Raw genomic sequence first — 67,333 nt, 5'->3', positions numbered from 1 at the left:
TAATTGGCGTCGGCGACTGCGTTGATCCTGCTGCTGTTTTCTGCTCTGCTCGTTGGCGTCTGCGACTGCGCATCTCCTGCTGCTTTTTTTCTGCTCTGCTCGTAGGCGTCGGCGACTGCGCTGGTCCTGCTGCTGTTTTCTGCACTGCTCATTGGCGTCGGCGACTGCGTTGATCCTGCTGCTGTTTTCTGCTCTGCTCGTTGGCGTCTGCGACTGCGCATCTCCTGCTGCTTTTTTTCTGCTCTGCTCGTTGGCGTCAGCGACTGCGCTGATCCTGCAGCTGTTTTCTGCTCTTCTCGTCGGCGTCTGCGACTGTGCATGTCCTGCTGCTGTTTTTTGCTCTGCTCGTCGGCGTCGGCGACTGCGCTGATCCTGCTGCTGTTTTCTGCTCTGCTCATCGGCGTCAGCGACTGGGCTGATCCTGCTGCTGTTTTCTGCTCTGCTCGTCTGTGTCAGCGAATGCGCTGATCCTGCTGCTGTTTCCTGCTCTGCTCGTCGCCGTCGGCGACTTCGCTGGTCCTGCTGTTGTTTTCTGCTCTGATCGCCGGCGTCGGCGTCTGCGCTGGTCCTGCTGCTGTTTTCTGCTCTGCTCGTCGGCGACTGCGCTGGTCCTACTGTTGTTTTCGCCTCTGCTCGACGGCGTCTGCTCTGCTCATCGGCGTCTATGACTGCGCTGGTCCTGCTGCTGTTTTATGCTCTGCTCGTTGGTGACTGCGCTGGTCCTGCTGCTGTTTTCTGCAGTGCTCATCGGCGTCGGCGACTGCGCTGATCCTGCTGCTGTTTTCTGCTCTGCTCGTAGGCGTTGGCGACTGCGCTGGTCCTGCTGCTGTTTTCTGCACTGCTCATCGGCGTCGGCGACTGCGCTGATCCTGCTGCTGTTTTCTGCTCTGCTCGTCGGCGTCTGCGACTGCGCTGGTCCTGCTGCTGTTTTCTGCTCTGCTTGTCGGCGACTGCGCTGATCCTGCTGCTGTTTTCTGCTCTGCTCGTAGGTGTCGGCGACTGCGCTGGTCCTGTTGCTGTTTTCTGCACTGCTCATCGGCGTCGGCGACTGCGCTGATCCTGCTGCTGTTTTCTGCTTTGCTCGTAGACGTCGCCGAATGCTCTGATCCTGCTGCTGTTTTCTGCTCTGCTCGTCGGCGACTGCGCTGATCCTGCTGCTGTTTTCTGCTCTGCTCGTAGTCGTTGGCGACTGCGCTGGTCCTGCTGCTGTTTTCTGCACTGCTCATCGGCGTCGGCAACTGCGCTGATCCTGCTGCTGTTTTCTGCTCTGCTCGTCGGCGTCTGCGACTGCGCTCGTCCTGCTTCTGTTTTCTGCTCTGCTCGTAGGTGTTGGCGACTGCGCTGGTCCTGCTGCTGTTTTCTGCACTGCTCATCGGCGTCGACGACTGTGCTGATCCTGCTGCTGTTTTCTGCTCTGCTCGTAGGCGTCGGCGACTGCCCTGGTCCTGCTGCTCTTTTCTGCACTGCTCATCGGCGTCAGCGACTGCGCTGATCCTGCTGCTGTTTTCTGCACTGCTCATCGGCGTCGGCAACTGCGTTGATCCTGCTGCTGTTTTCTGCTCTGCTCGTTGGCGTCTGCGACTGCGCATCTCCTGCTGCTTTTTTCTGCTCTGCTCGTCGGCGTCGGCGACTGCGCTGATCCTGCTGCGTGTTTTCTGCCCTGCTCATCGGCGTCACTGACTGGGCTGATCCTGCTGCTGTTTTCTGCTCTGCTCGTCTGTGTCAGCGAATGCGCGGATCCTGCTGCTGTTTCCTGCTCTGCTCGTCGCCGTCGGCGACTTCGCTGGTCCTGCTGTTGTTTTCTGCTCTGATTGCCGGCGTCGGCGTCTGCGCTGGTCCTGCTGCTGTTATCTGGTCTGCTCGTCGGCGACTGCGCTGGTCCTGTTGTTGTTTTCGCCTCTGCTCGTCGGCGTCTGCTCTGCTCATCGGCGTCTGCGACTGAGCTGGTCCTGCTGCTGTTTTCTGCTCTGCTCGTTGGCGACTGCGCTGGTCCTGCTGCTGTTTTCTGCACTGCTCATCGGCGCCGGCGACTGTGCTGATCCTGCTGCATTTTTCTGCTCTGCTCGTAGGCGTTGGCGACAGCGCTGGTCCTGCTGCTGTTTTCTGCACTGCTCATCGGCGTCGGCGACTGCGCTGATCCTGCTTCTGTTTTCTGCTCTGCTCGTCGGCGTCTGCGACTGCGCTGGTCCTGCTGCTGTTTTCTGCTCTGCTCGTCGGCGACTGCGCTGGTCCTGCTGCTGTTTTTGCACTGCTCATCGGCGTCTGCGACTGCTTTGATCCTTCTGCTGTTTTCTGCTCTGCTCTTTGGCGTCTGCGACTGCGCATCACCTGCTGCTGTTTTCTGCTCTGCTCGTCGGTGTCAGCGACTACGCTGATCCTGCTGCTGTTTTTTGCTCTGCTCGTCGGCGTCTGCGACTGCGCTGATCCTGCTGCTGTTTTCTTCTCTGCTCGTTAGCGTCAGCGACTACGCTGATCCTGCTGCTGTTTTTTGCTCTGCTCTTCAGCGTCGGCAACTGCGCTGATCCTGCTGCTGTTTTCTGCTCTGCTCGTCGGCGTCTGCGACTGCGCTGGTCCTGCTGCTGTTTTCTTCTCTGCTCGTTAGCGTCGGCGACTGCGCTGGTCCTGCTGCTGTTTTCTGCTCTGCTCGTCGGCATCAGCGACTGCGCTGATGCTCTTTTCTGCTCTGCTCGTCGAGGTCAGCAACGGTGCTGATCCTGCTGCTGTTCTCTGTTCTGCTCGTCGGCGTCAGCAACTGCGCTGATCCTGCTGCTGTTTTCTGCTCTGCTCGTTGCCGTCGGCGACTGCGCTTGTCCTGCTGTATTTTTCTGCTCTGATTGTCGACGTCGGCGACTACGCTGATCCTGCTGCTTTTTTCTGCTCTGCTCATCGGCGTCGGCTACTGCGCTGATCCTGCTGCTGTTTTCTGCTCTGCTCGTCGGCGTCTGCGACTGCGCTGATCCTGCTGCTGTTTTCTGCTCTGCTCGTCGGCGTCGGCGACTGAGCTGGTCCTGCTGCTGTTTTCTTCTCTGCTCGTTGGCGTCGGCGACTGCGCTGGTCCTGTTGCTGTTTTCTGCTCTGCTCGTCGACATCAGCGACTGCGCTGATGCTGTTTTCTGCTCTGCTCGTCGAGGTCAGCAACTGCGCTGATCCTGCTGCTGTTTTCAGCTCTGCTCGTCGCCGTCGGCGAATGCGCTCGTCCTGCTGTTGTTTTCTGCTCTGATCGTCGGCGTCCGCGACTGCGCTGGTCCTGCTGCTATTATCTGCTCTGCTCATCGGCGTCGGCTACTGCGCTGATCCTGCTGCTATTATCTGCTCTGCTCATCGGCGTCAGCGACTGGGCTGATCCTGCTGCTGTTTTCTGCGCTGCTCGTCTGCGTCAGCGAATGCGCTGATCCTGCTGCTGTTTTCTGCTCTGCTTGTCGCCGTCAGCGTTGATCTTGCTGCTGTTTCCTGCTCTGCTCGTCACCGTCGGCGACTGCGCTGGTCCTGCTGTTGTTTTCTTCTCTGCTCGTCGGCATCTGCTCTCCCCGTCGGGTCTGCTTTGCTCATCGGCGTCTGCGACTGCGCTGGTCCTGCTGCTGTTTTCTGCACTGCTCGTCGCCGAATGCTCTGATCCTGCTGCTGTTTTCTGCTCTGCTCGTCGGCGACTGCGCTGATCCTGCTGCTGTTTTCTGCTCTGCTCGTAGTCGTTGGCGACTGCGCTGGTCCTGCTGCTGTTTTCTGCACTGCTCATCGGCGTCGGCAACTGCGCTGATCCTGCTGCTGTTTTCTGCTCTGCTCGTCGGCGTCTGCGACTGCGCTCGTCCTGCTTCTGTTTTCTGCTCTGCTCGTAGGTGTTGGCGACTGCGCTGGTCCTGCTGCTGTTTTCTGCACTGCTCATCGGCGTCGACGACTGTGCTGATCCTGCTGCTGTTTTCTGCTCTGCTCGTAGGCGTCGGCGACTGCCCTGGTCCTGCTGCTCTTTTCTGCACTGCTCATCGGCGTCAGCGACTGCGCTGATCCTGCTGCTGTTTTCTGCACTGCTCATCGGCGTCGGCAACTGCGTTGATCCTGCTGCGTGTTTTCTGCCCTGCTCATCGGCGTCAGTGACTGGGCTGATCCTGCTGCTGTTTTCTGCTCTGCTCGTCTGTGTCAGCGAATGCGCGGATCCTGCTGCTGTTTCCTGCTCTGCTCGTCGCCGTCGGCGACTTCGCTGGTCCTGCTGTTGTTTTCTGCTCTGATTGCCGGCGTCGGCGTCTGCGCTGGTCCTGCTGCTGTTATCTGGTCTGCTCGTCGGCGACTGCGCTGGTCCTGTTGTTGTTTTCGCCTCTGCTCGTCGGCGTCTGCTCTGCTCATCGGCGTCTGCGACTGCGCTGGTCCTGCTGCTGTTTTCTGCTCTGCTCGTCGGCGTCTGCGCTGGTCCTGCTGCTGTTATCTGGTCTGCTCGTCGGCGACTGCGCTGGTCCTGTTGTTGTTTTCGCCTCTGCTCGTCGGCGTCTGCTCTGCTCGTCGGCGTCTGCGACTGCGCTGGTCCTGCTTCTGTTTTCTTCTCTGCTCGTCAGCGTCGGCTACTGCGCTGGTCCTGCTGTATTTTTCTGCTCTGCTCGTCGGCGACTGCGCTGATCCTGCTGCTGTTTTCTGCTCTGCTCGTCGGCGTCTGCGACTGCGCTGGTCCTGCTGCTGTTTTCTGCTCTGCTCGTCGGCGACTGCGCTGATCCTGCTGCTGTTTTCTGCTCTGCTCGTAGGTGTCGGCGACTCCGCTGGTCCTGCTGCTGTTTTCTGCACTGCTCATCGGCGTCGGCGACTGCGCTGATCCTGCTGCTGTTTTCTGCTCTGCTTGTTGGCGTCTGCGACTGCGCATCTCCTGCCGACTTTTTCTGCTCTGCTCGTCGGCGTCAGCGACTGCGCTGATCCTGCTGCTGTTTTCTGCTCTGCTCGTCGGCGTCTGCGATTGTGCTGGTCCTGCTGCTGTTTTCTGCACTGGTCATCGGCTTCGGCGACTGCGCTGATCCTGCTGCTGTTTTCTGCTTTGCTCGTAGGCGTCGCCGACTGCGCTGGTCCTGCTGCTGTTTTCTGCTCTGCTCGTCGGCGACTGCGCTGTTCCTGCTGCTGTTTTATGCACTGCTCATCGGCATCTGTGACTGCGTTGATCCTGCTGCTGTTTTCTGCTCTGCTCTTTGGCGTCTGCGACTGCGCATCTCCTGCTGCTGTTTTCTGCTCTGCTCGTCGGTGTCAGCGACTGCGCTGATCCTGCTGCTGTTTTCTGCTCTGCTCTTCGGCGTCGGCAACTGCGCTGATCCTGCTGCTGTTTTCTGCTCTGCTCTTCGGCGTCGGCAACTGCGCTGATCCTGCTGCTGTTTTTTGCTCTGCTCTTCGGCGTCGGCAACTGCGTTGATCCTGCTGCTGTTTTCTGCTCTGCTCGTCGGCGTCTGCGACTGCGCTGATCCTGCTGCTGTTTTCTGCTCTGCTCGTCGGCGTCGGCGACTGCGCTGGTCCTGCTGCTGTTTTCTTCTCTGCTCGTTAGCGTCGGCGACTGCGCTGATCCTGCTGCTGTTTTCTGCTCTGCTCGTCGGCATCAGCGACTGCGCTGATGCTGTTTTCTGCTCTGCTCGTCGAGGTCAGCAACTGCGCTGATCATGCTGCTGTTCTCTGTTCTGCTCGTCGGCGTCAGCAACTGCGCTGATCCTGCTGCTGTTTTCTGCTCTGCTCGTCGCCGTCAGCGACTGCGCTCATCCTGCTGTTGTTTTCTGCTCTGATCGTCGGCGTCGGCGACTACGCTGATCCTGCTGCTTTTTTCTGCTCTGCTCATCGGCGTCGGCTACTGCGCTGATCCTGCTGCTGTTTTCTGCTCTGCTCGTCGGCGTCTGCGACTGCGCTGATCCTGCTGCTGTTTTCTGCTCTGCTCGTTGGCGTTGGCGACTGCGCTGGTCCTGCTGCTCTTTTCTGCTCTATTCGTCGGCATCAGCGACTGCGCTGATGCTGTTTTCTGCTCTGCTCGTCGAGGTCAGCAACTGCGCTGATCCTGCTGCTGTTTTCTGTTCTGCTCGTCGGCGTCAGCAACTGCGCTGACCCTCCTGCTGTTTTCTGCTCTGCTCGTCGCCGTCGACAAATGCGCTCGTCCTGCGCTCGTCCTGCTGTTGTTTGTTGCTCTGATCGTCGGCGTCCACGACTGCGCTGGTCCTGCTGCTTTTTTCTGCTCTGCTCATCGGCGTCGGCTACTGCGCTGATCCTGCTGCTATTTTCTGCTCTGCTCATCGGCGTCAGCGACTGGGCTGATCCTGCTGCTGTTTTCTGCGCTGCTCGTCTGCGTCAGCGAATGCGCTGATCCTGCTGCTGTTTTCTGCTCTGCTCGTCGCCGTCAGCGTTGATCCTGCTGCTGTTTCCTGCTCTGCTCGTCACCGTCGGCGACTGCGCTGGTCCAGCTGTTGTTTTCTTCTCTGCTCGTCGGCGTCTGCTCTGCCCGTCGGGTCTGCTCTGCTGGTCGGCGTCTGCGACTGCGCTGGTCCTGCTGCTGTTTTCTGCTCTGCTCATCGGTGACTGCTCTGGTCCTGCTGCTGTTTTCTGCACTGCTCATCGGCTTTGGCGACTGCGCTGATCCTGCTGCTGTTTTCTGCTCTGCTCGTAGGCGTCGGCGACTGCGCTGGTCCTGCAGCTGTTTTCTGCTCTGCTCGTCGGCGACTGCGCTGATCCTGCTGCTGTTTTCTGCTCTTCTCGTCGGCGTCTGCGACTGCGCTGGACCTGCTGCTGTTTTCTGCTCTGCTCGTCGGCGACTGCGCTGATCCTGCTGCTGTTTTCTGCTCTGCTCGTAGGTGTCGGCGACTGCGCTGGTCCTGCTGCTGTTTTCTGCACTGCTCATCGGCATCGGCGTATGCGCTGATCCTGCTGCTGTTTTCTGCTCTGCTCGTTGGCGTCTGCGACTGCGCATCTCCTGCCGTTTTTTTTCTGCTTTGTTCGTTGGCGTCAGCGACTGCGCTGATCCTGCTGCTGTTTTCTGCTCTGCTCGTCGGCGTCTGCGACTGCGCATCTCCTGCTGCTGCTTTTTGCTCTTTTCGTCGGCGTCGCCGACTGCGCTGATCCTGCTGCTGTTTTCTGCTCTGCTCATCGGCGTCAGCGACTGGGCTGATCCTGCTGCTGTTTTCTGCTCTGCTCGTCTGCGTCAGCGAATGCGCTGATCCTGCTGCTGTTTCCTGCTCTGCTCGCCGCCGTCGGCGACTTCGCTGGTCCTGCTGTTGTTTTCTGCTCTGATCGCCGGCGTCAGCGACTGCGCTGGTCCTGCTGCTGTTTTCTTCTCTGCTCGTCGGCATCTGCTCTGCTCGTCGGCGTCTGCGCTGGTCCTGCTGCTGTTTTCTGCTCTGCTCGTCGGCAACTGCGCTGGTCCTGCTGTTGTTTTTGCCTCTGCTCGTCGGCGTCCTCTCTGCTCATCGGCGTCTGCGACTGCGCTGGTCCTGCTGCTGTTTTCTGCTCTGCTCATTGGCGTCTGCGACTGCGCATCTCCTGCTGCTTTTTTCTGCTCTGATCGTCGGCGTCAGCGACTGCGCTGACCCTGCTGCTGTTTTCTGCTCTTATCGTCTGCGACTGCGCATCTCCTGCTGCTGTTTTCTGCTCTGCTCGTCTGAGTCTGTGACTGCGCATCTCCTGCTGCTGTTTTTTGCTCTGCTCGTCGGCGATTGCGCTTGTCCTGCTGCTGTTTTCTGCTCTGCTCATCGGCGTCGGCTACTGCGCTGATCCTGCTGCTGTTTTCTGCTCTGCTCGTCTGCGTCAGCGAATGCGCTGATCCTGCTTCTGTTTCCTGCTCTGCTCATCCCCGTCGTCGACTGCGCTGGTCCTGCTGCTGTTTTCTTCTCTGCTCGTCGGCGTCTGCTCTGCTCGTCGGCGTCTGCGACTGCGCTGGTCCTGCTGCTGTTTTCTGCTCTGCTCGTCGGCGACTGCATTGGTCCTGCTGGTGTTTTCTGCACTGCTCATCGGCGTCGGCAACTGCGCTGGCCCTGCTGTTGTTTTAGCCTCTGCTCGTCGGCGTCTGCGACTGCGCTGGTCCTGCTGCTGTTTTATGCACTGCTCATCGGCGTCGGCGACTGCGCTGATCCTGCTGCTCTTTTCTGCTCTGTTCGTCGGCGACTGCGCTGGTCCTGCTGCTGTTTTCTGCACTGCTCATCAGCGTCGGCGACTGCGTTGATCCTGCTGCTGTTTTCTGCTCTGCTCGTTGGCGTCTGCGACTGCGCATCTCCTGCTGCTTTTTTCTGCTCTGCTCGTCGGCGTCAGCGACTGCGCTGATCCTGCAGTTGTTTTCTGCTCTGCTCGTCGGCGTCTGCGACAGCGCATGTCCTGCTGCTATTTTTTGCTCTGCTCGTCGGCGTCGGCGACTGCGCTGATCCTGCTGCTGTTTCCTGCTCTGCTCGTCGGCGTCTGCGACTGCGCTGGTCCTGCTGCTGTTTTATGCACTGCTCATCGGCGTCGGCGACTGCGCTGATCCTGCTGCTGTTTTCTGCTCTGCTCGTCGGCGACTGCGCTGGTCCTGCTGCTGTTTTCTGCACTGCTCATCAGCGTCGGCGACTGCGTTGATCCTGCTGCTGTTTTCTGCTCTGCTCGTTGGCGTCTGCGACTGCGCATCTCCTGCTGCTTTTTTCTGCTCTGCTCGTCGGCGTCAGCGACTGCGAGGATCCTGCAGTTGTTTTCTGCTCTGCTCGTCGGCGTCTGCGACTGCGCATGTCCTGCTGCTATTTTTTGCTCTGCTCGTCGGCGTCGGCGACTGCGCTGATCCTGCTGCTGTTTCCTGCTCTGCTCATCAGCGTCTGCGACTGCGCTGGTCCTGCTGCTGTTTTCTGTTCTGCTCGTCGGCGACTGCGCTCATCCTGCTGCTGTTTTCTGCTCTGCTCGTCGGCTACTGCGCTGATCCTGCTGCTGTTTTCTGCTCTGCTCGTAGGTGTCGGCGACTGCGCTGTTCCTGCTGCTGTTTTCTGCACTGCTCATCGGCGTCTGCGACTGCGCTGATCCTGCTGCTGTTTTCTGCTCTGCTCATTGGCGTCTGCGACTGCGCATCTCCTGCCGCTTTTTTCTGCTCTGCTCGTCGGCGTCAGCGACTGCGCTGATCCTGCTGCTGTTTTCTGCTCTGCTCGTCGGCGTCTGCGACTGCACATCTCCTGCTGCTGCTTTTTGCTCTGCTCGTCGGCGTCGGCGACTGCGCTGATCCTGCTGCTGTTTTCTGCTCTGCTCATCGGCGTCAGCGACTGGGCTGATCCTGCTGCTGTTTTCTGATCCGCTCGTCTGCGTCAGCGAATGCGCTGATCCTGCTGCTGTTTCCTGCTCTGCTCGTCGCCGTCGGCGACTTCGCTGGTCCTGCTTTTGTTTTCTGCTCTGATCGTCGGCGTCGGCGACTGCGCTGGTCCTGCTGCTGTTTTCTTCTCTGCTCGTCGGCGTCTGCTCTGCTCGTCGGCGTCTGCGCTGGTCCTGTTGCTGTTTTCTGCTCTGCTCGTCGGCGACTGCGCTGGTCCTGCTGTTGTTTTTGCCTCTGCTCGTCGGCGTCCTCTCTGCTCATCAGCGTCTGCGACTGCGCTGGTCCTGCTGCTGTTTTCTGCTCTGCTCATTGGCGTCTGCGACTGCGCATCTCCTGCTGCTTTTTCTGCTCTGATCGTCGGCGTCAGCGACTGCGCTGACCCTGCTGCTGTTTTCTGCTCTGATTGTCTGTGACTGCGCATCTCCTGCTGCTGTTTTCTGCACTGCTCATCGGCATCGGCGACCGCGCTGATCCTGCTGCTGTTTTCTGCTCTGCTCGTAGTCGTTGGCGACTGCGCTGGTCCTGCTGCTGTTTTCTGCACTGCTCATCGGCGTCGGCGACTGCGCTGATCCTGCTGCTGTTTTCTGCTCTGCTTGTCGGCGTCTGCGACTGCGCTGGTCCTGCTGCTTTTTTCTGTTCTGCTCGTCGGCGACTGCGCTCATCCTGCTGCTGTTTTCTGCTCTGCTCGTAGGTGTCTGTGACTTCGCTGGTCCTGCTGCTATTTTCTGCACTGCTCATCGGCGTTGGCGACTGCGCTGATCCTGCTGCTGTTTTCTGCTTTGCTCGTAGGCGTCGCCAACTGCGCTGATCCTGCTGCTGTTTTCTGCTCTGCTCGTCGGCGACTGCGCTGATCCTGCTGCTGTTTTCTGCTCTGCTCGTAGGCGTTGGCGACTGCGCTGGTCCTGCTGCTGTTTTCTGCACTGCTCATCGGCGTCGGCGACTGCGCTGATCCTGCTGCTGTTTTCTGCTCTGCTCATCGGCGTCTGCGACTGCGCTGGTCCTGCTGCTGTTTTCTTCTCTGCTCGTCGGCGACTGTGCTGATCCTGCTGCTGTTTTCTGCTCTGCTCGTAGGTGTCGGCGACTGCGCTGGTCCTGCTGCTGTTTTCTGCACTGCTCATCGGTGTCTGCGAATGCGCTGATCCTGCTGCTGTTTTTTGCTCTGCTCATTGGCGTCTGCGACTGCGCATCTCCTGCCGCTTTTTTCTGCTCTGCTCGTCGGCGTCAGCGACTGCGCTGATCCTGCTGCTGTTTTCTGCTCTGCTCGTCGGCGTCTGCGACTGCGCATCTCCTGCTGCTGCTTTTTGCTCTGCTCGTCGGCGTCGGCGACTGCGCTGATTCTGCTGCTGTTTTCTGCTCTGCTCATTGGCGTCAGCGACTGGGCTGATCCTGCTGCTGTTTTCTGCTCTGCTCGTCTGCGTCAGCGAATGCGCTGATCCTGCTGCTGTTTCCTGCTCTGCTCGTCGCCGTCGGCAACTTCGCTGGTCCTTCTGTTGTTTTCTGCTCTGATCGGCGGCGTCGGCGACTGCGCTGGTCCTGCTGTTGTTTTTGCCTCTGCTCGTCGGCGTCCTCTCTGCTCATCGGCGTCTGCGACTGCGCTGGTCCTGCTGCTGTTTTCTGCTCTGCTCATTGGCGTCTGCGACTGCGCATCTCCTGCTGCTTTTTTCTGCTCTGATCGTCGGCGTCAGCGACTGCGCTGACCCTGCTGCTGTTTTCTGCTCTGATCGTCTGCGACTGCGCATCTCCTGCTGCTGTTTTCTGCTCTGCTCGTCTGCGTCTGTGACTGCGCATCTCCTGCTGCTGTTTTTTGCTCTGCTCGTCGGCGATTGCACTTGTCCTGCTGCTGTTTTCTGCTCTGCTCATCAGCGTCGGCTACTGCGCTGATCCTGCTGCTGTTTTCTGCTCTGCTCGTCTGCGTCAGCGAATGCGCTGATCCTGCTTCTGTTTCCTGCTCTGCTCGTCCCCATCGTCGACTGCGCTGGTCCTGCTGTTGTTTTCTGCTCTCATCGTCGGCGACTGCGCTGGTCCTGCTGCTGTTTTCTTCTCTGCTCGTCGGCGTCTGCTCTGCTCGTCGGCGTCTGCAACTGCGCTGGTCCTGCTGCTGTTTTCTGCTCTGCTCGTCGGCGACTGCGTTGGTCCTACTGGTGTTTTCTGCACTGCTCATCGGCGTCGGCGACTGCAATGGCCCTGCTGTTGTTTTCGCCTCTGCTCGTCGGCGTCTGCGACTGCCCTGGTCTTGCTGCTGTTTTCTGCAATGCTCATCGGCGTCGGCGACTGTGCTGATCCTGCTGCTTTTTTCTGCTCTGCTCGTAGGCGTCGGCGACTGCGCTGGTCCTGCTGCTGTTTTCTGCACTGCTCATCGGCGTCGGCGACTGCGCTGATCCTGCTGCTGTTTTCTGCTTTGCTCGTCGGCAACTGCGTTGATCCTGCTGCTGTTTTCTGCTCTGCTCGTTGGCGTCTGCGACTGCGCATCTCCTGCTGCTTTTTTCTGCTCTGCTCGTCGGCGTTAGCAACTGCGCTGATCCTGCAGCTGTTTTCTGCTCTGCTCGTCGGCGTCTGCATCTGCACATCTCCTGCTGCTGTTTTTTGCTCAGCTCGTCGGCGTCGGCGACTGCGCTGATCCTGCTGTTGTTTTCGCCTCTGCTCGTCGGCGTCTGCTTTGCGTCGTCGGCGTCTGCGACTGCGCTGGTCCTGCTAGTGTTTTCTGCTCTGCTCGTCGGCGTCGGTGACTGCGTTGATCCTGCTGCTGTTTTCTGCTCTGATCGTCGGCGTCTGCGACTGCGCTGGTCCTGCTAGTGTTTTCTGCTCTGCTCGTCGGCGTCGGTGACTGCGTTGATCCTGCTGCTGTTTTCTGCTCTGCTCGTAGGCATCGGCGACTGCGCTGGTCCTGCTGCTGTTTTCTGCACTGCTCATCGGCGTCGGCAACTGCGCTGATCCTTCTGATGTTTTCTGCTCTGCTTGTAGGCGTCGCCGACTGCGCTGGTCCTGCTGTTGTTTTCGCCTCTGCTCGTATGCGTCTGCTCTGCTCATAGGCGTCTGCGACTGCGCTGGTCCTGCTGTTGTTTTTCGCCTCTGCTCGTCGGCGTCTGTGACTGCGCTGGTCCTACTTCTGTTTTCTGCACTGCTCATCGGCGTCGGCGACTGCGCTGATCCTGCTGCTGTTTTCTGCTTTGCTCGTTGGCGTCGCCGACTGCGCTGGTCATGCTGCTGTTTTCTGCTCTGCTCGTCGGCGACTGCGCTGGTCCTGCTGCTGTTTTCTGCTCTGCTCGTCGGCGTCTGCGACTGCGCTGATACTGCTGCTGTTTTTTGCTCTGCTTGTCGGCGTCGGCGACTGCCCTGATCCTGCTGCTGTTTTCTGCTCTGCTCGTCGGCGTCTGCGACTGCGCTGATCCTGCTGCTGTTTTCTGCTCTGCTCGTCGGCATCGGCGACAGCGCTGGTCCTGCTGCTGTTTTCTTTTCTGCTCGTCGGCGTCGGCGACTGCGCTGGTCCTGCTGCTGTTTTCTGCTCTGCTCGTCGGCATCAGCGACTGCGCTGATGCTGTTTTCTGCTCTGCTCGTCGAGGTCAGCAACTGCGCTGATCCTGCTGCTGTTTTCTGTTCTGCTCGTCGGCGTCAGCAACTGCGCTGATCCTGCTGCTGTGTTCTGCTCTGCTCATCGCCGTTGGCAACTGCGCTCGTCCTGCTGTTGTTTTCTGCTCTGATTGTCGGCGTCGGCGACTGCGCTGGTCCTGCTGCTTCTTTCTGCTCTGCTCATCGGCGTCAGCGACTGGTCTGATCCTGCTGCTGTTTTCGGCTCTGCTCGTCTGCGTCAGCGAATGCGCTGATCCTGCTGCTGTTTTCTGCTCTGCTCGTCGCCGTCATCTCTGATCCTGCTGCTGTTTCCTGCTCTGCTCCTCGCCGGCGGCGACTGCGCTGGTCCTGCTGTTTTCTTCTCTGCTCGTTGGCGTCTGCTCTGCTCGTCGGCGTCTGCAACTACGCTGGTCCTGCTGCTGTTTTCTGCTCTGCTTGTCGGTGACTGCGCTGGTCCTGCTGCTGTTTTCTGCTCTGCTCGTCGGCGCCGGTGACTGCGTTGATCCTGCTGCTGTTTTCTGCTCTGCTCGTTGGCGTCTGCGACTGCTCATCTCCTGCTTCTGTTTTCTTCTCTGCTCGTCGGAGTCAGCGACTTCGCTGATCCTGCTGCTGTTTTCTGCTCTGCTCGTCGGTGTCAGCGACTACGCTGATCCTGCTGCTGTTTTTTGCTCCGCTCGTCGGCCACTGCGCTGGTCCTGCTGCTGTTTTCTGCACTGCTCATCGGCGTCGGCGACTGCGCTGATCTTGCTGCTGATTTCTGCTTTGCTCATCGGCGTCGCCGACTGCGCTGGTCCTGCTGCTGTTTTCTGCTCTGCTCATCGGTGACTGCGCTGGTCCTGCTGCTGTTTTCTGCTCTGCTCGTCGGCGTCTGCGACTGCGCTGATCCTGCTGCTGTTTTTTGCTCTGCTCGTCGGCGTTGGCGACTGCGCTGATCCTGCTGCTGTTTTCTGCTCTGCTCGTCGGCGTCTGCGACTGCGCTGATCCTGCTGCTGTTTTTTGCTCTGCTCGTCGGCGTTGGCGACTGCGCTGATCCTGCTGCTGTTTTCTGCTCTGCTCGTCGGCGTCTGCGACTGCGCTGATCCTGCTGCTGTTTTCTGCTCTGCTCGTTGGCGTCTGCGACTGCGCTGGTCCTGCTGCTGTTTTCTGCTCCGCTCATCGGCGTCGGCTACTGCGCTGATCCTGCTGCTATTTTCTGCTCTGCTCATCGACGTCAGCGACTGGGCTGATCCTGCTGCTGTTTTCCGTTCTGCTGGTCGGCGTCAGCAACTGTGCTGATCCTGCTGCTGTGTTCTGCTCTGCTCGTCGCCGTTGGCGACTGCGCTCGTCCTGCTGTTGTTTTCTGCTCTGATCGTCGGCGTCGGTGACTGCGCTGGTCCTGCTGCTGTTTTCTGCTCTGCTCATCAGCGTCGGCTACTGCACTGATCCTGCTGCTATTTTCTGCTCTGCTCATCGGCGTCAGCGACTGGGCTGCTCCTGCTGCTGTTTTCGGCTCTGCTCGTCTGCGTCAGCGAATGCGCTGATCCTGCTGCTGTTTTCTGCTCTGCTCGTCGCCGTCAGCGACTGCGCTGGTCCTGCTGTTGTTTTCTTCTCTGCTCGTTGGCGTCTGCTCTGCTCGTCGGCGTCTGCTCTGCTCGTCGGCGTCTGCTCTGCTCGTCGGCGCCGGTGACTGCGTTGATCCTGCTGCTGTTTTCTGCTCTGCTCGTTGGCGTCTGCGACTGCTCATCTCCTGCTTCTGTTTTCTTCTCTGCTCGTCGGAGTCAGCGACTTCGCTGATCCTGCTGCTGTTTTCTGCTCTGCTCGTCGGTGTCAGCGACTACGCTGATCCTGCTGCTGTTTTTTGCTCCGCTCGTCGGCCACTGCGCTGGTCCTGCTGCTGTTTTCTGCACTGCTCATCGGCGTCGGCGACTGCGGTGATCCTGCTGCTGTTTTCTGCTCTGCTCGTAGGCGTCGGCGACTGCGCTGGTCCTGCTGCTGTTTTCTGCACTGCTCATCGGTGTCGGCGAATGCGCTGATCCTGCTGCTGTTTTCTGCTCTGCTTGTAGGCGTCGCCGACTGCGCTGGTCCTGCTGTTGTTTTCGCCTCTGCTCGTCTGCGTCTGCTCTGCTCGTCGGCGTCTGTGACTGCGCTGGTCCTGCTGCTGTTTTCTGCACTGCTCATCGGCGTCGGCGACTGCGCTGATCTTGCTGCTGATTTCTGCTTTGCTCATCGGCGTCGCCGACTGCGCTGGTCCTGCTGCTGTTTTCTGCTCTGCTCATCGGTGACTGCGCTGGTCCTGCTGCTGTTTTCTGCTCTGCTCGTCGGCGTCTGCGACTGCGCTGATCCTGCTGCTGTTTTTTGCTCTGCTCGTCGGCGTTGGCGACTGCGCTGATCCTGCTGCTGTTTTCTGCTCTGCTCGTCGGCGTCTGCGACTGCGCTGATCCTGCTGCTGTTTTTTGCTCTGCTCGTCGGCGTTGGCGACTGCGCTGATCCTGCTGCTGTTTTCTGCTCTGCTCGTCGGCGTCTGCGACTGCGCTGATCCTGCTGCTGTTTTCTGCTCTGCTCGTTGGCGTCTGCGACTGCGCTGGTCCTGCTGCTGTTTTCTGCTCCGCTCATCGGCGTCGGCTACTGCGCTGATCCTGCTGCTATTTTCTGCTCTGCTCATCGACGTCAGCGACTGGGCTGATCCTGCTGCTGTTTTCCGTTCTGCTGGTCGGCGTCAGCAACTGTGCTGATCCTGCTGCTGTGTTCTGCTCTGCTCGTCGCCGTTGGCGACTGCGCTCGTCCTGCTGTTGTTTTCTGCTCTGATCGTCGGCGTCGGTGACTGCGCTGGTCCTGCTGCTGTTTTCTGCTCTGCTCATCAGCGTCGGCTACTGCGCTGATCCTGCTGCTATTTTCTGCTCTGCTCATCGGCGTCAGCGACTGGGCTGCTCCTGCTGCTGTTTTCGGCTCTGCTCGTCTGCGTCAGCGAATGCGCTGATCCTGCTGCTGTTTTCTGCTCTGCTCGTCGCCGTCAGCGACTGCGCTGGTCCTGCTGTTGTTTTCTTCTCTGCTCGTTGGCGTCTGCTCTGCTCGTCGGCGTCTGCTCTGCTCGTCGGCGTCTGCTCTGCTCGTCGGCGTCTGCTCTGCTCGTCGGCGTCTGCGACTACGCTGGTCCTGCTGCTGTTTTCTGCTCTGCTTGTCGGTGACTGCGCTGGTCCTGCTGCTGTTTTCTGCTCTGCTCGTCGGCGCCGGTGACTGCGTTGATCCTGCTGCTGTTCTCTGCTCTGCTCGTTGGCGTCTGCGACTGCTCATCTCCTCCTTCTGTTTTCTTCTCTGCTCGTCGGAGTCAGCGACTTCGCTGATCCTACTGCTGTTTTCTGCTCTGCTCGTCGGTGTCAGCGACTACGCTGATCCTGCTGCTGTTTTTTGCTCCGCTCGTCGGCCACTGCGCTGGTCCTGCTGCTGTTTTCTGCACTGCTCATCGGCGTCGGCGACTGCGCTGATCCTGCTGCTGTTTTCTGCTCTGCTCGTAGGCGTCGGCGACTGCGCTGATCCTGCTGCTGTTTTCTGCTCTGCTCGTCGGCGTCTGCGACTGCGGTGATCCTGCTGCTGTTTTCTGCTCTGCTCGTCGGCGTCTGCGACTGCGCTGGTCCTGCTGCTGTTTTCTGCTCTGCTCATCGGCGTCGGCTACTGCGCTGATCCTGCTGCAATTTTCTGCTCTGCTTGTCACCGTCAGCGCTGATCCTGCTGCTGTTTCCTGCTCTGCCCGTCGCCGTCGGCGACTGCGCTGGTCCTGCTGTTGTTTTCTTCTCTGCTCGTCGGCGTCTGCTCTGCTCATCGGCGCCTGCTCTGCTCTTCGGCGTCTGCGGCTACGCTGGTCCTGCTGCTGTTTTCTGCTATGCTCGTCGATGACTGCGCTGGTCTTACTGCTGTTTTCTGCACTGCTCATCGGCTTCGGCGACTGCGCTGATCCTGCAGCTGTATTCTGCACTGCTAATTGGCATCGGCGACTGCGCTGATCCTGCTGCTGTTTTCTGCTCTGCTCGTAGGCGTCGGCGACTGCGCTGCTGCTGCTGCTGTTTTCTGCTCTGCTCATCGGTGACTGCGCTGGTCCTGCTGCTGTTTTCTAGACTGCTCATCGGCGTCGGTGACTGCACTGGTCCTGCTGTTGTTTTCGACTCTGCTCGTCGGCGTCTGCGACTGCGCTTTTCCTGCTGCTGTTTTCTGCTCTGCTCGTCGGCGACTGCGCAGGTCCTGCTGCTGTTTTCTGCACTGCTCATTGGCGTCGGCAACCGCGTTGATCCTGCTGCTGTTTTCTGCTCTGCTCGTTGGCGTCTGCGACTGCGCATCTCCTGCTGCTTTTTTCTGCTCTGCTCGTCGGCGTCAGCGACTGCGCTGATCCTGCTGCTGTTTTCTGCTCTTCTCGTCGGCGTCTGAGACTGCGCATCTCCTGCCGCTGTTTTCTGCTCTGCTCGTCGGCGTCGGCGTTGATCCTGCTGCTGTTTTCTGCTTTGCTCGTAGGCGTCGCCGACTGCGCTGGTCCTGCTGCTGTTTTCTGCTCTGCTCGTCGGCGACTGCGCTGTTCCTGCTGCTGTTTTATGCACTGCTCATCGGCGTCTGCGACTGCGTTGATCCTGCTGCTGTTTTCTGCTCTGCTCTTTGGCGTCTGCGACTGCGCATCTCCTGCTGCTGTTTTCTGCTCTGCTCGTCGGTGTCAGCGACTACGCTGATCCTGCTGCTGTTTTTTGCTCTGCTCTCCGGCGTCGGCAACTGCGTTGATCCTGCTGCTGTTTTCTGCTCTGCTCGTCGGCGTCTGCGACTGCGCTGATCCTGCTGCTGTTTTCTGCTCTGCTCGTTGGCGTCGGCGACTGCGCTGGTCCTGCTGCTGTTTTCTTCTTTGCTCGTTAGCGTCGGCGACTGCGCTGATCCTGCTGCTGTTTTCTGCTCTGCTCGTCGGCATCAGCGACTGCGCTGATGCTGTTTTCTGCTCTGCTCGTCGAGGTCAGCAACTGCGCTGATCCTGCTGCTGTTCTCTGTTCTGCTCGTCGGCGTCAGCAACTGCGCTGATCCTGCTGCTGTTTTCTGCTCTGCTCGTCGCCGTCGGCGACTGCGCTCGTCCTGCTCTTGTTTTCTGCTCTGATCGTCGGCGTCGGCGACTACGCTGATCCTGCTGCTTTTTTCTGCTCTGCTCATCGGCGTCGGCTACTGCGCTGATCCTGCTGCTGTTTTCTGCTCTGCTCGTCGGCGACTGCGCTGGTCCTGCTGCTGTTTTCTGCTCTGCTCGTCGGCGTCTGCGACTGCGCTGATCCTGCTGCTGTTTTTTGCTCTGCTTGTCGGCGTCGGCGACTGCCCTGATCCTGCTGCTGTTTTCTGCTCTGCTCGTCGGCATCGGCGACAGCGCTGGTCCTGCTGCTGTTTTCTTCTCTGCTCGTTGGCGTCGGCGACTGCGCTGGTCCTGCTGCTGTTTTCTGCTCTGCTCGTCGGCATCAGCGACTGCGCTGATGCTGTTTTCTGCTCTGCTCGTCGAGGTCAGCAACTGCGCTGATCCTGCTGCTGTTTTCTGTTCTGCTCGTCGGCGTCAGCAACTGCGCTGGTCCTGCTGCTGTTTTCTGCTCTGCTCGTCGGCATCAGCGACTGCGCTGAGTCTGTTTTCTGCTCTGCTCGTCGAGGTCAGCAACTGCGCTGATCCTGCTGCTGTTTTCTGTTCTGCTCGTCGGCGTCAGCAACTGCGCTGATCCTGCTGCTGTGTTCTGCTCTGCTCATCGCCGTTGGCGACTGCGCTCGTCCTGCTGTTGCTTTCTGCTCTGATTGTCGGCGTCGGCGACTGCGCTGGTCCTGCTGCTTCTTTCTGCTCTGCTCATCGGCGTCAGCGACTGGTCTTATCCTGCTGCTGTTTTCGGCTCTGCTCGTCTGCGTCAGCGAATGCGCTGATCCTGCTGCTGTTTTCTGCTCTGCTCGTCGCCGTCATCTCTGATCCTGCTGCTGTTTCCTGCTCTGCTCGTCGCCGGCGGCGACTGCGCTGGTCCTGCTGTTTTCTTCTCTGCTCGTCGGCGTCTGCTCTGCTCGTCGGCGTCTGCAACTACGCTGGTCCTGCTGCTGTTTTCTGCTCTGCTTGTCGGTGACTGCGCTGGTCCTGCTGCTGTTTTCTGCTCTGCTCGTCGGCGCCGGTGACTGCGTTGATCCTGCTGCTGTTTTCTGCTCTGCTCGTTGGCGTCTGCGACTGCTAATCTCCTGCTTCTGTTTTCTTCTCTGCTCGTCGGAGTCAGCGACTTCGCTGATCCTGCTGCTGTTTTCTGCTCTGCTCGTCGGTGTCAGCGACTACGCTGATCCTGCTGCTGTTTTTTGCTCCGCTCGTCGGCCACTGCGCTGGTCCTGCTGCTGTTTTCTGCACTGCTCATCGGCGTCGGCGACTGCGGTGATCCTGCTGCTGTTTCCTGCTCTGCTCGTAGGCGTCGGCGACTGCGCTGGTCCTGCTGCTGTTTTCTGCACTGCTCATCGGTGTTGGCGAATGCGCTGATCCTGCTGCTGTTTTCTGCTCTGCTTGTAGGCTTCGCCGACTGCGCTGGTCCTGCTGTTGTTTTCGCCTCTGCTCGTCTGCGTCTGCTCTGCTCGTCGGCGTCTGTGACTGCGCTGGTCCTGCTGCTGTTTTCTGCACTGCTCATCGGCGTCGGCGACTGCGCTGATCTTGCTGCTGATTTCTGCTTTGCTCATCGGCGTCGCCGACTGCGCTGGTCCTGCTGCTGTTTTCTGCTCTGCTCATCGGCGACTGCGCTGGTCCTGCTGCTGTTTTCTGCTCTGCTCGTCGGCGTCTGCGACTGCGCTGGTCCTGCTGCTGTTTTCTGCTCTGCTCATCGGCGACTGCGCTGGTCCTGCTGCTGTTTTCTGCTCTGCTCGTCGGCGTCTGCGACTGCGCTGATCCTGCTGCTGTTTTCTGCTCTGCTCGTCGGCGTCTGCGACTGCGCTGATCCTGCTGCTGTTTTCTGCTCTGCTCGTTGGCGTCTGCGACTGCGCTGATCCTGCTGCTGTTTTCTGCTCTGCTCGTCGGCGTCTGCGACTGCGCTGGTCCTGCTGCTGTTTTCTGCTCCGCTCATCGGCGTCGGCTACTGCGCTGATCCTGCTGCTATTTTCTGCTCTGCTCATCGACGTCAGCGACTGACCTGATCCTGCTGCTGTTTTCCGTTCTGCTGGTCGGCGTCAGCAACTGCGCTGATCCTGCTGCTGTGTTCTGCTCTGCTCGTCGCCGTTGGCGACTGCGCTCGTCCTGCTGTTGTTTTCTGCTCTGATCGTCGGCGTCGGTGACTGCGCTGGTCCTGCTGCTGTTTTCTGCTCTGCTCATCAGCGTCGGCTACTGCGCTGATCCTGCTGCTATTTTCTGCTCTGCTCATCGGCGTCAGCGACTGGGCTGATCCTGCTGCTGTTTTCGGCTCTGCTCGTCTGCGTCAGCGAATGCGCTGATCCTGCTGCTGTTTTCTGCTCTGCTCGTCGCCGTCAGCGCTGATACTGCTGCTGATTCCTGCTCTGCTCGTCGCCGTCGGCGACTGCGCTGGTCCTGCTGTTGTTTTCTTCTCTGCTCGTTGGCGTCTGCTCTGCTCGTCGGCGTCTGCTCTGCTCGTCGGCGTCTGCTCTGCTCGTCGGCGTCTGCGACTACGCTGGTCCTGCTGCTGTTTTCTGCTCTGCTTGTCGGTGACTGCGCTGGTCCTGCTGCTGTTTTCTGCTCTGCTCGTCGGCGCCGGTGACTGCGTTGATCCTGCTGCTGTTCTCTGCTCTGCTCGTTGGCGTCTGCGACTGCTCATCTCCTCCTTCTGTTTTCTTCTCTGCTCGTCGGAGTCAGCGACTTCGCTGATCCTACTGCTGTTTTCTGCTCTGCTCGTCGGTGTCAGCGACTACGCTGATCCTGCTGCTGTTTTTTGCTCCGCTCGTCGGCCACTGCGCTGGTCCTGCTGCTGTTTTCTGCACTGCTCATCGGCGTCGGCGACTGCGCTGATCCTGCTGCTGTTTTCTGCTCTGCTCGTAGGCGTCGGCGACTGCGCTGATCCTGCTGCTGTTTTCTGCTCTGCTCGTCGGCGTCTGCGACTGCGGTGATCCTGCTGCTGTTTTCTGCTCTGCTCGTCGGCGTCTGCGACTGCGCTGGTCCTGCTGCTGTTTTCTGCTCTGCTCATCGGCGTCGGCTACTGCGCTGATCCTGCTGCTGTTTTCGGCTCTGCTCGTCTGCGTCAGCGAATGCGCTGATCCTGCTGCTGTTTTCTGCTCTGCTCGTCGCCGTCAGCGCTGATACTGCTGCTGATTCCTGCTCTGCTCGTCGCCGTCGGCGACTGCGCTGGTCCTGCTGTTGTTTTCTTCTCTGCTCGTTGGCGTCTGCTCTGCTCGTCGGCGTCTGCTCTGCTCGTGGGCGTCTGCTCTGCTCGTCGGCGTCTGCGACTACGCTGGTCCTGCTGCTGTTTTCTGCTCTGCTTGTCGGTGACTGCGCTGGTCCTGCTGCTGTTTTCTGCTCTGCTCGTCGGCGCCGGTGACTGCGTTGATCCTGCTGCTGTTCTCTGCTCTGCTCGTTGGCGTCTGCGACTGCTCATCTCCTCCTTCTGTTTTCTTCTCTGCTCGTCGGAGTCAGCGACTTCGCTGATCCTACTGCTGTTTTCTGCTCTGCTCGTCGGTGTCAGCGACTACGCTGATCCTGCTGCTGTTTTTTGCTCCGCTCGTCGGCCACTGCGCTGGTCCTGCTGCTGTTTTCTGCACTGCTCATCGGCGTCGGCGACTGCGCTGATCCTGCTGCTGTTTTCTGCTCTGCTCGTAGGCGTCGGCGACTGCGCTGATCCTGCTGCTGTTTTCTGCTCTGCTCGTCGGCGTCTGCGACTGCGCTGGTCCTGCTGCTGTTTTCTGCTCTGCTCATCGGCGTCGGGTACTGCGCTGATCCTGCTGCAATTTTCTGCTCTGCTCGTCACCGTCAGCGCTGATCCTGCTGCTGTTTCCTGCTCTGCCCGTCGCCGTCGGCGACTGCGCTGGTCCTGCTGTTGTTTTCTTCTCTGCTCGTCGGCGTCTGCTCTGCTCATCGGCGCCTGCTCTGCTCTTCGGCGTCTGCGGCTACGCTGGTCCTGCTGCTGTTTTCTGCTCTGCTCGTCGATGACTGCGCTGGTCTTACTGCTGTTTTCTGCACTGCTCATCGGCTTCGGCGACTGCGCTGATCCTGCAGCTGTATTCTGCACTGCTAATTGGCATCGGCGACTGCGCTGATCCTGCTGCTGTTTTCTGCTCTGCTCGTAGGCGTCGGCGACTGCGCTGCTGCTGCTGCTGTTTTCTGATCTGCTCATCGGTGACTGCGCTGGTCCTGCTGCTGTTTTCTAGACTGCTCATCGGCGTCGGTGACTGCACTGGTCCTGCTTTTGTTTTCGACTCTGCTCGTCGGCGTCTGCGACTGCGCTTTTCCTGCTGCTGTTTTCTGCTATGCTCGTCGGCGACTGCGCTGGTCCTGCTGCTGTTTTCTGCACTGCTCATTGGCGTCGGCAACCGCGTTGATCCTGCTGCTGTTTTCTGCTCTGCTCGTTGGCGTCTGCGACTGCGCATCTCCTGCTGCTTTTTTCTGCTCTGCTCGTCGGCGTCAGCGACTGCGCTGATCCTGCTGCTGTTTTCTGCTCTTCTCGTCGGCGTCTGAGACTGCGCATCTCCTGCCGCTGTTTTCTGCTCTGCTCGTCGGCGTCGGCGTTGATCCTGCTGCTGTTTTCTGCTTTGCTCGTAGGCGTCGCCGACTGCGCTGGTCCTGCTGCTGTTTTCTGCTCTGCTCGTCGGCGACTGCGCTGTTCCTGCTGCTGTTTTATGCACTGCTCATCGGCGTCTGCGACTGCGTTGATCCTGCTGCTGTTTTCTGCTCTGCTCTTTGGCGTCTGCGACTGCGCATCTCCTGCTGCTGTTTTCTGCTCTGCTCGTCGGTGTCAGCGACTACGCTGATCCTGCTGCTGTTTTTTGCTCTGCTCTCCGGCGTCGGCAACTGCGTTGATCCTGCTGCTGTTTTCTGCTCTGCTCGTCGGCGTCTGCGACTGCGCTGATCCTGCTGCTGTTTTCTGCTCTGCTTGTCGGCGTCGGCGACTGCGCTGGTCCTGCTGCTGTTTTCTTCTCTGCTCGTTAGCGTCGGCGACTGCGCTGATCCTGCTGCTGTTTTCTGCTCTGCTCGTCGGCATCAGCGACTGCGCTGATGCTGTTTTCTGCTCTGCTCGTCGAGGTCAGCAACTACGCTGATCCTGCTGCTGTTCTCTGTTCTGCTCGTCGGCGTCAGCAACTGCGCTGATCCTGCTGCTGTTTTCTGCTCTGCTCGTCGCCGTCGGCGACTGCGCTCGTCCTGCTCTTGTTTTCTGCTCTGATCGTCGGCGTGGGCGACTACGCTGATCCTGCTGCTTTTTTCTGCTCTGCTCATCGGCGTCAGCTACTGCGCTGATCCTGCTGCTGTTTTCTGCTCTGCTCGTCGGCGGCTGCGACTGCGCTGATCCTGCTGCTGTTTTCTGCTCTGCTCGTCGGCGTCGGCGACTGAGCTGGTCCTGCTGCTGTTTTCTTCTCTGCTCGTTGGCGTCGGCGAATGCGCTGGTCCTGCTGCTGTTTTCTGCTCTGCTCGTCGGCATCAGCGACTGCGCTGATGCTGTTTTCTGCTCTGCTTGTCGATGACTGCGCTGGTCCTACTGCTGTTTTCTGCACTGCTCATCGGCTTCGGCGACTGCGCTGATCCTGCAGCTGTATTCTGCACTGCTAATTGGCATCGGCGACTGCGCTGATCCTGCTGCTGTTTTCTGCTCTGCTCGTAGGCGTCGGCGACTGCGCTGCTGCTGCTGCTGTTTTCTGCTCTGCTCATCGGTGACTGCGCTGGTCCTGCTGCTGTTTTCTAGATTGCTCATCGGCGTCGGTGACTGCACTGGTCCTGCTGTTGTTTTCGACTCTGCTCGTCGGCGTCTGCGACTGCGTTGTTCCTGCTGCTGTTTTCTGCTCTGCTCGTCGGCGACTGCGCTGGTCCTGCTGCTGTTTTCTGCACTGCTCATTGGCGTCGCAACCGCGTTGATCCTGCTGCTGTTTTCTGCTCTGCTCGTTGGCGTCTGCGACTGCGCATCTCCTGCTGCTTTTTTCTGCTCTGCTCGTCGGCGTCAGCGACTGCGCTGATCCTGCTGCTGTTTTCTGCTCTTCTCGTCGGCGTCTGAGACTGCGCATCTCCTGCCGCTGTTTTCTGCTCTGCTCGTCGGCGTCGGCGTTGATCCTGCTGCTGTTTTCTGCTTTGCTTGTAGGCGTCGCCGACTGTGCTGGTCCTGCTGCTGTTTTCTGCTCTGCTCGTCGGCGACTGCGCTGTTCCTGCTGCTGTTTTATGCACTGCTCATCGGCGTCTGTGACTGCGTTGATCCTGCTGCTGTTTTCTGCTCTGCTCTTTGGCGTCTGCGACTGCGCATCTCCTGCTGCTGTTTTCTGCTCTGCTCGTCGGTGTCAGCGACTACGCTGATCCTGCTGCTGTTTTTTGCTCTGCTCTCCGGCGTCGGCAACTGCGTTGATCCTGCTGCTGTTTTCTGCTCTGCTCGTCGGCGTCTGCGACTGCGCTGATCCTGCTGCTGTTTTCTGCTCTGCTCGTCGGCGTCGGCGACTGCGCTGGTCCTGCTGCTCTTTTCTTCTCTGCTCGTCGGCATCAGCGACTGCGCTGATGCTGTTTTCTGCTCTGCTCGTCGAGGTCAGCAACTGCGCTGATCCTGCTGCTGTTCTCTGTTCTGCTCGTCGGCGTCAGCAACTGCGCTGATCCTGCTGCTGTTTTCTGCTCTGCTCATCGCCGTCGGCGACTGCGCTCGTCCTGCTCTTGTTTTCTGCTCTGATCTTCGGCGTCGGCGACTACGCTGATCCTGCTGCTTTTTTCTGCTCTGCTCATCGGCGTCGGCTACTGCGCTGATCCTGCTGCTGTTTTCTGCTCTGCTCGTCGGCGGCTGCGACTGCGCTGATCCTGCTGCTGTTTTCTGCTCTGCTCGTCGGCGTCGGCGACTGAGCTGGTCCTGCTGCTGTTTTCTTCTCTGCTCGTTGGCGTCGGCGAATGCGCTGGTCCTGCTGCTGTTTTCTGCTCTGCTCGTCGGCATCAGCGACTGCGCTGATGCTGTTTTCTGCTCTGCTCGTCGCCGTCGACGACTGCGCTCGTCCTGCTGTTGTTTTCTGCTCTGATCGTCGGCGTCCGCGACTGCGCTGGTCCTGCTGCTTTTTTCTGCTCTGCTCATCGGCGTCGGCTACTGCGCTGATCCTGCTGCTATTTTCTGCTCTGCTCATCGGCGTCAGCGACTGGGCTGATCCTGCTGCTGTTTTCTGCGCTGCTCGTCTGCGTCAGCGAATGCGCTGATCCTGCTGCTGTTTTCTGCTCTGCTCGTCGCCGTCAGCGTTGATCCTGCTGCTGTTTCCTGCTCTGCTCGTCACCGTCAGCGACTGCGCTGGTCCTGCTGTTGTTTTCTTCTCTGCTCGTCGGCGTCTGCTCTGCCCGTCGGGTCTGCTCTGCTCGTCGGCGTCTGCGACTGCGCTGGTCCTGCTGATGTTTTCTGCTCTGCTCATCGGTGACTGCGCTGGTCCTGCTGCTGTTTTCTGCACTGCTCATCGGCTTTGGCGACTGCGCTGATCCTGCTGCTGTTTTCTGCTCTGCTCGTAGGCGTCGGCGACTGCGCTGGTCCTGCTGCTGTTTTCTGCTCTGCTCGTCGGCGACTGCGCTGATCCTGCTGCTGTTTTCTGCTCTTCTCGTCGGCGTCTGCGACTGCGCTGGACCTGCTGCTGTTTTCTGCTCTGCTCGTCGGCGACTGCGCTGATCCTGCTGCTGTTTTCTGCTCTGCTCGTAGGTGTCGGCGACTGCGCTGGTCCTGCTGCTGTTTTCTGCACTGCTCATCGGCGTCGGCGTATGCGCTGATCCTGCTGCTGTTTTCTGCTCTGCTCGTTGGCGTCTGCGACTGCGCATCTCCTGCTGCTGCTTTTTGCTCTTTTCGTCGGCGTCGCCGACTGCGCTGATCCTGCTGCTGTTTTCTGCTCTGCTCATCGGCGTCAGCGACTGGGCTGATCCTGCTGCTGTTTTCTGCTCTGCTCGTCTGCGTCAGCGAATGCGCTGATCCTGCTGCTGTTTCCTGCTCTGCTCGCCGCCGTCGGCGACTTCGCTGGTCCTGCTGTTGTTTTCTGCTCTGATCGCCGGCGTCGGCGACTGCGCTGGTCCTGCTGCTGTTTTCTTCTCTGCTCGTCGGCATCTGCTCTGCTCGTCGGCGTCTGCGCTGGTCCTGCTGCTGTTTTCTGCTCTGCTCGTCGGCAACTGCGCTGGTCCTGCTGTTGTTGTTGCCTCTGCTCGTCGGCGTCCTCTCTCCTCATCGGCGTCTGCGACTGCGCTGGTCCTGCTGCTGTTTTCTGCTCTGCTCATTGGCGTCTGCGACTGCGCATCTCCTGCTGCTTTTTTCTGCTCTGATCGTCGGCGTCAGCGACTGCGCTGACCCTGCTGCTGTTTTCTGCTCTGCTCGTCTGAGTCTGTGACTGCGCATCTCCTGCTGCTGTTTTTTGCTCTGCTTGTCGGCGATTGCGCTTGTCCTGCTGCTGTTTTCTGCTCTGCTCATCGGCGTCGGCTACTGCGCTGATCCTGCTGCTGTTTTCTGCTCTGCTCGTCTGCGTCAGCGAATGCGCTGATCCTGCTTCTGTTTCCTGCTCTGCTCATTCCCGTCGTCGACCGCGCTGGTCCTGCTGCTTTTTTCTTCTCTGCTCGTCGGCGTCTGCTCTGCTCGTCGGCGTCTGCGACTGCGCTGGTCCTGCTGCTGTTTTCTGCTCTGCTCGTCGGCGACTGCATTGGTCCTGCTGGTGTTTTCTGCACTGCTCATCGGCGTCGGCAACTGCGCTGGCCCTGCTGTTGTTTTCGCCTCTGCTCGTCGGCGTCTGCGACTGCACTGGTCCTGCTGCTGTTTTATGCACTGCTCATCGGCGTCGGCGACTGCGCTGATCCTGCTGCTGTTTTCTGCTCTGCTCGTCGGCGACTGCGCTGGTCCTGCTGCTGTTTTCTGCACTGCTCATCAGCGTCGGCGACTGCGCATCTCCTGCTGCTTTTTTCTGCTCTGCTCGTCGGCGTCAGCGACTGCGCTGATCCTGCAGTTGTTTTCTGCTCTGCTCGTCGGCGTCTGCGACAGCGCATGTCCTGCTGCTATTTTTTGCTCTGCTCGTCGGCGTCGGCGACTGCGCTGATCCTGCTGCTGTTTCCTGCTCTGCTCGTCGGCGTCTGCGACTGCACTGGTCCTGCTGCTGGTTTATGCACTGCTCATCGGCGTCGGCGACTGCGCTGATCCTGCTGCTGTTTTTTGCTCTGCTCGTCGGCGATTGCGCTGGTCCTGCTGCTGTTTTCTGCACTGCTCATCAGCGTCGGCGACTGCATTGATCCTGCTGCTGTTTTCTGCTCTGCTCGTTGGCGTCTGCGACTGCGCATCTCCTGCTGCTTTTTTCTGCTCTGCTCGTCGGCGTCAGCGACTGCGAGGATCCTGCAGTTGTTTTCTGCTCTGCTCGTCGGCGTCTGCGACTGCGCATGTCCTGCTGCTATTTTTTGCTCTGCTCGTCGGCGTCGGCGACTGCGCTGATCCTGCTGCTGTTTTCTGCTCTGCTCATCAGCGTCAGTGACTGGGCTGATCCTGCTGCTGTTTTCTGCTCTGCTCGTAGGTGTCGGCGACTGCGCTGGTCCTGCTGCTGTTTTCTGCACTGCTCATCGGCGTCGGCGTATGCGCTGATCCTGCTGCTGTTTTCTGCTCTGCTCGTTGGCGTCTGCGACTGCGCATCTCCTGCTGCTGCTTTTTGCTCTTTTCGTCGGCGTCGCCGACTGCGCTGATCCTGCTGCTGTTTTCTGCTCTGCTCATCGGCGTCAGCGACTGGGCTGATCCTGCTGCTGTTTTCTGCTCTGCTCGTCTGCGTCAGCGAATGCGCTGATCCTGCTGCTGTTTCCTGCTCTGCTCGCCGCCGTCGGCGACTTCGCTGGTCCTGCTGTTGTTTTCTGCTCTGATCGCCGGCGTCGGCGACTGCGCTGGTCCTTCTGCTGTTTTCTTCTCTGCTCGTCGGCATCTGCTCTGCTCGTCGGCGTCTGCGCTGGTCCTGCTGCTGTTTTCTGCTCTGCTCGTCGGAAACTGCGCTGGTCCTGCTGTTGTTTTTGCCTCTGCTCGTCGGCGTCCTCTCTCCTCATCGGCGTCTGCAACTGCGCTGGTCCTGCTGCTGTTTTCTGCTCTGCTCATTGGCGTCTGCGACTGCGCATCTCCTGCTGCTTTTTTCTGCTCTGATCGTCGGCGTCAGCGACTGCGCTGACCCTGCTGCTGTTTTCTGCTCTTATCGTCTGCGACTGCGCATCTCCTGCTGCTGTTTTCTGCTCTGCTCGTCTGAGTCTGTGACTGCGCATCTCCTGCTGCTGTTTTTTGCTCTGCTCGTCGGCGATTGCGCTTGTCCTGCTGCTGTTTTCTGCTCTGCTCATCGGCGTCGGCTACTGCGCTGATCCTGCTGCTGTTTTCTGCTCTGCTCGTCTGCGTCAGCGAATGCGCTGATCCTGCTTCTGTTTCCTGCTCTGCTCATTCCCGTCGTCGACCGCGCTGGTCCTGCTGCTGTTTTCTTCTCTGCTCGTCGGCGTCTGCTCTGCTCGTCGGCGTCTGCGACTGCGCTGGTCCTGCTGCTGTTTTCTGCTCTGCTCGTCGGCGAATGCATTGGTCCTGCTGGTGTTTTCTGCACTGCTCATCGGCGTCGGCAACTGCGCTGGCCCTGCTGTTGTTTTCGCCTCTGCTCGTCGGCGTCTGCGACTGCACTGGTCCTGCTGCTGTTTTATGCACTGCTCATCGGCGTCGGCGACTGCGCTGATCCTGCTGCTGTTTTCTGCTCTGCTCGTCGGCGACTGCGCTGGTCCTGCTGCTGTTTTCTGCACTGCTCATCAGCGTCGGCGACTGCGCATCTCCTGCTGCTTTTTTCTGCTCTGCTCGTCGGCGTCAGCGACTGCGCTGATCCTGCAGTTGTTTTCTGCTCTGCTCGTCGGCGTCTGCGACAGCGCATGTCCTGCTGCTATTTTTTGCTCTGCTCGTCGGCGTCGGCGACTGCGCTGATCCTGCTGCTGTTTCCTGCTCTGCTCGTCGGCGTCTGCGACTGCGCTGGCCCTGCTGCTGGTTTATGCACTGCTCATCGGCGTCGGCGACTGCGCTGATCCTGCTGCTGTTTTCTGCTCTGCTCGTCGGCGACTGCGCTGGTCCTGCTGCTGTTTTCTGCACTGCTCATCAGCGTCGGCGACTGCATTGATCCTGCTGCTGTTTTCTGCTCTGCTCGTTGGCGTCTGCGACTGCGCATCTCCTGCTGCTTTTTTCTGCTCTGCTCGTCGGCGTCAGCGACTGCGAGGATCCTGCAGTTGTTTTCTGCTCTGCTCGTCGGCGTCTGCGACTGCGCATGTCCTGCTGCTATTTTTTGCTCTGCTCGTCGGCGTCGGCGACTGCGCTGATCCTGCTGCTGTTTTCTGCTCTGCTCATCAGCGTCAGTGACTGGGCTGATCCTGCTGCTGTTTTCTGCTCTGGTTGTCTGTGTCAGCGAATGCGCTGATCCTGCTGCTGTTTCCTGCTCTGCTCGTCGGCGTCTGCGACTGCGCTGGTCCTGCTGCTGTTTTCTGTTCTGCTCGTCGGCGACTGCGCTCATCCTGCTGCTGTTTTCTGCTCTGCTCGTCGGCGACTGCGCTGATCCTGCTGCTGTTTTCTGCTCTGCTCGTAAGGTGTCGGCGACTGCGCTGATCCTGTTGCTGTTTTCTGCTCTGCTCGTCGGCGTCTGCGACTGCGCATCTCCTGCTGCTGCTTTTTGCTCTGCTCATCGGCGTCGGCGACTGCGCTGATCCTGCTGCTGTTTTCTGCTCTGCTCGTCGGCGTCAGCGACTGGGCTGATCCTGCTGCTGTTTTCTGCTCTGCTCGTCTGCGTCAGCGAATGCGCTGATCCTGCTGCTGTTTCCTGCTCTGCTCGTCGCCGTCGGCGACTTCGCTGGTCCTGCTGTTGTTTTCTGCTCTGCTCGTCTGCGTCAGCGAATGCGCTGATCCTGCTGCTGTTTCCTGCTCTGCTCATCCCCGTCGTCGTCTGCGCTGGTCCTGCTGCTGTTTTCTGCTCTGCTCGTCGGCGACTGCTTTGGTCCTGCTGGTGTTTTCTGCACTGCTCGTCGCCGTCGGCGACTGCACTCGTCCTGCTGTTGTTTTCTGCTCTGATCGTCGGCGTCGGCGACTGCGCTGGTCCTGCTGCTTTTTTCTGCTCTGCCCTTCGGCGTCGGCTACTGTGCTGATCCTGCTGCTATTTTCTGCTCTGCTCATCGGCGTCAGCGACTGGGCTGATCCTGCTGCTGTTTTCTGTGCTGCTCGTCTGCGTCAGCGAATGCGCTGATCCTGCTGCTGTTTTCTGCTCTGCTCGTCGCCGTCAGCGTTGATCCTGCTGCTGTTTCCTGCTCTGCTCATCACCGTCGGCGACTGCGCTGGTCCTGCTGTTGTTTTCTTCTCTGCTCGTCGGCGTCTGCTCTGCTCGTCGGCGTCTGCTCTTCCCGTCGGCGTCTGCTCTGCTCGTCGGCGGCTGCGCTGGTCCTGGTGCTGTTTTCTGCACTGCTCATCGGCTTTGGCGACTGCACTGATCCTGCTGCTGTTTTCTGCACTGCTAATTGGCGTCGGCAACTGCGCTGATCCTGCTGCTGTTTTCTGCTCTGCTCGTAGGCGTCGGCGACTGCGCTGGTCCTGCTGCTGTTTTCTGCTCTGCTCGTCGGCGATTGCGCTGGTCCTGCTGCTGTTTTCTGCACTGCTCATCGGCGTCGGCGACTGCGCTGATCCTGCTGCTGTTTCCTGCTCTGCTCGTAGGCATCGGCGACTGCGCTGGTCCTGCTGCTGTTTTCTGCACTGCTCATCGGCGTCGGCAACTGCGCTGATCCTGCTGCTGTTTTCTGCTCTGCTTGTAGGCGTCGCCGACTGCGCTGGTCCTGCTGTTGTTTTCGCCTCTGCTCGTATGCGTCTGCTCTGCTCATTGGCGTCTGCGACTGCGCTGGTCCTGCTGTTGTTTTCGCCTCTGCTCGTCGGCGTCTGTGACTGCGCTGGTCCTGCTTCTGTTTTCTGCACTGCTCATCGGCGTCGGCGACTGCGCTGATCCTGCTGCTGTTTTCTGCTTTGCTCGTTGGCGTCGCCGACTGCGCTGGTCCTGCTGCTGTTTTCTGCTCTGCTCGTCGGCGACTGCGCTGGTCCTGCTGCTGTTTTCTGCTCTGCTCGTCGGCGTCTGCGACTGCGCTGATCCTGCTGCTGTGTTCTGCTCTGCTCGTCGGCGTCTGCGACTGCGCTGATCCTGCTGCTGTTTTCTGCTCTGCTCGTCGGCATCGGCGACTGCGCTGGTCCTGCTGCTGTTTTCTTCTCTGCTCGTCGGCGTCGGCGACTGCGCTGGTCCTGCTGCTGTTTTCTGCTCTGCTCGTCGGCATCAGCGACTGCGCTGATGCTGTTTTCTGCTCTGCTCGTCGAGGTCAGCAACTGCGCTGATCCTGCTGCTGTTTTCTGTTCTGCTCGTCGGCGTCAGCAACTGCGCTGATCCTGCTGCTGTGTTCTGCTCTGCTCGTCGCCGTTGGCGACTGCGCTCGTCCTGCTGTTGTTTTCTGCTCTGCTCATCGGCGTCAGCGACTGGGCTGATCCTGCTGCTGTTTTCGGCTCTGCTCGTCTGCGTCAGCGAATGCGCTGATCCTGCTGCTGTTTTCTGCTCTGCTCGTCGCCGTCATCGCTGATCCTGCTGCTGTTTCGTGCTCTGCTCGTCGCCGGCGGCGACTGCGCTGGTCCTGCTGTTGTTTTCTTCTCTGCTCATCGGCGTCTGCTCTGCTCGTCGGCGTCTGCTCTGCTCGTCGGCGTCTGCTCTGCTCGTCGGCGTCTGCGACTACGCTGGTCCTGCTGCTGTTTTCTGCTCTGCTTGTCGGTGACTGCGCTGGTCCTGCTGCTGTTTTCTGCTCTGCTCGTCGGCGCCGGTGACTGCGTTGATCCTGCTGCTGTTTTCTGCTCTGCTCGTTGGCGTCTGCGACTGCTCATCTCCTGCTTCTGTTTTCTTCTCTGCTCGTCGGAGTCAGCGACTTCGCTGATCCTGCTGCTGTTTTCTGCTCTGCTCGTCGGTGTCAGCGACTACGCTGATCCTGCTGCTGTTTTTTGCTCCGCTCGTCGGCCACTGCGCTGGTCCTGCTGCTGTTTTCTGCACTGCTCATCGGCGTCGGCGGCTGCGCTGATCCTGCTGCTGTTTTCTGCTCTGCTCGTAGGCGTCGGCGACTGCGCTGGTCCTGCTGCTGTTTTCTGCACTGCTCATCGGTGTCGGCGAATGCGCTGATCCTGCTGCTGTTTTCTGCTCTGGTTGTAGGCGTCGCTGACTGCGCTGGTCCTGCTGTTGTTTTCGCTTCTGCTCGTCTGCGTCTGCTCTGCTCGTCGGCGTCTGTGACTGCGCTGGTCCTGCTGCTGTTTTCTGCACTGCTCATCGGCGTCGGCGACTGCGCTGATCCTGCTGCTGACTTCTGCTTTGCTCATCGGCGTTGCCGACTGCGCTGGTCCTGCTGCTGTTTTCTGCTCTGCTCATCGGCGACTGCGCTGGTCCTGCTGCTGTTTTCTGCTCTGCTCGTCGGCGTCTGCGACTGCGCTGATCCTGCTGCTGTTTTTTGCTCTGCTCGTCGGCGTTGGCGACTGCGCTGATCCTGCTGCTGTTTTCTGCTCTGCTCGTCGGCGTCTGCGACTGCGCTGATCCTGCTGCTGTTTTCTGCTCTGCTCGTCGGCGTCTGCGACTGCGCTGGTCCTGCTCCTGTTTTCTGCTCCGCTCATCGGCGTCGGCTACTGCGCTGATCCTGCTGCTATTTTCTGCTCTGCTCATCGACGTCAGCAACTGCGCTGATCCTGCTGCTGTGTTCTGCTCTGCTTGTCGCCGTTGGCGACTGCGCTCGTCCTGCTGTTGTTTTCTGCTCTGATCGTCGGCGTCGGTGACTACGCTGGTCCTGCTGCTGTTTTCTGCTCTGCTCATCGGCGTCGGCTACTGCGCTGATCCTGCTGCAATTTTCTGCTCTGCTCATCGGCGTCAGCGACTGGGCTGATCCTGCTGCTGTTTTCGGCTCTGCTCGTCTGCGTCAGCGAATGCGCTGATCCTGCTGCTGTTTTCTGCTCTGCTCGTCGCCGTCAACGCTGATCCTGCTGCTGCTTCCTGCTCTGCTCGTCGCCGTCGGCGACTGCGCTGGTCCTGCTGTTGTTTTCTTCTCTGCTCGTCGGCGTCTGCTCTGCTCGTCGGCGTCTGCTCTGCTCGTCGGCGTCTGCGACTACGCTGGTCCTGCTGCTGTTTTCTGCTCTGCTTGTCGGTGACTGTGCTGGTCATGCTGCTGTTTTCTGCTCTGCTCGTCGGCGCCGGTGACTGCGTTGATCCTGCTGCTGTTTTCTGCTCTGCTCGTTGGCGTCTGCGACTGCTCATCTCCTGCTTCTGTTTTCTTCTCTGCTCGTCGGAGTCAGCGACTTCGCTGATCCTGCTGCTGTTTTCTGCTCTGCTCGTCGGTCTCAGCGACTACGCTGATCCTGCTGCGGTTTTTTGCTCCGCTCGTCGGCGACTGCGCTGATCCTGCTGCTGTTTTCTGCTCTGCTCGTAGGCGTCGGGGACTGCGCTGGTCCTGCTGCTGTTTTCTGCACTGCTCATCGGTGTCGGCGAATGCGCTGATCCTGCTGCTGTTTTCTGCTCTGCTTGTAGGCGTCGCCGACTGCGCTAGTCCTGCTGTTGTTTTCGCCTCTGCTCGTCTGCGTCTGCTCTGCTCGTCGGCGTCTGTGACTGCGCTGGTCCTGCTGCTGTTTTCTGCACTGCTCATCGGTGTCGGCGACTGCGCTTATCCTGCTGCTGTTTTCTGCTTTGCTCATCGGCGTCGCCGACTGCGCTGGTCCTGCTGCTGTTTTCTGCTCTGCTCATCGGCGACTGCGCTGCTCCTGCTGCTGTTTTCTGCTCTGCTCGTCGGCGTCTGCGACTGCGCTGATCCTGCTGCTCTTTTTTGCTCTTATCGTCTGCGTTGGCGACAGCGCTGATCCTGCTGCTGTTTTCTGCTCTGCTCGTCGGCGTCTGCGACTGCGCTGATCCTGCTGCTGTTTTCTGCTCTGCTCGTCGGCGTCTGCGACTGCGCTGGTCCTGCTGCTGTTTTCTGCTCTGCTCATCGGCGTCGGCTACTGCGCTGATCCTGCTGCAATTTTCTGCTCTGCTCATCGACGTCAGCGACTGGGCTGATCCTGCTGCTCTTTTCTGCTCTGCTCGTCACCGTCAGCGCTGATGCTGCTGTTTCCTGCTCTGCTCGTCGCCGTCGGCGACTGCGCTGGTCCTGCTGTTGTTTTCTTCTCTGCTCGTCGGCGTCTGCTCTGCTCGTCGGCGCCTGCTCTGCTCTTCGGCGTCTGCGGCTACGCTGGTCCTGCTGCTGTTTTCTGCTCTGCTCGTCGATGACTGTGCTGGTCCTACTGCTGTTTTCTGCTCTGCTCATCGGCTTTGGCGACTGCGCTGATCCTGCTGCTGTTTTCTGCACTGCTAATTGGCATCGGCGACTGCGCTGATCCTGCTGCTGTTTTCTGCTCTGCTCGTAGGCGTCGGCGACTGCGCTGATCCTGCTGCAATTTTCTGCTCTGCTCATCGGCGTCAGCGACTGGGCTGATCCTGCTGCTGTTTTCGGCTCTGCTCGTCTGCGTCAGCGAATGCGCTGATCCTGCTGCTGTTTTCTGCTCTGCTCGTTGCCGTCAGCGCTGATCCTGCTGCTGCTTCCTTTCTCTGCTCGTCGCCGTCGGCGACTGCGCTGGTCCTGCTGTTGTTTTCTTCTCTGCTCGTCGGCGTCTGCTCTGCTCGTCGGCGTCTGCTCTGCTCGTCGGCGTCTGCTCTGCTCGTTGGCGTCTGCGACTACGCTGGTCCTGCTGCTGTTTTCTGCTCTGCTTGTCGGTGACTGCGCTGGTCCTGCTGCTGTTTTCTGCTCTGCTCGTCGGCGCCGGTGACTGCGTTGATCCTGCTGCTGTTTTCTGCTCTGCTCGTTGGCGTCTGCAACTGCTCATCTCCTGCTTCTGTTTTCTTCTCTGCTCGTCGGAGTCAGCGACTTCGCTGATCCTGCTGCTGTTTTCTGCTCTGCTCGTCGGTCTCAGCGACTACGCTGATCCTGCTGCTGTTTTTTGCTCAGCTCGTCGGCCACTGCGCTGGTCCTGCTGCTGTTTTCTGCACTGCTCATCGGCGTCGGCGACTGCGCTGATCCTGCTGCTGTTTTCTGCTCTGCTCGTAGGCGTCGGGGACTGCGCTGGTCCTGCTGCTGTTTTCTGCACTGCTCATCGGTGTCGGCGAATGCGCTGATCCTGCTGCTGTTTTCTGCTCTGCTTGTAGGCGTCGCCGACTGCGCTAGTCCTGCTGTTGTTTTCGCCTCTGCTCGTCTGCGTCTGCTCTGCTCGTCGGCGTCTGTGACTGCGCTGGTCCTGCTGCTGTTTTCTGCACTGCTCATCGGTGTCGGCGACTGCGCTTATCCTGCTGCTGTTTTCTGCTTTGCTCATCGGCGTCGCCGACTGCGCTGGTCCTGCTGCTGTTTTCTGCTCTGCTCGTCGGCGTCTGCGACTGCGCTGATCCTGCTGCTCTTTTTTGCTCTTATCGTCGGCGTTGGCGACTGCGCTGATCCTGCTGCTGTTTTCTGCTCTGCTCGTCGGCGTCTGCGACTGCGCTGATCCTGCTGCTGTTTTCTGCTCTGCTCGTCGGCGTCTGCGACTGCGCTGGTCCTGCTGCTGTTTTCTGCTCTGCTCATCGGCGTCGGCTACTGCGCTGATCCTGCTGCAATTTTCTGCTCTGCTCATCGACGTCAGCGACTGGGCTGATCCTACTGCTCTTTTCTGCTCTGCTCGTCTGCGTCAGCGAATGCGCTGATCCTGCTGCTGTTTTCTGCTCTGCTCGTCACCGTCAGCGCTGATCCTGCTGCTGTTTCCTGCTCTGCTCGTCGCCGTCGGCGACTGCGCTGGTCCTGCTGTTGTTTTCTTCTCTGCTCGTCGGCGTCTGCTCTGCTCGTCGGCGCCTGCTCTGCCTTTGGCGTCTGCGGCTACGCTGGTCCTGCTGCTGTTTTCTGCTCTGCTCGTCGATGACTGTGCTGGTCCTACTGCTGTTTTCTGCACTGCTCATCGGCTTTGGCGACTGCGCTGATCCTGCTGCTGTTTTCTGCACTGCTGATTGGCATCGGCGACTGCGCTGATCCTGCTGCTGTTTTCTGCTCTGCTCGTAGGCGTCGGCGACTGCGCTGGTGCTGCTGCTGTTTTCTGCTCTGCTCATCGGTGACTGCGCTGGTCCTGCTGCTGTTTTCTAGACTGCTCATCGGCGTCGGTGACTGCACTGGTCCTGCTGTTGTTTTCGACTCTGCTCGTCGGCGTCTGCGACTGCGCTGTTCCTGCTGCTGTTTTCTGCTCTGCTCGTCGGCGACTGCGCTGGTCCTGCTGCTGTTTTCTGCACTGCTCATTGGCGTCGGCAACCGCGTTGATCCTGCTGCTGTTTTCTGCTCTGCTCGTTGGCGTCTGCGACTGCGCATCTCCTGCTGCTTTTTTCTGCTCTGCTCGTCGGCGTCTGAGACTGTGCATCTCCTGCCGCTGTTTTCTGCTCTGCTCGTCGGCGTCGGCGCTGATCTTGCTGCTGTTTCCTGCTCTGCTCATCGCCGTCGGCGACTGCGCTGATCCTGCTGTTGTTTTCTGCTCTGATTGTCGGCGTCGGCGACTGCGCTGGTCCTGCTGCTGTTTTCTGCTCTGCTCGTCGGCGTCGGCGACTGCACTGACCCTGCTGCTGTTTCCTGCTCTGCTTGTCGGCGTCGGCTACTGTGCTGATCCTGCTGCTATTTTCTGCTCTGCTCATCGGCGTCAGCGACTGGGATGATCCTGCTGCTGTTTTCTGCTCTGCTCGTCTGCGTCAGCGAATGCGCTGATCCTGTTGCTGTTTTCTTCTCTGCTCGTCAGTGTCTGCTCTGCTCATTGACGTCTGCGACTGCGCTGGTCCTGCTGCTGTTTTCTGCTCTGCTCGTCGGTGACTGCGCTGGTCCTGCTAGTGTTTTCTGCACTGCTCATCGGCGTCGGCGACTGCGCTGATCCTGCGGCTGTTTTCTGCACTGCTCGTCGGCGACAGCGCAGGTCCTGCTGTTGTTTTCTGCTCTGCTCATCGGCGACTGTGCTGGTCCTGCTGCTGTTTTCTGCTCTGCTCGTCTGCGACTGCGCTGGTCCTGCTGCTGTTTTCTGCTCTGCTCGTCGGCATCGGCTACTGCGTTGGTCCTGCTGCTGTTTTCTGCTCTGCTCGTTGGCGTCTGCGACTGCTCATCTCCTGCTGCTTTTTTCTGCTCTGCTCGTCGGCGTCAGCGACTGCGCTGATCCTTCTGCTGTTTTCTGCTCTGCTCGTCGGTGTCAGCGACTACGCTGATCCTGCTGCTGTTTTCTGCACTGCTCATCGGCATCGGCGACTGCGCTGATCCTGCTGCTATTTTCTGCTCTGCTCATTGGCACAGCGACTGCGCATCTCCTGCTGCTTTTTTCTGCTCTGCTCGTCTGCGTCTGCTCTGCTCGTCAGCGTCTGCGACTGCGCTTGTCCTGCTGTTGTTTTCGCCTCTGCTCATCTGCGTCTGCTCTGATCGTCGCCGTTGGCGACTGCGCTCGTCCTGCTGTTGTTTTCTGCTCTGCTCATCGGCGTCAGCGACTGGGCTGATCCTGCTGCTGTTTTCGGCTCTGCTCGTCTGCGTCAGCGAATGCGCTGATCCTGCTGCTGTTTTCTGCTCTGGTCGTCGCCGTCATCGCTGATCCTGCTGCTGTTTCCTGCTCTGCTCGTCGCCGGCGGCGACTGCGCTGGTCCTGCTGTTGTTTTCTTCTCTGCTCGTCGGCGTCTGCTCTGCTCGTCGGCGTCTGCTCTGCTCGTCGGCGTCTGCTCTGCTCGTCGGCGTCTGCGACTACGCTGGTCCTGCTGCTGTTTTCTGCTCTGCTTGTCGGTGATTGCGCTGATCCTGCTGCTGTTTCCTGCTCTGCTCGTCGCCGGCGGCGACTGCGCTGGTCCTGCTGTTGTTTTCTTCTCTGCTCGTCGGCGTCTGCTCTGCTCGTCGGCGTCTGCTCTGCTCGTCGGCGTCTGCTCTGCTCGTCGGCGTCTGCGACTACGCTGGTCCTGCTGCTGTTTTCTGCTCTGCTTGTCGGTGATTGCGCTGGTCCTGCTGCTGTTTTCTGCTCTGCTCGTCGGCGCCGGTGACTGCGTTGATCCTGCTGCTGTTTTATGCTCTGCTCGTTGGCGTCTGCGACTGCTTATCTCCTGCTTCTGTTTTCTTCTCTGCTCGTCGGAGTCAGCGACTTCGCTGATCCTGCTGCTGTTTTCTGCTCTGCTCGTCGGTGTCAGCGACTACGCTGATCCTGCTGCTGTTTTTTGCTCCGCTCGTCGGCCACTGCGCTGGTCCTGCTGCTGTTTTCTGCACTGCTCATCAGCGTCGGCGACTGCGCTGATCCTGCTGCTGTTTTCTGCTCTGCTCGTAGGCGTCGGCGACTGCGCTGGTCCTGCTGCTGTTTTCTGCACTGCTCATCGGTGTCGGCGAATGCGCTGATCCTGCTGCTGTTTTCTGCTCTGCTTGTAGGCGTCGCTGACTGCGCTGGTCCTGCTGTTGTTTTCGCCTCTGCTCGTCTGCGTCTGCTCTGCTCGTCGGCGTCTGTGACTGCGCTGGTCCTGCTGCTGTTTTCTGCACTGCTCATCGGCGTCGGCGACTGCGCTGATCCTGCTGCTGATTTCTGCTTTGCTCATCGGCGTCGCCGACTGCGCTGGTCCTGCTGCTGTTTTCTGCTCTGCTCATCGGCGACTGCGCTGGTCCTGCTGCTGTTTTCTGCTCTGCTCGTCAGCGTCTGCGACTGCGCTGATCCTGCTGCTGTTTTTTGCTCTGCTCGTCGGCGTTGGCGACTGCGCTGATCCTGCTGCTGTTTTCTGCTCTGCTCGTCGGCGTCTGCGACTGCGCTGATCCTGCTGCTGTTTTCTGCTCTGCTCGTCGGCGTCTGCGACTGCGCTGGTCCTGCTCCTGTTTTCTGCTCCGCTCATCGGCGTCGGCTACTGCGCTGATCCTGCTGCTATTTTCTGCTCTGCTCATCGACGTCAGCAACTGCGCTGATCCTGCTGCTGTGTTCTGCTCTGCTCGTCGCCGTTGGCGACTGCGCTCGTCCTGCTGTTGTTTTCTGCTCTGATCGTCGGCGTCGGTGACTGCGCTGGTCCTGCTGCTGTTTTCTGCTCTGCTCATCGGCGTCGGCTACTGCGCTGATCCTGCTGCAATTTTCTGCTCTGCTCATCGGAGTCAGCGACTGGGCTGATCCTGCTGCTGTTTTCGGCTCTGCTCGTCTGCGTCAGCGAATGCGCTGATCCTGCTGCTGTTTTCTGCTCTGCTCGTCGCCGTCAGCGCTGATCCTGTTGCTGCTTCCTGCTCTGCTCGTCGCCGTCGGCGACTGCGCTGGTCCTGCTGTTGTTTTCTTCTCTGCTCGTCGGCGTCTGCTCTGCTCGTCGGCGTCTGCTCTGCTCGTCGGCGTCTGCTCTGCTCGTCGGCGTCTGCGACTACGCTGGTCCTGCTGCTGTTTTCTGCTCTGCTTGTCGGTGACTGCGCTGGTCCTGCTGCTGTTTTCTGCTCTGCTCGTCGGCGCCGGTGACTGCGTTGATCCTGCTGCTGTTTTCTGCTCTGCTCCTTGGCGTCTGCGACTGCTCATCTCCTGCTTCTGTTTTCTTCTCTGCTCGTCGGAGTCAGCGACTTCGCTGATCCTGCTGCTGTTTTCTGCTCTGCTCGTCGGTCTCAGCGACTATGCTGATCCTGCTGCTGTTTTTTGCTCCGCTCGTCGGCCACTGCGCTGGTCCTGCTGCTGTTTTCTGCACTGCTCATCGGCGTCGGCGACTGCGCTGATCCTGCTGCTGTTTTCTGCTCTGCTCGTAGGCGTCGGGGACTGCGCTGATCCTGCTGATGTTTTCTGCACTGCTCATCGGTGTCGGCGAATGCGCTGATCCTGCTGCTGTTTTCTGCTCTGCTTGTAGGCGTCGCCGACTGCGCTAGTCCTGCTGTTGTTTTCGCCTCTGCTCGTCTGCGTCTGCTCTGCTCGTCGGCGTCTGTGACTGCGCTGGTCCTGCTGCTGTTTTCTGCACTGCTCATCGGTGTCGGCGACTGCGCTTATCCTGCTGCTGTTTTCTGCTTTGCTCATCGGCGTCGCCGACTGCGCTGGTCCTGCTGCTGTTTTCTGCTCTGCTCATCGGCGACTGCGCTGGTCCTGCTGCTGTTTTCTGCTCTGCTCGTCGGCGTCTGCGACTGCACTGATCCTGCTGCTCTTTTTTGCTCTTATCGTCGGCGTTGGCGACTGCGCTGATCCTGCTGCTGTTTTCTGCTCTGCTCGTCGGCGTCTGCGACTGCGCTGATCCTGCTGCTGTTTTCTGCTCTGCTCGTCGGCGTCTGCGACTGCGCTGGTCCTGCTGCTGTTTTCTGCTCTGCTCATCGGCGTCGGCTACTGCGCTGATCCTGCTGCAATTTTCTGCTCTGCTCATCGACGTCAGCGACTGGGCTGATCCTGCTGCTCTTTTCTGCTCTGCTCGTCTGCGTCAGCGAATGCGCTGATCCTGCTGCTGTTTTCTGCTCTGCTCGTCACCGTCAGCGCTGATGCTGCTGCTGTTTCCTGCTCTGCTCGTCGCCGTCGGCGACTGCGCTGGTCCTGCTGTTGTTTTCTTCTCTGCTCGTCGGCGTCTGCTCCGCTCGTCGGCGCCTGCTCTGCTCTTCGGCGTCTGCGGCTACGCTGGTCCTGCTGCTGTTTTCTGCTCTGCTCGTCGATGACTGTGCTGGTCCTACTGCTGTTTTCTGCACTGCTCATCGGCTTTGGCGACTGCGCTGATCCTGCTGCTGTTTTCTGCACTGCTAATTGGCATCGGCGACTGCGCTGATCCTGCTGCTGTTTTCTGCTCTGCTCGTAGGCGTCGGCGACTGCGCTGGTGCTGCTGCTGTTTTCTGCTCTGCTCATCGGTGACTGTGCTGATCCTGCTGCAATTTTCTGCTCTGCTCATCGGCGTCAGCGACTGGGCTGATCCTGCTGCTGTTTTCGGCTCTGCTCGTCTGCGTCAGCGAATGCGCTGATCCTGCTGCTGTTTTCTGCTCTGCTCGTCGCCGTCAGCGCTGATCCTGCTGCTGCTTCCTGCTCTGCTCGTCGCCGTCGGCGACTGCGCTGGTCCTGCTGTTGTTTTCTTCTCTGCTCGTCGGCGTCTGTTCTGCTCGTCGGCGTCTGCTCTGCTCGTCGGCGTCTGCGACTACGCTGGTCCTGCTGCTGTTTTCTGCTCTGCTTGTCGGTGACTGCGCTGGTCCTGCTGCTGTTTTCTGCTCTGCTCGTTGGCGTCTGCGACTGCTCATCTCCTGCTTCTGTTATCTTCTCTGCTCGTCGGAGTCAGCGACTTCGCTGATCCTGCTGCTGTTTTCTGCTCTGCTCGTCGGTCTCAGCGACTACGCTGATCCTGCTGCTGTTTTTTGCTCCGCTCGTCGGCCACTGCGCTGGTCCTGCTGCTGTTTTCTGCACTGCTCATCGGCGTCGGCGACTGCGCTGATCCTGCTGCTGTTTTCTGCTCTGCTCGTAGGCGTCGGGGACTGCGCTGGTCCTGCTGCTTTTTTCTGCACTGCTCATCAGTGTCGGCGAATGCGCTGATCCTACTGCTGTTTTCTGCTCTGCTTGTAGGCGTCGCCGACTGCGCTAGTCCTGCTGTTGTTATCGCCTCTGCTCGTCTGCGTCTGCTCTGCTCGTCGGCGTCTGTGACTGCGCTGGTCCTGCTGCTGTTTTCTGCACTGCTCATCGGCGTCGCCGACTGCACTGGTCCTGCTGCTGTTTTCTGCTCTGCTCATCGGCGACTGCGCTGGTCCTGCTGCTGTTTTCTGCTCTGCTCGTCGGCGTCTGCGACTGCGCTGATCCTGCTGCTCTTTTTTGCTCTTATCGTCGGCGTTGGCGACTGCGCTGATCCTGCTGCTGTTTTCTGCTCTGCTCGTCGGCGTCTGCGACTGCGCTGGTCCTGCTGCTGTTTTCTGCTCTGCTCATCGGCGTCGGCTACTGCGCTGATCCTGCTGCAATTTTCTGCTCTGCTCATCGACGTCAGCGACTGGGCTGATCCTGCTGCTCTTTTCTGCTCTGCTCGTCTGCGTCAGCGAATGCACTGATCCTGCTGCTGTTTTCTGCTCTGCTCGTCACCGTCAGCGCTGATCCTGCTGCTGTTTCCTGCTCTGCTCGTCGCCGTCGGCGACTGCGCTGGTCCTGCTGTTGTTTTCTTCTCTGCTCGTCGGCGTCTGCTCTGCTCGTCGGCGCCTGCTCTGCTCTTCGGCGTCTGCGGCTACGCTGGTCCTGCTGCTGTTTTCTGCTCTGCTTGTCGATGACTGTGCTGGTCCTACTGCTGTTTTCTGCACTGCTCATCGGCTTTGGCGACTGCGCTGATCCTGCTGCTGTTTTCTGCACTGCTAATTGGCATCGGCGACTGCGCTGATCCTGCTGCTGTTTTCTGCTCTGCTCGTAGGCGTCGGCGACTGCGCTGGTGCTGCTGCTGTTTTCTGCTCTGCTCATCGGTGACTGCGCTGGTCCTGCTGCTGTTTTCTAGACTGCTCATCGGCGTCGGTGACTGCACTGGTCCTGCTGTTGTTTTCGACTCTGCTCGTCGGCGTCTGCGACTGCGCTGTTCCTGCTGCTGTTTTCTGCTCTGCTCGTCGGCGACTGCGCTGGTCCTGCTGCTGTTTTCTGCACTGCTCAATGGCGTCGGCAACCGCGTTGATCCTGCTGCTGTTTTCTGCTCTGCTCGTTGGCGTCTGCGACTGCGCATCTCCTGCTGCTTTTTTCTGCTCTGCTCGTCGGCGTCAGCGACTGCGCTGATCCTGCTGCTGTTTTCTGCTCTTCTCGTCGGCGTCTGAGACTGTGCATCTCCTGCCGCTGTTTTCTGCTCTTCTCGTCGGCGTCGGCGCTGATCGTGCTGCTGTTTCCTGCTCTGCTCATCGCCGTCGGCGACTGCGCTGATCCTGCTGTTGTTTTCTGCTCTGATTGTCGGCGTCGGCGACTGCGCTGGTCCTGCTGCTGTTTTCTGCTCTGCTCGTCGGCGTCGGCGACTGCACTGACCCTGCTGCTGTTTCCTGCTCTGCTTGTCGGCGTCGGCTACTGTGCTGATCCTGCTGCTATTTTCTGCTCTGCTCATCGGCGTCAGCGACTGGGATGATCCTGCTGCTGTTTTCTGCTCTGCTCGTCTGCGTCAGCGAATGCGCTGATCCTGTTGCTGTTTTCTTCTCTGCTCGTCAGTGTCTGCTCTGCTCATTGACGTCTGCGACTGCGCTGGTCCTGCTGCTGTTTTCTGCTCTGCTCGTCGGTGACTGCGCTGGTCCTGCTAGTGTTTTCTGCACTGCTCATCGGCGTCGGCGACTGCGCTGATCCTGCGGCTGTTTTCTGCACTGCTCGTCAGCGACAGCGCAGGTCCTGCTGCTGTTTTCTGCTCTGCTCATCGGCGACTGCGCTGGTCCTGCTGCTGTTTTCTGCTCTGCTCGTCTGCGACTGCGCTGGTCCTGCTGCTGTTTTCTGCTCTGCTCGTCGGCATCGGCTACTGCGTTGGTCCTGCTGCTTTTTTCTGCTCTGCTCGTTGGCGTCTGCGACTGCTCATCTCCTGCTGCTTTTTTCTGCTCTGCTCGTCGGCGTCAGCGACTGCGCTGATCCTTCTGCTGTTTTCTGCTCTGCTCGTCGGTGTCAGCGACTACGCTGATCCTGCTGCTGTTTTCTGCACTGCTCATCGGTGTCGGCGACTGCGCTGATCCTGCTGCTATTTTCTGCTCTGCTCATTGGCACAGCGACTGCGCATCTCCTGCTGCTTTTTTCTGCTCTGCTCGTCTGCGTCTGCTCTGCTCGTCAGCGTCTGCGACTGCGCTTGTCCTGCTGTTGTTTTCGCCTCTGCTCATCTGCGTCTGCTCTGATCGTCGGCGTCTGCGACTGCGCTGGTCCTGCTGCTGTTTTCTGCTCTGCTCGTCGGCGACTGCGCTGGTCCTGCTGCTGTTTTCTGCACTGCTCATCGGCGTCGGCGACTGCGTTGATACTGCTGCTGTTTTCTGCTCTGCTCATTGGCACAGCGACTGTGCATCTCCTGCTGCTTTTTTCTGCTCTGCTCGTCGGCGTCAGCAACTGCGCTGACCCTGCTGCTGTTTTCTGCTCTGATCGTCTGCTACTGCGCATCTCCTGCTGCTGTTTTTTCCTCTGCTCGTCGGCGTCGGCGACTGCGTTGATCCTGCTGCTGTTTTCTGCTCTGCTCGTCACCGTCAGCGCTGATGCTGCTGCTGTTTCCTGCTCTGCTCGTCGCCGTCGGCGACTGCGCTGGTCCTGCTGTTGTTTTCTTCTCTGCTCGTCGGCGTCTGCTCTGCTCGTCGGCGCCTGCTCTGCTCTTCGGCGTCTGCGGCTACGCTGGTCCTGCTGCTGTTTTCTGCTCTGCTCGTCGATGACTGTGCTGGTCCTACTGCTGTTTTCTGCACTGCTCATCGGCTTTGGCGACTGCGCTGATCCTGCTGCTGTTTTCTGCACTGCTAATTGGCATCGGCGACTGCGCTGATCCTGCTGCTGTTTTCTGCTCTGCTCGTAGGCGTCGGCGACTGCGCTGGTGCTGCTGCTGTTTTCTGCTCTGCTCATCGGTGACTGCGCTGATCCTGCTGCAATTTTCTGCTCTGCTCATCGGCGTCAGCGACTGGGCTGATCCTGCTGCTGTTTTCGGCTCTGCTCGTCTGCGTCAGCGAATGCGCTGATCCTGCTGCTGTTTTCTGCTCTGCTCGTCACCGTCAGCGCTGATCCTGCTGCTGCTTCCTGCTCTGCTCGTCGCCGTCGGCGACTGCGCTGGTCCTGCTGTTGTTTTCTTCTCTGCTCGTCGGCGTCTGCTCTGCTCGTCGGCGTCTGCTCTGCTCGTCGGCGTCTGCGACTACGCTGGTCCTGCTGCTGTTTTCTGCTCTGCTTGTCGGTGACTGCGCTGGTCCTGCTGCTGTTTTCTGCTCTGCTCGTTGGCGCCGGTGACTGCGTTGATCCTGCTGCTGTTTTCTGCTCTGCTCGTTGGCGTCTGCGACTGCTCATCTCCTGCTTCTGTTTTCTTCTCTGCTCGTCGGAGTCAGCGACTTCGCTGATCCTGCTGCTGTTTTCTGCTCTGCTCGTCGGTCTCAGCGACTACGCTGATCCTGCTGCTGTTTTTTGCTCCGCTCGTCGGCCACTGCGCTGGTCCTGCTGCTGTTTTCTGCACTGCTCATCGGCGTCGGCGACTGCGCTGATCCTGCTGCTGTTTTCTGCTCTGCTCGTAGGCGTCGGGGACTGCGCTGGTCCTGCTGCTGTTTTCTGCACTGCTCATCGGTGTCAGCGAATGCGCTGATCCTGCTGCTGTTTTCTGCTCTGCTTGTAGGCGGCGCCGACTGCGCTAGTCCTGCTGTTGTTTTCGCCTCTGCTCGTCTGCGTCTGCTCTGCTCGTCGGCGTCTGTGACTGCGCTGGTCCTGCTGCTGTTTTCTGCACTGCTCATCGGTGTCGGCGACTGCGCTTATCCTGCTGCTGTTTTCTGCTCTGCTCATCGGCGACTGCGCTGGTCCTGCTGCTGTTTTTTGCTCTGCTCGTCGGCGTCTGCTACTGCGCTGATCCTGCTGCTCTTTTTTGCTCTTATCGTCGGCGTTGGCGACTGCGCTGATCCTGCTGCTGTTTTCTGCTCTGCTCGTCGGCGTCTGCGACTGCGCTGATCCTGCTGCTGTTTTCTGCTCTGCTCGTCGGCGTCTGCGACTGCGCTGGTCCTGCTGCTGTTTTCTGCTCTGCTCATCGGCGTCGGCTACTGCGCTGATCCTGCTGCAATTTTCTGCTCTGCTCATCGACGTCAGCGACTGGGCTGATCCTGCTGCTCTTTTCTGCTCTGCTCGTCTGCGTCAGCGAATGCGCTGATCCTGCTGCTGTTTTCTGCTCTGCTCGTCACCGTCAGCGCTGATGCTGCTGCTGTTTCCTGCTCTGCTCGTCGCCGTCGGTGACTGCGCTGGTCCTGCTGTTGTTTTCTTCTCTGCTCGTCGGCGTCTGCTCTGCTCTTCGGCGTCTGCGGCTACGCTGGTCCTGCTGCTGTTTTCTGCTCTGCTCGTCGATGACTGTGCTGGTCCTACTGCTGTTTTCTGCACTGCTCATCGGCTTTGGCGACTGCGCTGATCCTGCTGCTGTTTTCTGCACTGCTAATTGGCATCGGCGACTGCGCTGATCCTGCTGCTGTTTTCTGCTCTGCTCGTAGGCGTCGGCGACTGCGCTGGTGCTGCTGCTGTTTTCTGCTCTGCTCATCGGTGACTGCGCTGATCCTGCTGCAATTTTCTGCTCTGCTCATCGGCGTCAGCGACTGGGCTGATCCTGCTGCTGTTTTCGGCTCTGCTCGTCTGCGTCAGCGAATGCGCTGATCCTGCTGCTGTTTTCTGCTCTGCTCGTCGCCGTCAGCGCTGATCCTGCTGCTGCTTCCTGCTCTGCTCGTCGCCGTCGGCGACTGCGCTGGTCCTGCTGTTGTTTTCTTCTCTGCTCGTCGGCGTCTGCTCTGCTCGTCGGCGTCTGCGACTACGCTGGTCCTGCTGCTGTTTTCTGCTCTGCTTGTCGGTGACTGCGCTGGTCCTGCTGCTGTTTTCTGCTCTGCTCGTTGGCGCCGGTGACTGCGTTGATCCTGCTGCTGTTTTCTGCTCTGCTCGTTGGCGTCTGCGACTGCTCATCTCCTGCTTCTGTTTTCTTCTCTGCTCGTCGGAGTCAGCGACTTCGCTGATCCTGCTGCTGTTTTCTGCTCTGCTCGTCGGTCTCAGCGACTACGCTGATCCTGCTGCTGTTTTTTGCTCCGCTCGTCGGCCACTGCGCTGGTCCTGCTGCTGTTTTCTGCACTGCTCATCGGCGTCGGCGACTGCGCTGATCCTGCTGCTGTTTTCTGCTCTGCTCGTAGGCGTCGGGGACTGCGCTGGTCCTGCTGCTGTTTTCTGCACTGCTCATCGGTGTCAGCGAATGCGCTGATCCTGCTGCTGTTTTCTGCTCTGCTTGTAGGCGGCGCCGACTGCGCTAGTCCTGCTGTTGTTTTCGCCTCTGCTCGTCTGCGTCTGCTCTGCTCGTCGGCGTCTGTGACTGCGCTGGTCCTGCTGCTGTTTTCTGCACTGCTCATCGGTGTCGGCGACTGCGCTTATCCTGCTGCTGTTTTCTGCTCTGCTCATCGGCGACTGCGCTGGTCCTGCTGCTGTTTTTTGCTCTGCTCGTCGGCGTCTGCTACTGCGCTGATCCTGCTGCTCTTTTTTGCTCTTATCGTCGGCGTTGGCGACTGCGCTGATCCTGCTGCTGTTTTCTGCTCTGCTCGTCGGCGTCTGCGACTGCGCTGATCCTGCTGCTGTTTTCTGCTCTGCTCGTCGGCGTCTGCGACTGCGCTGGTCCTGCTGCTGTTTTCTGCTCTGCTCATCGGCGTCGGCTACTGCGCTGATCCTGCTGCAATTTTCTGCTCTGCTCATCGACGTCAGCGACTGGGCTGATCCTGCTGCTCTTTTCTGCTCTGCTCGTCTGCGTCAGCGAATGCGCTGATCCTGCTGCTGTTTTCTGCTCTGCTCGTCACCGTCAGCGCTGATGCTGCTGCTGTTTCCTGCTCTGCTCGTCGCCGTCGGTGACTGCGCTGGTCCTGCTGTTGTTTTCTTCTCTGCTCGTCGGCGTCTGCTCTGCTCTTCGGCGTCTGCGGCTACGCTGGTCCTGCTGCTGTTTTCTGCTCTGCTCGTCGATGACTGTGCTGGTCCTACTGCTGTTTTCTGCACTGCTCATCGGCTTTGGCGACTGCGCTGATCCTGCTGCTGTTTTCTGCACTGCTAATTGGCATCGGCGACTGCGCTGATCCTGCTGCTGTTTTCTGCTCTGCTCGTAGGCGTCGGCGACTGCGCTGGTGCTGCTGCTGTTTTCTGCTCTGCTCATCGGTGACTGCGCTGATCCTGCTGCAATTTTCTGCTCTGCTCATCGGCGTCAGCGACTGGGCTGATCCTGCTGCTGTTTTCGGCTCTGCTCGTCTGCGTCAGCGAATGCGCTGATCCTGCTGCTGTTTTCTGCTCTGCTCGTCGCCGTCAGCGCTGATCCTGCTGCTGCTTCCTGCTCTGCTCGTCGCCGTCGGCGACTGCGCTGGTCCTGCTGTTGTTTTCTTCTCTGCTCGTCGGCGTCTGCTCTGCTCGTCGGCGTCTGCGACTACGCTGGTCCTGCTGCTGTTTTCTGCTCTGCTTGTCGGTGACTGCGCTGGTCCTGCTGCTGTTTTCTGCTCTGCTCGTCGGCGCCGGTGACTGCGTTGATCCTGCTGCTGTTTTCTGCTCTGCTCGTTGGCGTCTGCGACTGCTCATCTCCTGCTTCTGTTTTCTTCTCTGCTCGTCGGAGTCAGCGACTTCGCTGATCCTGCTGCTGTTTTCTGCTCTGCTCGTCGGTCTCAGCGACTACGCTGATCCTGCTGCTGTTTTTTGCTCCGCTCGTCGGCCACTGCGCTGGTCCTGCTGCTGTTTTCTGCACTGCTCATCGGCGTCGGCGACTGCGCTGATCCTGCTGCTGTTTTCTGCTCTGCTCGTAGGCGTCGGGGACTGCGCTGGTCCTGCTGCTGTTTTCTGCACTGCTCATCGGTGTCGGCGAATGCGCTGATCCTGCTGCTGTTTTCTGCTCTGCTTGTAGGCGTCGCCGACTGCGCTAGTCCTGCTGTTGTTTTCGCCTCTGCTCGTCTGCGTCTGCTCTGCTCGTCGGCGTCTGTGACTGCGCTGGTCCTGCTGCTGTTTTCTGCACTGCTCATCGGTGTCGGCGACTGCGCTTATCCTGCTGCTGTTTTCTGCTTTGCTCATCGGCGTCGCCGACTGCGCTGGTCCTGCTGCTGTTTTCTGCTCTGCTCATCGGCGACTGCGCTGGTCCTGCTGCTGTTTTCTGCTCTGCTCGTCGGCGTCTGCGACTGCGCTGATCCTGCTGCTCTTTTTTGCTCTTATCGTCGGCGTTGGCGACTGCGCTGATCCTGCTGCTGTTTTCTGCTCTGCTCGTCGGCGTCTGCGACTGCGCTGATCCTGCTGCTGTTTTCTGCTCTGCTCGTCGGCGTCTGCGACCGCGCTGGTCCTGCTGCTGTTTTCTGCTCTGCTCATCGGCGTCGGCTACTGCGCTGATCCTGCTGCAATTTTCTGCTCTGCTCATCGACGTCAGCGACTGGGCTGATCCTGCTGCTCTTTTCTGCTCTGCTCGTCTGCGTCAGCGAATGCACTGATCCTGCTGCTGTTTTCTGCTCTGCTCGTCACCGTCAGCGCTGATCCTGCTGCTGTTTCCTGCTCTGCTCGTCGCCGTCGGCGACTGCGCTGGTCCTGCTGTTGTTTTCTTCTCTGCTCGTCGGCGTCTGCTCTGCTCGTCGGCGCCTGCTCTGCTCTTCGGCGTCTGTGGCTACGCTGGTCCTGCTGCTGTTTTCTGCTCTGCTCGTCGATGACTGTGCTGGTCCTACTGCTGTTTTCTGCACTGCTCATCGGCTTTGGCGACTGCGCTGATCCTGCTGCTGTTTTCTGCACTGCTAATTGGCATCGGCGACTGCGCTGATCCTGCTGCTGTTTTCTGCTCTGCTCGTAGGCGTCGGCGACTGCGCTGGTGCTGCTGCTGTTTTCTGCTCTGCTCATCGGTGACTGCGCTGGTCCTGCTGCTGTTTTCTAGACTGCTCATCGGCGTCGGTGACTGCACTGGTCCTGCTGTTGTTTTCGACTCTGCTCGTCGGCGTCTGCGACTGCGCTATTCCTGCTGCTGTTTTCTGCTCTGCTCGTCGGCGACAGCGCTGGTCCTGCTGCTGTTTTCTGCACTGCTCATTTGCGTCGGCAACCGCGTTGATCCTGCTGCTGTTTTCTGCTCTGCTCGTTGGCGTCTGCGACTGCGCATCTCCTGCTGCTTTTTTCTGCTCTGCTCGTCGGCGTCAGCGACTGCGCTGATCCTGCTGCTGTTTTCTGCTCTGCTCGTCGGCGTCGGCGCTGATCGTGCTGCTGTTTCCTGCTCTGCTCATCGCCGTCGGCGACTGCGCTGATCCTGCTTTTGTTTTCTGCTCTGATTGTCGGCGTCGGCGACTGCGCTGGTCCTGCTGCTGTTTTCTGCTCTGCTCGTCGGCGTCGGCGACTGCACTGACCCTGCTGCTGTTTCCTGCTCTGCTTGTCGGCGTCGGCTACTGTGCTGATCCTGCTGCTATTTTCTGCTCTGCTCATCGGCGTCAGCGACTGGGATGATCCTGCTGCTGTTTTCTGCTCTGCTCGTCTGCGTCAGCGAATGCGCTGATCCTGTTGCTGTTTTCTGCTCTGCTCGTCGGTGAGTGCGCTGGTCCTGCTAGTGTTTTCTGCACTGCTCATCGGCGTCGGCGACTGCGCTGATCCTGCGGCTGTTTTCTGCACTGCTCGTCAGCGACAGCGCAGGTCCTGCTGCTGTTTTCTGCTCTGCTCATCGGCGACTGCGCTGGTCCTGCTGCTGTTTTCTGCTCTGCTCGTCTGCGACTGCGCTGGTCCTGCTGCTGTTTTCTGCTCTGCTCGTCGGCATCGGCTACTGCGTTGGTCCTGCTGCTTTTTTCTGCTCTGCTCGTTGGCGTCTGCGACTGCTCATCTCCTGCTGCTTTTTTCTGCTCTGCTCGTCGGCGTCAGCAACTGCGCTGATCCTTCTGCTGTTTTCTGCTCTGCTCGTCGGTGTCAGCGACTACGCTGATCCTGCTGCTGTTTTCTGCACTGCTCATCGGCGTCGGCGACTGCGCTGATCCTGCTGCTATTTTCTGCTCTGCTCATTGGCACAGCGACTGCGCATCTCCTGCTGCTTTTTTCTGCTCTGCTCGTCTGCGTCTGCTCTGCTCGTCAGCGTCTGCGACTGCGCTTGTCCTGCTGTTGTTTTCGCCTCTGCTCATCTGCGTCTGCTCTGATCGTCGGCGTCTGCGACTGCGCTGGTCCTGCTGCTGTTTTCTGCTCTGCTCGTCGGCGACTGCGCTGGTCCTGCTGCTGTTTTCTGCACTGCTCATCGGCGTCGGCGACTGCGTTGATACTGCTGCTGTTTTCTGCTCTGCTCATTGGCACAGCGACTGTGCATCTCCTGCTGCTTTTTTCTGCTCTGCTCGTCGGCGTCAGCAACTGCGCTGACCCTGCTGCTGTTTTCTGCTCTGATCGTCTGCTACTGCGCATCTCCTGCTGCTGTTTTTTCCTCTGCTCGTCGGCGTCGGCGACTGCGTTGATCCTGCTGCTGTTTTCTGCTCTGCTCATTGGCGCAGCGACTGCGCATCTCCTGCTGCTTTTTCTGCTCTGCTCGTCGGCGTCAGCGACTGCGCTGACCCTGCTGCTGTTTTCTGCTCTGATCGTCTGCGACTGCGCATCTCCTGCTGCTGTTTTTTGCTCTGCTCGTCGGCGTCAGCGACTGCGCTGATCCTGCTGCTGTTTTTTGCTCTGCTCGTCGGCGACTGCGCTGGTCCTGCTGCTGTTTTCTGCTCTGCTCATCGGCGTCGGCTACTGCGCTGATCCTGCTGCTGTTTTCTGCTCTGCTTGTCTGCGTCAGCGAATGCGCCGATCCTGCTGCTGTTTTCTGCACTGCTTGTCGCCGTCGGCGACTGCGCTGGTCCTGCTGTTGTTTTCTGCTCAAATCGTCGGCGTCTGCGCTGGTCCTGCTGCTGTTTTCTTCTCTGCTCGTCGGCGTCTGCTCTTCTCGTCGGCGTCTGCGACTGCTCTGGTCCTGCTGCTGTTTTCTGCTCTGCTCATTGGCGTCTGCGACTGCGCATCTCCTGCTGCTGTTTTTTGCTCTGCTCGTCGGCGTCAGCAACTGCCATGATCCTGCTGCTGTTTTCTGCTCTGCTCATCGGCGTCTGCGACTGCGCATCTCCTGCTGCTGTTTTTTGCTCTGCTCGTCGGCGACTGCGCTGGTCCTTCTGCTGTTTTCTGCTCTGCTCATCGGCGTCGGCCACTGCGCTGATCCTGCTGTTGTTTTCTGCTCTGCTTGTCTGCGTCAGTGAATGCGCTGATCCTGCTGCTGTTTCCTGCTCTGCTCGTCGCCGTCGGCTACTGCGCTGGTCCTGCTGTTGTTTTCTGCTCTGATCATCGGCGTCGGCGACTGCGCTGGTCCTGCTGCTGTTTTCTTCTCTGCTCGTCGGCGTCTGCTCTGCTCGTCGGCGTCTGCGACTGCGCTGGTCCTGCTGCTGTTTCCTGCTCTGCTCGTCGCCGTCGGCTACTGCGCTGGTCCTGCTGCTGTTTTCTGCTCTGATCGTCGGCGTCGGCGACTGCGCTGGTCCTGCTGCTGTTTTCTGCTCTGCTCATCGGCGACTGCGCATCTCCTGCTGCTGTTTTTTGCTCTGCTCGTCGGCGTCAGCGACTGCGCTGGTCCTGCTGTTGTTTTCGCCTCTGCTCGTCGGCGTCTGCGACTGCGCTGGTCCTGCTGCTGTTTTCTGCTCTGCTCGTCGGCGACTGTGCTGATCCTGCTGCTGTTTTCTGATCTGCTCGTAGGCGTCGGCGACAGTGCTGGTCCTGCTGTTTTCTGCACTGCTCATCGGCGTCTGCGACTGCGCATCTCCTGCTGCTTTTTTCTGCTCTGCTCGTCGGCGACTGCGCTGGTCCTGCTGCTTTTTTCTGCTCTGCTCATTATCGTCTGCGACTGCGCATCTCCTGCTGCTTTTTTCTGCTCTGCTCATCGGCGTCAGCGACTGCGCTGACCCTGCTGCTGTTTTCTGCTCTGATCGTCTGCGAATGCGCATCTCCTGCTGCTGTTTTTTGCTCTGCTCGTCGGCGTCAGCGACTGCGCTGATCCTGCTGCTTTTTTTCTGCTCTGCTCGTCGGCGTCTGCGACTGCGCATCTCCTGCTGCTGTTTTCTGCTCTGCTCATCGGCGTTGGCTACTTCGCTGATCCTGCTGCTGTTTTCTGCTCAGCTTGTCTGCTTTAGCGAATGTGCTGATCCTGCTGCTGTTTCCTGCTCTGCTCGTCGCCGTCGGCGACTGCGCTGGTCCTGCTGTTGTTTTCTGCTCTGATCATCTGCGTCGGCGACTGTGCTAATCCTGCTGTCATTTTCTTCTCTGCTCGTCGGCGTCTGCTCTGCTCGTCGGCGTCTGCGACTGCGCTGGTCCTGCTGCTTTTTTCTGCTCTGCTCATCGGCGACTGCGCTGGTCCTGCTGGTGTTTTCTGCACTGCTTATCGACGTCGGCGACTGCGCTGGTCCTGCTGTTGTTTTCGCCTCTGCTCGTCGGCGTCTGCGACTGCGCTGGTCCTGCTGCTGTTTTCTGCTCTGCTCATCGGCGACTGCGCTGGTCCTGCTGCTGTTTTCTGCACTGCTCACCGGCGTCGGCGACTGCGCTGATCCTGCTGCTGTTTTCTACTCTGCTCGTCGGCGACTGTGCTGGACCTGCTGCTGTTTTCTGCACTGCTGGTCGGCATCAGCGACTGCGCTGATGGTGTTTTCTGCTCTGCTCGTCGAGGTCAGCAACTGCGCTGATCCTGCTGCTGTTTTCTGTTCTGCTCATCGGCGTCGGCATTGATCCTGCTGCTGTTTTTTGCTCTGCTTGTTGGCGTCTGCGACCGCGCATCTCCTTCCGCTTTTTTCTCCTCTGCTCGTCGGCGTCAGTGACTGCGCTGATCCTGCTGCTGTTTTCTGCTCTGCTCATCGGCGTCAGCGACTGGGCTGATCCTGCTGCTTTTTTCTGCTCTGCTCTGCTCGTCTGCGTCAGCGAATGCGCTGATCCTGCTGCTGTTTCCTGCTCTGCTCGTCGCCGTCGGAGACTTCGCTGGTGTTGCTGTTGTTTTCTGCTCTGCTTGTCGACGTCTGCTCTGCTCGTCGGTGTCTGCGCTGGTCCTGCTGCTGTTTTCTGCTCTGCTCGTCGGCGACTGCGCTGGTCCTGCTGTTGTTTTCGCCTCTGCTCGTCGGCGTCTGCTCTGCTCATCGGCGTCTGTGACTGCGCTGGTCCTGCTGCTTTTTTCTGCTCTGCTCATTGGCGTCTGCGACTGCGCATCTCCTGCTGCTTTTTTCTGCTCTGCTCGTCAGCGTCAGAGACTGCGCTGACCCTGCTGCTGTTTTCTGCTCTGATCGTCTGCGACTGCACATCTCCTGCTTTTGTTTGTTGCTCTGGTCATCGGCGTCAGCGACTGCGCTGGTCCTGCTGCTGTTTTCTGCTCTGCTCGTCGGCGTCTGTGACTGCGCATCTCCTGCTGCTGTTTTTTGCTCTGCTCGTCGGCGACTGCGCTGATCCTGCTGCTGTTTTCTGCTCTGCTCGTCTGCGTCAGCGAATGCGCTGATCCTGCTGCTGTTTCCTGCTCTGCTCGTCCCCGTCGGCGACTGCCCTTGTCCTGCTGTTGTTTTCTGCTCTGATCGTCGCGTCGGCGACTGCGCTGGTCCTGCTGCTGTTTTCTTCTCTGCTCGTCGGCGTCTGCTCTGCTCGTCGGCGTCTGCGACTGCGCTGGTCCTGCTGCTGTTTTCTGCACTGCTCATCGGCGTCGGCGACTGCGCTGGTCCTGCTGTTGTTTTCGCCTCTGCTCGTCGGCGTTTGCAACTGCGCTGGTCCTGCTGCTTTTTTCTGCTCTGCTCGTCGGCGACTGCGCTGGTCCTGCTGCTGTTTTCTGCTCTGCTCGTCAGCGTCGGCGACTGCGCTGGCCCTGCTGCTGTTTTCTGCTCTGCCCATCGGCGTCGGCGCTGATCCTGCTGCTGTTCCCTGTTCTGCTCGCCGCTGTTGGCGACTGCGCTGGTCCTGCTGTTGTTTTCTGCTCTGATTGTCGGCGTCGGCTACTGCGCTGATCCTGCTGCTATTTTCTGCTCTGCTCATCTGCGTCAGCGACCGGGATGATCCTGCTGCTGTTTTCTGCTCTGCTCATCTGCGTCAGCGACTGCGTTGATACTGCTGCTGTTTTCTGCTCTGCTCATTGGCACAGCGACTGTGCATCTCCTGCTGCTTTTTTCTGCTCTGCTCGTCGGCGTCAGCAACTGCGCTGACCCTGCTGCTGTTTTCTGCTCTGATCGTCTGCTACTGCGCATCTCCTGCTGCTGTTTTTTCCTCTGCTCGTCGGCGTCGGCGACTGCGTTGATCCTGCTGCTGTTTTCTGCTCTGCTCATTGGCGCAGCGACTGCGCATCTCCTGCTGCTTTTTCTGCTCTGCTCGTCGGCGTCAGCGACTGCGCTGACCCTGCTGCTGTTTTCTGCTCTGATCGTCTGCGACTGCGCATCTCCTGCTGCTGTTTTTTGCTCTGCTCGTCGGCGTCAGCGACTGCGCTGATCCTGCTGCTGTTTTTTGCTCTGCTCGTCGGCGACTGCGCTGGTCCTGCTGCTGTTTTCTGCTCTGCTCATCGGCGTCGGCTACTGCGCTGATCCTGCTGCTGTTTTCTGCTCTGCTTGTCTGCGTCAGCGAATGCGCCGATCCTGCTGCTGTTTTCTGCACTGCTTGTCGCCGTCGGCGACTGCGCTGGTCCTGCTGTTGTTTTCTGCTCAAATCGTCGGCGTCTGCGCTGGTCCTGCTGCTGTTTTCTTCTCTGCTCGTCGGCGTCTGCTCTTCTCGTCGGCGTCTGCGACTGCTCTGGTCCTGCTGCTGTTTTCTGCTCTGCTCATTGGCGTCTGCGACTGCGCATCTCCTGCTGCTGTTTTTTGCTCTGCTCGTCGGCGTCAGCAACTGCCATGATCCTGCTGCTGTTTTCTGCTCTGCTCATCGGCGTCTGCGACTGCGCATCTCCTGCTGCTGTTTTTTGCTCTGCTCGTCGGCGACTGCGCTGGTCCTTCTGCTGTTTTCTGCTCTGCTCATCGGCGTCGGCCACTGCGCTGATCCTGCTGTTGTTTTCTGCTCTGCTTGTCTGCGTCAGTGAATGCGCTGATCCTGCTGCTGTTTCCTGCTCTGCTCGTCGCCGTCGGCTACTGCGCTGGTCCTGCTGTTGTTTTCTGCTCTGATCATCGGCGTCGGCGACTGCGCTGGTCCTGCTGCTGTTTTCTTCTCTGCTCGTCGGCGTCTGCTCTGCTCGTCGGCGTCTGCGACTGCGCTGGTCCTGCTGCTGTTTCCTGCTCTGCTCGTCGCCGTCGGCTACTGCGCTGGTCCTGCTGCTGTTTTCTGCTCTGATCGTCGGCGTCGGCGACTGCGCTGGTCCTGCTGCTGTTTTCTGCTCTGCTCATCGGCGACTGCGCATCTCCTGCTGCTGTTTTTTGCTCTGCTCGTCGGCGTCAGCGACTGCGCTGGTCCTGCTGTTGTTTTCGCCTCTGCTCGTCGGCGTCTGCGACTGCGCTGGTCCTGCTGCTGTTTTCTGCTCTGCTCGTCGGCGACTGTGCTGATCCTGCTGCTGTTTTCTGATCTGCTCGTAGGCGTCGGCGACAGTGCTGGTCCTGCTGTTTTCTGCACTGCTCATCGGCGTCTGCGACTGCGCATCTCCTGCTGCTTTTTTCTGCTCTGCTCGTCGGCGACTGCGCTGGTCCTGCTGCTTTTTTCTGCTCTGCTCATTATCGTCTGCGACTGCGCATCTCCTGCTGCTTTTTTCTGCTCTGCTCATCGGCGTCAGCGACTGCGCTGACCCTGCTGCTGTTTTCTGCTCTGATCGTCTGCGAATGCGCATCTCCTGCTGCTGTTTTTTGCTCTGCTCGTCGGCGTCAGCGACTGCGCTGATCCTGCTGCTTTTTTTCTGCTCTGCTCGTCGGCGTCTGCGACTGCGCATCTCCTGCTGCTGTTTTCTGCTCTGCTCATCGGCGTTGGCTACTTCGCTGATCCTGCTGCTGTTTTCTGCTCAGCTTGTCTGCTTTAGCGAATGTGCTGATCCTGCTGCTGTTTCCTGCTCTGCTCGTCGCCGTCGGCGACTGCGCTGGTCCTGCTGTTGTTTTCTGCTCTGATCATCTGCGTCGGCGACTGTGCTAATCCTGCTGTCATTTTCTTCTCTGCTCGTCGGCGTCTGCTCTGCTCGTCGGCGTCTGCGACTGCGCTGGTCCTGCTGCTTTTTTCTGCTCTGCTCATCGGCGACTGCGCTGGTCCTGCTGGTGTTTTCTGCACTGCTTATCGACGTCGGCGACTGCGCTGGTCCTGCTGTTGTTTTCGCCTCTGCTCGTCGGCGTCTGCGACTGCGCTGGTCCTGCTGCTGTTTTCTGCTCTGCTCATCGGCGACTGCGCTGGTCCTGCTGCTGTTTTCTGCACTGCTCACCGGCGTCGGCGACTGCGCTGATCCTGCTGCTGTTTTCTACTCTGCTCGTCGGCGACTGTGCTGGACCTGCTGCTGTTTTCTGCACTGCTGGTCGGCATCAGCGACTGCGCTGATGGTGTTTTCTGCTCTGCTCGTCGAGGTCAGCAACTGCGCTGATCCTGCTGCTGTTTTCTGTTCTGCTCATCGGCGTCGGCATTGATCCTGCTGCTGTTTTTTGCTCTGCTTGTTGGCGTCTGCGACCGCGCATCTCCTTCCGCTTTTTTCTCCTCTGCTCGTCGGCGTCAGTGACTGCGCTGATCCTGCTGCTGTTTTCTGCTCTGCTCATCGGCGTCAGCGACTGGGCTGATCCTGCTGCTTTTTTCTGCTCTGCTCTGCTCGTCTGCGTCAGCGAATGCGCTGATCCTGCTGCTGTTTCCTGCTCTGCTCGTCGCCGTCGGAGACTTCGCTGGTGTTGCTGTTGTTTTCTGCTCTGCTTGTCGACGTCTGCTCTGCTCGTCGGTGTCTGCGCTGGTCCTGCTGCTGTTTTCTGCTCTGCTCGTCGGCGACTGCGCTGGTCCTGCTGTTGTTTTCGCCTCTGCTCGTCGGCGTCTGCTCTGCTCATCGGCGTCTGTGACTGCGCTGGTCCTGCTGCTTTTTTCTGCTCTGCTCATTGGCGTCTGCGACTGCGCATCTCCTGCTGCTTTTTTCTGCTCTGCTCGTCAGCGTCAGAGACTGCGCTGACCCTGCTGCTGTTTTCTGCTCTGATCGTCTGCGACTGCACATCTCCTGCTTTTGTTTGTTGCTCTGGTCATCGGCGTCAGCGACTGCGCTGGTCCTGCTGCTGTTTTCTGCTCTGCTCGTCGGCGTCTGTGACTGCGCATCTCCTGCTGCTGTTTTTTGCTCTGCTCGTCGGCGACTGCGCTGATCCTGCTGCTGTTTTCTGCTCTGCTCGTCTGCGTCAGCGAATGCGCTGATCCTGCTGCTGTTTCCTGCTCTGCTCGTCCCCGTCGGCGACTGCCCTTGTCCTGCTGTTGTTTTCTGCTCTGATCGTCGCGTCGGCGACTGCGCTGGTCCTGCTGCTGTTTTCTTCTCTGCTCGTCGGCGTCTGCTCTGCTCGTCGGCGTCTGCGACTGCGCTGGTCCTGCTGCTGTTTTCTGCACTGCTCATCGGCGTCGGCGACTGCGCTGGTCCTGCTGTTGTTTTCGCCTCTGCTCGTCGGCGTTTGCAACTGCGCTGGTCCTGCTGCTTTTTTCTGCTCTGCTCGTCGGCGACTGCGCTGGTCCTGCTGCTGTTTTCTGCTCTGCTCGTCAGCGTCGGCGACTGCGCTGGCCCTGCTGCTGTTTTCTGCTCTGCCCATCGGCGTCGGCGCTGATCCTGCTGCTGTTCCCTGTTCTGCTCGCCGCTGTTGGCGACTGCGCTGGTCCTGCTGTTGTTTTCTGCTCTGATTGTCGGCGTCGGCTACTGCGCTGATCCTGCTGCTATTTTCTGCTCTGCTCATCTGCGTCAGCGACCGGGATGATCCTGCTGCTGTTTTCTGCTCTGCTCATCTGCGTCAGCGAATGCGCTGATCCTGCTGCTGTTTTCTGCTCTGCTCATCGCCGTCGGCGCCTGCGCTGGTCCTGCTGTTGTTTTCTTCTCTGCTCGTCAGCGTCTGCTCTGCTCGTCGGCGTCTGCGACTGCACTGATCCTGCGGCTGTTTTCTGCACTTTTCGTCGGCAACTGCGCTGGTCCTGCTTCTGTTTTCTGCACTGCTCATCGGCGTCGGCGACTGCGCTGATCCTGCTGCTGTTTTCTGCTTTGCTCGTTGGCGTCGCCGACTGCGCTGGTCATGCTGCTGTTTTCTGCTCTGCTCGTCGGCGACTGCGCTGGTCCTGCTGCTGTTTTCTGCTCTGCTCGTCGGCGTCTGCGACTGCGCTGATCCTGCTGCTGTTTTTTGCTCTGCTTGTCGGCGTCGGCGACTGCGCTGATCCTGCTGCTGTTTTCTGCTCTGCTCTTCGGCGTCTGCGACTGCGCTGATCCTGCTGCTGTTTTCTGCTCTGCTCGTCGGCATCGGCGACTGCGCTGGTCCTGCTGCTGTTTTCTTCTCTGCTCGTCGGCGTCGGCGACTGCGCTGGTCCTGCTGCTGTTTTCTGCTCTGCTCGTCGGCATCAGCGACTGCGCTGATGCTATTTTCTGCTATGCTCGTCGAGGTCAGCAACTGCGCTGATCCTGCTGCTGTTTTCTGTTCTGCTCGTCGGCGTCAGCAACTGCGCTGATCCTGCTGCTGTGTTCTGCTCTGCTCATCGCCGTTGGCGACTGCGCTCGTCCTGCTGTTGTTTTCTGCTCTGATTGTCGGCGTCGGCGACTGCGCTGGTCCTGCTGCTATTTTCTGCTCTGCTCATCGGCGTCAGCGACTGGGCTGATCCTGCTGCTGTTTTCGGCTCTGCTCATCTGCGTCAGCGAATGCGCTGATCCTGCTGCTGTTTTCTGCTCTGCTCGTCGCCGTCATCGCTGATCCTGCTGCTGTTTCCTGCTCTGCTCGTCGCCGGCGGCGACTTCGCTGGTCCTGCTGTTTTCTTCTCTGCTCGTCGGCGTCTGCTCTGCTCGTCGGCGTCTGCTCTGCTCGTCGGCGTCTGCGACTACGCTGGTCCTGCTGCTGTTTTCTGCTCTGCTTGTCGGTGACTGCGCTGGTCCTGCTGCTGTTTTCTGCTCTGCTCTTCGGCGCCGGTGACTGCGTTGATCCTGCTGCTGTTTTCTGCTCTGCTCGTTGGCGTCTGCGACTGCTCATCTCCTGCTTCTGTTTTCTTCTCTGCTCGTCGGAGTCAGCGACTTCGCTGATCCTGCTGCTGTTTTCTGCTCTGCTCGTCGGTGTCAGCGACTACGCTGATCCTGCTGCTGTTTTTTGCTCCGCTCGTCGGCCACTGCGCTGGTCCTGCTGTTGTTTTCGCCTCTGCTCGTCTGCGTCTGCTCTGCTCGTCGGCGTCTGTGACTGCGCTGGTCCTGCTGCTGTTTTCTGCACCGCTCATCGGCGTCGGCGACTGCGCTGATCTTGCTGCTGATTTCTGCTTTGCTCATCGGCGTCGCCGACTGCGCTGGTCCTGCTGCTGTTTTCTGCTCTGCTCATCGGTGTCGGCGACTGCGCTTATCCTGCTGCTGTTTTCTGCTTTGCTCATCGGCGTCGCCGACTGCGCTGATCCTGCTGCTCTTTTTTGCTCTTATCGTCGGCGTTGGCGACTGCGCTGATCCTGCTGCTGTTCTCTGCTCTGCTCGTTGGCGTCAGCGACTGCGCTGATCCTGCTGCTTTTTTTCTGCTCTGCTCGTCGGCGTCTGCGACTGCGCATCTCCTGCTGCTGTTTTCTGCTCTGCTCATCGGCGTTGGCTACTGCGCTGATCCTGCTGCTGTTTTCTGCTCAGCTTGTCTGCTTTAGCGATTGTGCTGATCCTGCTGCTGTTTCCTGCTCTGCTCGTCGCCGTCGGCGACTGCGCTGGTCCTGCTGTTGTTTTCTGCTCTGATCATCTGCGTCGGCGACTGTGCTAATCCTGCTGTCATTTTCTTCTCTGCTCGTCGGCGTCTGCTCTGCTCGTCGGCGTCTGCGACTGCGCTGGTCCTGCTGCTGTTTTCTGCTCTGCTCATCGGCGACTGCGCTGGTCCTGCTGGTGTTTTCTGCACTGCTTATCGACGTCGGCGACTGCGCTGGTCCTGCTGTTGTTTTCGCCTCTGCTCGTCGGCGTCTGCGACTGCGCTGGTCCTGCTGCTGTTTTCTGCTCTGCTCATCGGCGACTGCGCTGGTCCTGCTGCTGTTTTCTGCACTGCTCACCGGCGTCGGCGACTGCGCTGATCCTGCTGCTGTTTTCTACTCTGCTCGTCGGCGACTGTGCTGGACCTGCTGCTGTTTTCTGCACTGCTCGTCGGCATCAGCGACTGCGCTGATGGTGTTTTCTGCTCTGCTCGTCGAGGTCAGCAACTGCGCTGATCCTGCTGCTGTTTTCTGTTCTGCTCATCGGCGTCGGCATTGATCCTGCTGCTGTTTTTTGCTCTGCTTGTTGGCGTCTGCGACCGCGCATCTCCTTCCGCTTTTTTCTCCTCTGCTCGTCGGCGTCAGTGACTGCGCTGATCCTGCTGCTGTTTTCTGCTCTGCTCATCGGCGTCAGCGACTGGGCTGATCCTGCTGCTTTTTTCTGCTCTGCTCTGCTCGTCTGCGTCAGCGAATGCGCTGATCCTGCTGCTGTTTCCTGCTCTGCTCGTCGCCGTCGGAGACTTCGCTGGTGTTGCTGTTGTTTTCTGCTCTGCTTGTCGACGTCTGCTCTGCTCGTCGGTGTCTGCGCTGGTCCTGCTGCTGTTTTCTGCTCTGCTCGTCGGCGACTGCGCTGGTCCTGCTGTTGTTTTCGCCTCTGCTCGTCGGCGTCTGCTCTGCTCATCGGCGTCTGTGACTGCGCTGGTCCTGCTGCTGTTTTCTGCTCTGCTCATTGGCGTCTGCGACTGCGCATCTCCTGCTGCTTTTTTCTGCTCTGCTCGTCAGCGTCAGAGACTGCGCTGACCCTGCTGCTGTTTTCTGCTCTGATCATCTGCGACTGCACATCTCCTGCTTTTGTTTGTTGCTCTGGTCATCGGCGTCAGCGACTGCGCTGGTCCTGCTGCTGTTTTCTGCTCTGCTCGTCGGCGTCTGTGACTGCGCATCTCCTGCTGCTGTTTTTTGCTCTGCTCGTCGGCGACTGCGCTGATCCTGCTGCTGTTTTCTGCTCTGCTCGTCTGCGTCAGCGAATGCGCTGATCCTGCTGCTGTTTCCTGCTCTGCTCGTCCCCGTCGGCGACTGCCCTTGTCCTGCTGTTGTTTTCTGCTCTGATCGTCGCGTCGGCGACTGCGCTGGTCCTGCTGCTGTTTTCTTCTCTGCTCGTCGGCGTCTGCTCTGCTCGTCGGCGTCTGCGACTGCGCTGGTCCTGCTGCTGTTTTCTGCTCTGCTCGTCGGCGACTGTGCTGGTCCTGCTGCTGTTTTCTGCACTGCTCATCGGCGTCGGCGACTGCGCTGGTCCTGCTGTTGTTTTCGCCTCTGCTCGTCGGCGTTTGCGACTGCGCTGGTCCTGCTGCTTTTTTCTGCTCTGCTCGTCGGCGACTGCGCTGGTCCTGCTGCTGTTTTCTGCTCTGCTCGTCAGCGTCGGCGACTGCGCTGGCCCTGCTGCTGTTTTCTGCTCTGCCCATCGGCGTCGGCGCTGATCCTGCTGCTGTTTCCTGTTCTGCTCGCCGCTGTTGGCGACTGCGCTGGTCCTGCTGTTGTTTTCTGCTCTGATTGTCGGCGTCGGCTACTGCGCTGATCCTGCTGCTATTTTCTGCTCTGCTCATCTGCGTCAGCGACCGGGATGATCCTGCTGCTGTTTTCTGCTCTGCTCATCTGCGTCAGCGAATGCGCTGATCCTGCTGCTGTTTTCTGCTCTGCTCATCGCCGTCGGCGCCTGCGCTGGTCCTGCTGTTGTTTTCTTCTCTGCTCGTCAGCGTCTGCTCTGCTCGTCGGCGTCTGCGACTGCACTGATCCTGCGGCTGTTTTCTGCACTTTTCGTCGGCAACTGCGCTGGTCCTGCTTCTGTTTTCTGCACTGCTCATCGGCGTCGGCGACTGCGCTGATCCTGCTGCTGTTTTCTGCTTTGCTCGTTGGCGTCGCCGACTGCGCTGGTCATGCTGCTGTTTTCTGCTCTGCTCGTCGGCGACTGCGCTGGTCCTGCTGCTGTTTTCTGCTCTGCTCGTCGGCGTCTGCGACTGCGCTGATCCTGCTGCTGTTTTTTGCTCTGCTTGTCGGCGTCGGCGACTGCGCTGATCCTGCTGCTGTTTTCTGCTCTGCTCTTCGGCGTCTGCGACTGCGCTGATCCTGCTGCTGTTTTCTGCTCTGCTCGTCGGCATCGGCGACTGCGCTGGTCCTGCTGCTGTTTTCTTCTCTGCTCGTCGGCGTCGGCGACTGCGCTGGTCCTGCTGCTGTTTTCTGCTCTGCTCGTCGGCATCAGCGACTGCGCTGATGCTATTTTCTGCTCTGCTCGTCGAGGTCAGCAACTGCGCTGATCCTGCTGCTGTTTTCTGTTCTGCTCGTCGGCGTCAGCAACTGCGCTGATCCTGCTGCTGTGTTCTGCTCTGCTCATCGCCGTTGGCGACTGCGCTTGTCCTGCTGTTGTTTTCTGCTCTGATTGTCGGCGTCGGCGACTGCGCTGGTCCTGCTGCTATTTTCTGCTCTGCTCATCGGCGTCAGCGACTGGGCTGATCCTGCTGCTGTTTTCGGCTCTGCTCATCTGCGTCAGCGAATGCGCTGATCCTGCTGCTGTTTTCTGCTCTGCTCGTCGCCGTCATCGCTGATCCTGCTGCTGTTTCCTGCTCTGCTCGTCGCCGGCGGCGACTTCGCTGGTCCTGCTGTTTTCTTCTCTGCTCGTCGGCGTCTGCTCTGCTCGTCGGCGTCTGCTCTGCTCGTCGGCGTCTGCGACTACGCTGGTCCTGCTGCTGTTTTCTGCTCTGCTTGTCGGTGACTGCGCTGGTCCTGCTGCTGTTTTCTGCTCTGCTCTTCGGCGCCGGTGACTGCGTTGATCCTGCTGCTGTTTTCTGCTCTGCTCGTTGGCGTCTGCGACTGCTCATCTCCTGCTTCTGTTTTCTTCTCTGCTCGTCGGAGTCAGCGACTTCGCTGATCCTGCTGCTGTTTTCTGCTCTGCTCGTCGGTGTCAGCGACTACGCTGATCCTGCTGCTGTTTTTTGCTCCGCTCGTCGGCCACTGCGCTGGTCCTGCTGTTGTTTTCGCCTCTGCTCGTCTGCGTCTGCTCTGCTCGTCGGCGTCTGTGACTGCGCTGGTCCTGCTGCTGTTTTCTGCACCGCTCATCGGCGTCGGCGACTGCGCTGATCTTGCTGCTGATTTCTGCTTTGCTCATCGGCGTCGCCGACTGCGCTGGTCCTGCTGCTGTTTTCTGCTCTGCTCATCGGTGTCGGCGACTGCGCTTATCCTGCTGCTGTTTTCTGCTTTGCTCATCGGCGTCGCCGACTGCGCTGATCCTGCTGCTCTTTTTTGCTCTTATCGTCGGCGTTGGCGACTGCGCTGATCCTGCTGCTGTTCTCTGCTCTGCTCGTTGGCGTCTGCGACTGCTCATCTCCTCCTTCTGTTTTCTTCTCTGCTCGTCGGAGTCAGCGACTTCGCTGATCCTACTGCTGTTTTCTGCTCTGCTCGTCGGTGTCAGCGACTACGCTGATCCTGCTGCTGTTTTTTGCTCCGCTCGTCGGCCACTGCGCTGGTCCTGCTGCTGTTTTCTGCACTGCTCATCGGCGTCGGCGACTGCGCTGATCCTGCTGCTGTTTTCTGCTCTGCTCGTAGGCGTCGGCGACTGCGCTGATCCTGCTGCTGTTTTCTGCTCTGCTCGTCGGCGTCTGCGACTGCGGTGATCCTGCTGCTGTTTTCTGCTCTGCTCGTCGGCGTCTGCGACTGCGCTGGTCCTGCTGCTGTTTTCTGCTCTGCTCATCGGCGTCGGCTACTGCGCTGATCCTGCTGCAATTTTCTGCTCTGCTCGTCACCGTCAGCGCTGATCCTGCTGCTGTTTCCTGCTCTGCCCGTCGCCGTCGGCGACTGCGCTGGTCCTGCTGTTGTTTTCTTCTCTGCTCGTCGGCGTCTGCTCTGCTCATCGGCGCCTGCTCTGCTCTTCGGCGTCTGCGGCTACGCTGGTCCTGCTGCTGTTTTCTGCTCTGCTCGTCGATGACTGCGCTGGTCTTACTGCTGTTTTCTGCACTGTTCATCGGCTTCGGCGACTGCGCTGATCCTGCAGCTGTATTCTGCACTGCTAATTGGCATCGGCGACTGCGCTGATCCTGCTGCTGTTTTCTGCTCTGCTCGTAGGCGTCGGCGACTGCGCTGCTGCTGCTGCTGTTTTCTGCTCTGCTCATCGGTGACTGCGCTGGTCCTGCTGCTGTTTTCTAGACTGCTCATCGGCGTCGGTGACTGCACTGGTCCTGCTGTTGTTTTCGACTCTACTCGTCGGCGTCTGCGACTGCGCTTTTCCTGCTGCTGTTTTCTGCTATGCTCGTCGGCGACTGCGCTGGTCCTGCTGCTGTTTTCTGCACTGCTCATTGGCGTCGGCAACCGCATTGATCCTGCTGCTGTTTTCTGCTCTGCTCGTTGGCGTCTGCGACTGCGCATCTCCTGCTGCTTTTTTCTGCTCTGATCTTCGGCGTCAGCGACTGCGCTGATCCTGCTGCTGTTTTCTGCTCTTCTCGTCGGCGTCTGAGACTGCGCATCTCCTGCCGCTGTTTTCTGCTCTGCTCGTCGGCGTCGGCGTTGATCCTGCTGCTGTTTTCTGCTTTGCTCGTAGGCGTCGCCGACTGCGCTGGTCCTGCTGCTGTTTTCTGCTCTGCTCGTCGTCGACTGCGCTGTTCCTGCTGCTGTTTTATGCACTGCTCATCGGCGTCTGCGACTGCGTTGATCCTGCTGCTGTTTTCTGCTCTGCTCTTTGGCGTCTGCGACTGCGCATCTCCTGCTGCTGTTTTCTGCTCTGCTCTTCGGTGTCAGCGACTACGCTGATCCTGCTGCTGTTTTTTGCTCTGCTCTCCGGCGTCGGCAACTGCGTTGATCCTGCTGCTGTTTTCTGCTCTGCTCGTCGGCGTCTGCGACTGCGCTGATCCTGCTGCTGTTTTCTGCTCTGCTCGTCGGCGTCGGCGACTGCGCTGGTCCTGCTGCTGTTTTCTTCTCTGCACGTTAGCGTCGGCGACTGCGCTGATCCTGCTGCTGTTTTCTGCTCTGCTCGTCGGCATCAGCGACTGCGCTGATGCTGTTTTCTGCTCTGCTCGTCGAGGTCAGCAACTGCGCTCGTCCTGCTCTTGTTTTCTGCTCTGATCGTCGGCGTCGGCGACTACGCTGATCCTGCTGCTTTTTTCTGCTCTGCTCATCGGCGTCGGCTACTGCGCTGATCCTGCTGCTGTTTTCTGCTCTGCTCGTCGGCGGCTGCGACTGCGCTGATCCTGCTGCTGTTTTCTGCTCTGCTCGTCGGCGTCGGCGACTGAGCTGGTCCTGCTGCTGTTTTCTTCTCTGCTCGTTGGCGTCGGCGACTGCGCTGGTCCTGCTGCTGTTTTCTGCTCTGCTCGTCGGCATCAGCGACTGCGCTGATGCTGTTTTCTGCTCTGCTTGTCGATGACTGCGCTGGTCCTACTGCTGTTTTCTGCACTGCTCATCGGCTTCGGCGACTGCGCTGATCCTGCAGCTGTATTCTGCACTGCTAATTGGCATCGGCGACTGCGCTGATCCTGCTGCTGTTTTCGACTCTGCTCGTCGGCGTCTGCGACTGCGCTGTTCCTGCTGCTGTTTTCTGCTCTGCTCGTCGGCGACTGCGCTGGTCCTGCTGCTGTTTTCTGCACTGCTCATTGGCGTCGGCAACCGCGTTGATCCTGCTGCTGTTTTCTGCTCTGCTCGTTGGCGTCTGCGACTGCGCATCTCCTGCTGCTTTTTTCTGCTCTGCTCGTCGGCGTCAGCGACTGCGCTGATCCTGCTGCTGTTTTCTGCTCTTCTCGTCGGCGTCTGAGACTGCGCATCTCCTGCCGCTGTTTTCTGCTCTGCTCGTCGGCGTCGGCGTTGATCCTGCTGCTGTTTTCTGCTTTGCTCGTAGGCGTCGCCGACTGCGCTGGTCCTGCTGCTGTTTTCTGCTCTGCTCGTCGGCGACTGCGCTGTTCCTGCTGCTGTTTTATGCACTGCTCATCGGCGTCTGCGACTGCGTTGATCCTGCTGCTGTTTTCTGCTCTGCTCTTTGGCGTCTGCGACTGCGCATCTCCTGCTGCTGTTTTCTGCTCTGCTCGTCGGTGTCAGCGACTACGCTGATCCTGCTGCTGTGTTTTGCTCTGCTCTCCGGCGTCGGAAACTGCGTTGATCCTGCTGCTGTTTTCTGCTCTGCTCGTCGGCGTCTGCGACTGCGCTGATCCTGCTGCTGTTTTCTGCTCTGCTCGTCGGCGTCGGCGACTGCGCTGGTCCTGCTGCTGTTTTCTTCTCTGCTCGTTAGCGTCGGCGACTGTGCTGATCCTACTGCTGTTTTCTGCTCTGCTCGTCGGCATCAGCGACTGCGCTGATGCTGTTTTCTGCTCTGCTCGTCGAGGTCAGCAACTGCGCTGATCCTGCTGCTGTTCTCTGTTCTGCTCGTCGGCGTCAGCAACTGCGCTGATCCTGCTGCTGTTTTCTGCTCTGCTCATCGCCGTCGGCGACTGCGCTCGTCCTGCTCTTGTTTTCTGCTCTGATCGTCGGCGTCGGCGACTACGCTGATCCTGCTGCTTTTTTCTGCTCTGCTCATCGGCGTCGGCTACTGCGCTGATCCTGCTGCTGTTTTCTGCTCTGCTCGTCGGCGGCTGCGACTGCGCTGATCCTGCTGCTGTTTTCTGCTCTGCTCGTCGGCGTCGGCGACTGAGCTGGTCCTGCTGCTGTTTTCTTCTCTGCTCGTTGGCGTCGGCGACTGCGCTGGTCCTGCTGTTGTTTTCTGCTCTGATCGTCGGCGTCCGCGACTGCGCTGGTCCTGCTGCTTTTTTCTGCTCTGCTCATCGGCGTC

The sequence above is a fragment of the Nothobranchius furzeri genome, chromosome 8, assembly GCF_043380555.1.
Source record: "Nothobranchius furzeri strain GRZ-AD chromosome 8, NfurGRZ-RIMD1, whole genome shotgun sequence".
In the NCBI taxonomy this organism is placed as follows: Eukaryota; Metazoa; Chordata; class Actinopteri; order Cyprinodontiformes; family Nothobranchiidae; genus Nothobranchius; species Nothobranchius furzeri.
This window is presented reverse-complemented; position numbering follows the sequence as displayed.